At 38.2% G+C, this 72,089-nt stretch overlaps 1 protein-coding gene and 1 long non-coding RNA gene across 3 annotated transcripts in view; one reads left to right on the top strand and one right to left on the bottom strand.

Moving 5' to 3' along the window:
* Positions 1 to 39,808: 39,808 nt before the first annotated feature.
* LOC107781099 (uncharacterized) lies at positions 39,809 to 41,397 on the bottom strand. The gene is made up of 2 exons (XR_001646955.2): positions 40,982 to 41,397; positions 39,809 to 40,147 (listed from the first exon to the last, which is right to left on the bottom strand). It is a non-coding gene; the product is annotated as an uncharacterized LOC107781099 (long non-coding RNA).
* A 26,697-nt stretch (positions 41,398 to 68,094) lies between these two features.
* Positions 68,095 to 72,089, top strand: part of LOC107814585 (uncharacterized) — a 6,887-nt gene continuing 2,892 nt past the window's right edge. Inside the window, exons 1-4 of one of the 2 annotated variants that reach the window (XM_016640025.2) lie at positions 68,095 to 68,533; positions 69,487 to 69,592; positions 70,631 to 70,723; positions 70,816 to 71,011. In XM_016640025.2, the coding sequence (XP_016495511.2) occupies positions 68,194 to 68,533; positions 69,487 to 69,592; positions 70,631 to 70,723; positions 70,816 to 71,011 (735 nt within the window). In that variant the 5' untranslated portion in view covers positions 68,095 to 68,193. The remainder of the gene's footprint in view (positions 68,534 to 69,486; positions 69,593 to 70,630; positions 70,724 to 70,815; positions 71,012 to 72,089) is intronic. The other variant, XM_016640024.2, reaches the window with a different exon arrangement.

Here is a 72,089-nt window from a genome sequence, read left to right as displayed (position 1 = left end):
TGTGTAAATGAGAATACTTAGTATATATACTAGGTGAGAGAACGAAGAAAAGGGGATTCACACAAATCACACACTTCTTCACTAACAGGGGACGAAAATAGGAGAATCCATCTCGAAGATGAAAGAAGGTTCACAACTTTGTTATTCTTCTTCTGTAGCCATCGTTATGGAATAAATAAAGATATACCCCGTGGTCATTAATGGTGAAATCTTTCTTTCTTCTTTGTTTTACATTGTGGATTAACGATGTCGAGAATGAATGTAAGCTCATCATATACATTAGATTCTTTTCTATTATCTTAATGAGTTCATGAGCTTAACCTTACTCAACTCTTCTTACTTATCATTCATTAATCTAGAGTTAATTATCTTTGGCTAGGATTTACCCCTTATTCATTCATTAAGTTGGTTTAACTTAAAAGGGCTTAACACTTTTTAGTCAATCGAATAGTCTATCGGAAACAGCCTTTCTATCCTCACAAAATAGAGAAAAAGTATACATATACACTACTTTTCTCAGACCCAACGTATATGACCGCACTATTATTGTTGTTGTTGATAGAATCGATTATGATATTATATGCCCTTTTGATCTTGTGATCTTAAAATTCCTAAACTGAACATGATCATACAAATATTCTAGATAATGTACTTTTGTTAGAGGTGTCGCCACGATTATGAGTTTATGGGTTTCAAGTTTCAGAAAAAGCAAATTTTAAAATTTTGCATAAATTGTGTATATATATTAAATAATTTTTTTACAAATATATAATATGAGCCAAAATTATTTGGTTTACGGAACTCGTAAGTCGGACTATAGGCAGTGGCTCAGAGCCATATGCATCTAAGGGGTATTAACCGATATTCCTTCGTCGAAAAATTTACACTGTATAAATACGTAAAAAAAAATTATGTATATATATTATGTGTTGAACCTCCTTAATTTTGTATATTTACTTTTTTATATTCTGACGCTCTTTAATCCTAGTTCCGCCGCTGACTATAGGTCCATCCCTATCTGAAATTTATTATATATGTGCACATTCGATGAACCAGCACAACACTAACATTGAAATTCCCAAGTGACAGTTCGATGATTGGTCTTTCAATTCTTTCTGTATTTTTTTTTTTACACTTTTTTTTTTGTTTAAAGGATAGATATATATAAATATCAAACATTGCGTACAGAGAATGGTTGCATATCTTGCAGCTCGTTACATGATATTGCACCAACTGTTGGTGCTAAAAGATTATAAAAGCTAATACTAGTACTACTATCCGTCAAGTTACTATTACAATACCTATTTACAATATTAAGGTTTTCAGAGTGAGGCTTATAGTGTTTCAAAACAAGTTCTTGCTCCGCACTCTCATCTTGTTCCAGAACTGTACTCGTATCATGTTCAAAAACTGTGCAGGCAAAGTCTGGGCTAACATTCAAAACATGCACTGTTGAGTAGTTTACAAAATTGCAGCTCGCCTTTGCTAATTTATCTGCAACCCTATTCTATTCTCTGTACACATGCAGCACTATAGGTTTACCTAACCTATCCAGAAAGTACCTGCAATCAGTAGCCAAATTATTATGTGAGACATTGTTTGAGTAAAGAGTTGTTATAAGATCTTGAGAGTCCACTTCCATCTCCAGTGGAACAAAGTTATTTGAATAAGTTAACTGCAGTCCCTGCAACAGTGCACGTAATTCAGAAGAAATTATTGAATCTCTTGGGACTGCCCCTGAAAATTCCAATATCCATTCAGTCTTAGAATTTCGTATAAGGCCTCCTATCCCAGCTTTATTTATTGCATGTGCTCCATCAGTGTTAAGTTTAAAGTAAAACTGTTTTGGAGGTTTCCATTTTAAATTTTATTGCCTCTTTTTAATATAAGAATGCTTCTTGGTTACAAGATAAGTGTATTCCGCTGCTTGTTGTGTAGTTAATTTCGTCGAAGCAGTTTTTTACACTTTTTAGGTAAGTGTTTCGTAGGAACAAATGGAAGTTGAGTTTTAGTTTCATTGCATTTAATAAGTCAAAATATTTGAAGTTTCTAATCAAATGACAACCAGTATTTTTTCGTGAGTCATAAATGTTATAAGTTGTCATCAACGTATATAGAAATTCAGCCACAATTTGTTTTAGTATGAAATATGAGTTAGATTAAATGTACTTTTATAGCTATATGGCCCATATTTCTGTTTTATCCTATTTGATCCTATTTTATAAATAAAAAATCCAAAAAAAATGTATCAATGGAGAAAGTGACCCATTTATTGCAACTAAAAACGAACATGTGCTGAAAGAGAACAATAAAATTTTATCCATGTTGTTCATTTAATTAAAGTGGTTGTGAATTTTCATTTGACACCTATTTATTTATAATTAACTAACTAAGTTTTAATTAACTCAACCTATAGAAATCTTATAATTTCCCCTTATTTTCTCTCATCAAAATTTGACGATACATATAGCTTAACATTTTAATTAAACTCTAGGGAGTAGAGTCATGGAACGGGTCAGTAAATGGTTTTAATAGATACTTTTAATTTTTTAAATGAATGAGTTGAAAATAAATATATATGGCATATTAGCAAAAATAATAATTAATATTCCTTGAAAGTATAGAGTGATTTTTGAGTTATAATGGATAAAATATAGTGATTAGTGTTGGAATTTGGATTCATTTCAACAAAATAATGGCATTAATAAAATTTCCTATGATTCACATGTTGTTGCTGATACCTTTTTAAGTGATGGTCTATATCGCTTGAATGTATTGAATGAAACTTTTTCTGCAATGCATGTTGAAAATATTGTCCACAAAAAATCTGTTATGAGTAAAACATCTTACGTATTATGGTATAGGCGTCTTTGTCATATTTCTAAAGTCATATTTCTAAAGAAAGAATTGAACGCCTGGTAAAGGAAAGAAATTGCCTTATTAAGGTTCATCCATCGTAATCCTTACAATGCATGTTGAAAATATTGTCCACAAAAGATTTGTTATGAGTAAAACATCTTACGTATTATGGTATAGGTGTCTTTGTCATATTTTTAAAGAAAGAATTGAACGACTGATAAAGGAAAGAAATTGCCTTATTAAGGTCCCATCCGTCGTAACCCTTACATTGCCTTATATTTTACCTGTTCTTGATCCTAGATTATGAAACTTGTATGGATTGTATTTAGGGTAAAATGACCAAGGTTAAGAGAAAGGATTCCACTAAGAGCTCTGAACTCTTAGAAATTATTCATACTGATATTAGTGGGCCTTATGTACCTACTTTGACCAATCATAAGTATTTTATTACTTTTATTGATAACTTTTCAAGATATTGTTATATATATATATCTTTTAAAAGAAAAATCTGAAGCACTTGATAAATTTAAAATTTACAACACTGAAGTTGAAAAATAGCTTGGGAAGTCCATTAAGATAGTGTGGTATGACTGTGGTGGTGAGTGCTATGGAAAATATGATGAGTCTGATCAATGTATGAGGCATTTTGCTTTATTTCTGCAAAGAAAGTGATGAGATATCTACAATGCACCAAAGACTACATGTTTGTGTACAAAAAAGTTGATAACCTGGACCTGTCAGTATATTTAGATTCTGATTTTGCAGGTGGTCAAGACACTATGAAATTAACTTTTGGATATATTTTTGTGTTGGCTGGAGGTGTTATTTCTTAGAAAAGTGAGAAACAAAGCATCACTGCTACATCTACAATGGAAGCTAAGTTTATTGCTTGTTTTGAGACTGCTTCACATGCTGTCTAGATGAAGAATTTTCTTACTAAATTGCAAATTGTGAATTTTATATCTAATCTGGTGACTATTTTCTGTGACAACAGTGCAGCTATGTTCTTCTCTAAGAATAACAAAAGAACAAAAGGCTCTAAGCATGTTAGCCTTAAGTTTCTTAAGGTTAGAGACATGGTAAAAGAAGGTGATATATGTATTGAACATATTAGCACAGAATCTATGTTGGCTGATCCTTTGACTAAAGGTCTTAGGCATGTAGTATTTAATGAACATACTAAAAATATGTGTATTTTATCGTCTTTTGATGTACTTTAGTCAGTGGGAGTTACTTTGTAATTGCTGAATGAGATATTGCTTTTAATAAATTCTATTTTATGCAAGCTTGTGTTATTTTATATTTGTTATGCTTATTGACTAATATGATAATTTATTTATTTCCAATTGGATATTGCATAAACTCATGATATCTTTGAGTTTTGCTGCTTGTTGCCTTGATTATCCCGGGTAGGGCACAAAGGAAAGATCCTAAAGTGATATGATTTTAATGTCATTTAATTTGGAGGCTCCTGATATGATATGGTTATTATATCACTTGGAAGATTATTTCTTTCTAAGAGGTGTGAATCTATTCATCTTGATTAGAAAGATAATATGCTTAGCACACATGTTTGATCCATGTTGATGGAAATTCTAGCATATGTGGTCGTAGATAGAATTCATACCTTAAAATAGTGTGATGCCTGCTACGATTCATTGTTAGTCTTCTCTATTGAGACTGAATGGATTGTTATATGGGTCATTCTATCCTTGGCTATGTGAGTAACGTGGCTACTGTAGAGTCTAAAATCTTTTTCAAATGATTTTCTTAAAACTCAAAAGTTTTAAAATTATTTTCTTGTCCTCAATTAACGTTGGCATCCAAGTGGGACAATGTTGGAATTTGGACTTACGTTAATTGGTTATAGCCTGAAAGGATAGTGACGTGGTCCAAGTGGTGAATAAATAAAAGGTCTAATATTAAATATTGTGTGTGTGGATAAGTGAGGCCCAATAACTATTGGTCTGTGATGGGTAAGCGTTGTTTATAAATAGAGGTCAACCCCCCGTTTTCCTAGCTATTAGAAAACCCTAACGCATTGTGCCTCTTGAATACGTGATAAAGATAGCGTAGCTAGCAGATTGTGGAAGTTGGTCTCAGGCTTAATTAATCGCAGGTTGTTGCTGCTGAATCGATGGAGCTAAATGGGACGTTTTCTTAAACTTTGATTCTAGATTGATTGTATAATTGTGTCTTAATTTCTGTTATGATTGCGCTTTAATTATCTTACAGTTAGTTACAAAACAAAGTAAAGTGACTTTTATAGATAAAATCCATTAGTTCAGTAACTTTTTGAGAAATCAACTCCTTTTTCATATACTAGATGTTATAGACAAATCTATAAACTATTGTATATCCGTGTATGCACCTTCACTTAATTTCATATTTAATCCAATATTTTCTAGTTCCAATTGCAACAGTTTTATAACACAAAAGATTCAACGTGTTACAATAAGTCAAGGAGAAGACATGCCAAAATTAAATCACAGTTTGAGAATCGAAGCATATATAGTAATAACATTACACTTATATATATATGTGATAGTTAAATTCTAAAAACATATCAAATCATTGCAATAAGTACAGTTAGACTTTTCTATAATAACATCCATATATAACAATTATTCACTATAAAAGTTAAGTTTTTTCGGAATTGATTTTAACATTATGTTATAATATATGTTCTCTATAATAGCATTGCACTATAGCAGCCAAAAAATATCGAAACAAGTGAGATTGTTATAGAGTGATTTGACTATATATGATACGTTACATGATTAACACGATACAAAAGAAAATTACTAATGAATACAAAATGAGAAAAAGCTATATATATATCCAGTCCTTTTATCCTATCATACACGTCTACGTTATACCTAGGGCAAAAGTCGGCATCAATAGTTAAGATATATATCAACTTTCCAACTGTCCAAAATGCATTGAAGTTTCATAATTAATGAGTTCAAACTACTAAATTAAATCTAGAGTATGACTCGAATTGATATTAAATTAATTAAGTTTTGTACGATGCTGTCTACTTTTTATAACAGGAGGATATCATTCAAACACATCAAGGCAAATGTAGACATTTCTAGGGATCAATAATTTGCATTATCTTGTTGAATTTTCCACATTCCATACTTTTACCTAACGGCAAAGAGACTACAAGAAAATCAAATATATCCTTGTATGATAAAAAAAGATTTAAATATTTCTTTCGTTATACTTTGGTTCCAAATATATTTTTGTCGTAATATTATTGGTTTAAACTACCCTTCTTCTGTTCAGTTTGTCCAAGGTGGACATCCAATCTTACGTGACACTGATATTTGATGAGGTTAATGCCACATAGCATACCACCTCAGTGCCCCTAATCCATATATAAAAGACTAAAATTTGAAATACAATATTTTTATGGTAGCGGTAATGGTGGCAATAGTGGTGGAGGGGAAGGAAATTTTAGTGGTAGAAAAAAAAATAGAAGGGAGGGGTAAAATAGATTAGGGGCGCAAAGGTGGCAAATCATGTGGCATCCACCTCATCAAATATTAGTGTCACATAGGATTGTATGTCTACTTTTGACAAACTTAATGGAAAAGGGATATATTTGAACCAATAGTATAACGCCAGGGATATATATGGACTCAAAGTATAACGAGGAGTACATTTAAACCTTTTCTGATAGTACATAAATATATTTGGCCCTTTTTCATTTACATAATCATCTAAGAATACAATTATCATCCAAGAATGTGATTATATGAATGAAATCCTCTACCATTAACCAGGGGCGAAGACACACTTAACTTAGGGTGGTCAATTGACCACCCTTTGTCGGAAAATTACACTGTGTATATAAGTAAAATATTCAGTTTTAGAGGTTCATAACATATATTGAACACCCTTCGTTGTTGTTTTTTTTTTTTTTACTTATTTCCAATTTGAACATCCTTCCGAAAATTTCTGATTTCGCCACTGCCATTATCAGAGATTTCAAATTGGATTCGAGCACTAAAAATAAAAAAATTCTTCGTAAAAAGTGCTTTTCTCTTTAATAGGTTCTATGTGACGCGAATTCGGATTAGGAACTAGTGTATACTAGATACCAGAACAGGGGGATATTATTATGAAACAATGAACAAGTTCCAACTGTCCAAAATGTATTAAAAGCCCAAGCTGTCGAATCCAACTAACTCAAACCCATTCTTTAAATTTTCATTAAACATAACTATTATACTTCCAAGGGCCCAGTCTCCTTTGTGGTCAGTCTAGTCAGTGATCACACCAAACTCAAAGCTCTATATTTGGATCCAGGTTGTATTCACTTCTCAAATAAACACGTTGCATTGGGATCAAGAAGAAGCGGATCCGGGATTTTAACATGACGGGTGCACTATTATTTTGCGCAATCATATCAGTGCCCCTAAAAACATTTAGTGTTCAGGGTGCCAACTCCCAAGTTATATATATAATCATTCCTAAGGTATATACAGATATATATACACACAAGATTTCTATCGAAGTTTACGGGATCCGATGACCCCTCAACACTACACATAGATCCGCCTCTAGGGGCAAGCGCATAAATAGTCATTCTCAAGAATGTCATTTAGAGATTAGCCATTACTTATTTTGTCATGAATTTTAAAATAAAAATCCTAACTTCAGGATAATTCGAGACATTTTTATCCCGAAAAAATTAAACAAAAAAATTAAAATTTAGAACGCACTAACTAATTCCTAAATAACAGTCCTTTAAAGCGGCCACATGGTGTCATTTCTAAGTTACATTGTAAGCTGCTATAAAATTTTAGCTACTTCCCCTAGCAAGAAAGGTACGAAAAATAAAGAGATGAAATAATTACTCTATTATCATTTGGCACATCTACCCAACTCTAATAGCAATAGTTATCACTATCAATCCTACACATTTGTGATCACCTATTACCTAAATCATTTATTGGCATTATCGCATACCAAGTAGAGGTATCCACATTTTGTTTTCCTTCCCAAAACCACATATGTAATTAAGGGTAGAATCTTATTTATCTCATCACAATCTCGAATGATCGAACATTTAGACTTACTTGACGGTAGAGGTGTCAAATGAACGGGTTAAGTTGATTTTGAACAGGTCAAAATGAACTGAGTCAATAAATGAATGGGCGGTTCAATAACCCACCGAAAAATAACATGAGTTGAGATGGGCTGGGTCAAGTTGGGCTAAAATTTGGGTCATAGCCCAACCCACCCAACTCTTACCAAACTTTAATTAATAAATATTATTTTGTTATGAATTGTTTAATCAGAGAATGATCAAATATATTCTTGTACTATTGAAAAATATTTAAAGATACCCTCCGTTATACTATTTGGTCATATTAACCCCTACCGTTATACTACCATTCAAATATACCCCTCAATTGGACGGACTTCCATGTGACATATCAGGATTAAAGAGACCCATCCCCCTTTTTGCCAAACACACACACAAAGAGGCAAGTTTATGGTTAAAGCTGCTTGATATCGGATCGAAAACATATGAAGATTAATGCTTATTCAAAGTATTTCATGAAAAAGGGTTGTTGGTTTGACTGCTACAGAAAATCATTATAATGGAATGAAGGGGTTTAATTGGATAGGGGTATTTTTTAAGTGGTCGGATACAGATCTAATTAGGGGCAGGTTAGTATTGAATCGGGTATTTTACTTTCGGGTGGGTCTATTTAATTCTGAGGTGTCACGTGACAGTCCGTCCAATTGAGGGGTATATTTAAATAATAGTATAACGGTAGGGGCTGAGATGACCAAATAGTATAACCGAGGGTATCTTTAAACATTTTTCGATAGTACAGGGAATATTTGACCCTTCTCCATTGTTTAATTATCAAATAAGATTTTTTTCTTTTGTTATGGTCATATATAGCATATCAAACAAAAAATATATATTAATTTTTGAGATATTTTAGCAAAGTTACTCATGGATTAATTTGGGCTAAAAATTATCCCAACTTTTAATGAGTTAAAATGGGTCGAGTTCAACAAATAAGTGAGTCAATGACTAGCCTAATCTTAAACGGATTGGGCGGATCAAATAGATTTGGGCTCAAATTCCCACCCCTACTTGAAGGACAATATTGGTTAGCCTACAAAATATTGGGCGAACATAAAGTATCAAAATGCTTAAATTTGAGCAGTGACAACAATACTTTGTATTCGAATAAGTTGTTTTGGGTTGAATGATGAGCGGTGAAAATAGCATGGGCTAGCCAATTTTCAGATTGGTCATACAAAAATAGTCAGTTTTGCAAAGTCATTGAAAAATAATCACTATTTTGCTGCAATACAAAAAGTTTCAGCATAATATACTGGAGATCGGTGCACCTGTGTATACACTTCCAGCATATTATGCTGGAACTCAACATGCGGAAAGTTCTAGTATAATATGCTGGAAGTTCATACATAGATGCACCAATCTCCGGTATATTATGCTGGAACTTTCCGTGTTGCAGCAAAATAGTTGCTATTTTTCAATGATTTTGCAAACGTTGGCTATTTCTCACTTACTAGTCCGAAAATTGGCTAGCCCGTATTATTTATTCGAATAGATGTTACACATTATTTAAGTTTTCATTAAGCATTACTATTACATAGGGGTGTACAAAGAAAACCAACAAACCGCACCGACCCAATAATCCGAGTCAAACCGAGAAAAAAAATCCGACTATGATTTGGTTTGGTGTTGGAAAAAAAACTCGACCATAATTGGTTTGGTTTGGTTTTAACTAAAGAAAGTCAAACAGAAACCAAACCAACTCGACATTACATACATAGAAATTTTAGATATATTTAATGTATAAATATACTTATTGTGATGTAATTTATAAATATTTCTTAAATTTTTTCATAATTTTATCTTTTATGGTATTATTATTTCAAGGTTGTACTTAGAACTTTTGAATGTTCCAGTAAGTTTTATAGTCATTAATATTAGTAACTTAAATAATGCTAACAAAAGCCCAAACCAAAATCAAATCAATATTAATGCTAACAAAAGACATTCAATTCAATACTAGGAACGATAATGTATTGAATATCTATTTTTTATTTTGCAATGATTCAGATAAAAATTACATAACCTATTTTTATTTTTTCTTTAGCGTTTAATCATGTAATTAATACTCCCTTATTAGTCTACTTATTTTAGCATGACTTAGTACTTTTAGATTATGTTTATTTTTATTATTGTTTTTTAATTAGCAATATTTATATTACATAATTTTATTGTCTTTATTGTTGAATATTTTAGGATAACGCCATGACACATCTCATATTTTGTATTATTTTCTTGAAAAATACCTTATATAGTTATATATTACTAGGTTAGAGAAATATTTTGAGGACAAATTATATGTTTTGTGCGACGAAGATTTTATCGGAAAAACCCCTCGAAAAAATTCGAATAACCCGAAAATCGAGATTGAAAAACCCGAGTTTTATTGGTTTGGTTTGGTCTTTAGATTTAATAACCCGACACAATTGGTTTGGTTTAGTAATTGTAAAATCCGAACCAACCTGACCTATGTACACCCCTACTATTAGACTTTCAAGGGCCTAGTCCCCGTTGTGGCTAGTCTAGTGTCACGACCCCAAATACCCCTGGTCGCGATGACGCCTATCACAGTACTAGGCAAGCCAATCCAACATTTAACCACAATGAATTCTTTTATAAAACCATTTTCTAAAACCGATTTAGTCTCAATTTCTCATATGAAATATATAAATCAACGAAAAATGCGGAAATTAGTACAAAATATACCAACACAGCCCAACAATCCGGTGTCACAAGTCAAGACCGTCTAAATACAACCCAAACTGACTGAGTAATACATCATAGGTTTGAAATAACAGAAAACTAAGATAGGAAGGAGGAAAGCAGAGTTGGAAACGCTGTGCAGCTACCTTGCAGTCTCCGATAAAGCTCTGAGAGTGCTGGAAACTCTCACTCTGATGTCCGGGCACCTGGATCTGCACACAAGGTGCAGGGAGTAACGTGAGTACGCCAACTCAGTAAGTAACTAAAGTAAATAAGGTCTAAGTGCAGTGACGAGCAGTTAAAAAATCATATAATAGTGTTCAACAGAATATCAAGTCAAACTCAACAGTTTAATAGCCAGTTACTTCGTAAAAACTTCAGTTTCAATTGAAATACTTTGAAATCATTTACTCAACATCTTTCAATAGAGTCTCAGTATAAAAGAAGAGTGAAAACATCAAAATATCATAAACGGGGCCCTCAGGCAAGGTATCACAGTATAACCTCTCTGGCAAGCCTCTCAGTCACTCGTGACTTAGCTCTCGTCAACAGTACTCACACTCAACACTCCAACTCAATAATATCTCATAATAGTAATAATCATAATAACCGCTGCGGCGTGCAGCCCGATCCATAGTTTATAGTCGACTACGCTCACTGGGGGTGTACAGACTCTTGAGGGGCTCCTACAACCCAAGCGTCAGATCGCTGCGGTGCGCAGCCCGATCCAATATATATATATATCGCTGCGGCGTGCAGCCGATCCATAATATATATATAATATTGTTGTGGCGTGCAGCCTGATCCATAATATATATATATATATATATATATATATATATATATATATATATATATATATATTAGGTCCTCAACCTCTCTCAGTCATTAACCTTACAGTCACTCGGGATATATATATATATATATATATATATATATATATATATTAGGTCCTCAACCTCTCTCAGTCATTAACCTTACAGTCACTCGGGCATATCAGTGAAAATCAGGGAACTTAGCCTAAATAGTTTTCATATATTAAGAAGTAGAGTGATAAAAGCGGATTTAAACAATAAACAGGTAAAACATGACCGAGGATATGCTTTCAAAACGGATAGAGTGAGGAAAGTAATAAAAATTACACATATGGTCTAAACAGGTCAGCACAAGGCCCCAAACATGGCGTACAACCCAAAATATAGTATCAATCTAAAAAATACGGAATTATTATAAGATTTCAAATCAAATACGCAGCTTAATAGTTGCTACGGGACGGACCAAGTCATAATCCCTACCGGTGCACGTCCACACGCTCGTCACCTAGCATTTGCTTCACCTCATTTATCAAAACAATACGAAATACCGGGGTTTCATACCCTCAGGTTCAGATTTACAATGGTTACTTATCTCAAACTGGAAAAAATACTACTCCGCGACACCCTTGCCTCTCGACTCGGCCTCAACTCACGTCGAATCTTCCCAAAATCAGAATCATAACATTAGAATATGCTACGGGAACGAAGCCCTTGCGAAAATAATCAAATTATACCAAAAATCCCGAAATTGGTCCAACCCGACCACCGGGCCTAAGTTGCGAAATTCAATAAAGTCACATCAATGGAATCCTTATCCTTCCACGAGTTCATACATACCAAGAATACTAAAATTCGACCATAAATGACCCCTCAAATCCCTAGATTAAGGTCCCCAATTTTCAAGCCCTAACTCCCCAATTTTAGGCTTCAAATCCCCCAAAATTCATGTTTAATTAGGTAGAAATCACAATATGATCGAGTATTAAGTCCATAAATCTTACCTCCAAGATGTTCTCATGAATTCCCTCTTCAATCTCCCTCAAAAAGCTCCAAAACCGACTCAAAAATGGTGAACTATGACCAAAAATCCAGAAATGGCCTTTTAAACATTATGCCTAGCGATTTAAATTCCTTCTTCGCAAACGCGGTCAAAGCCTCGCGTTCGCGAAGCACAAAATTTCCTTTGACCAAAATCCTCTTACGCGAACGCGGAACACCCCTCGCGAACGCGATGCCTGAGCCGACCAAACCTTCGCGAACGTGGCTATTCCTACGCGAACGCGAAGCACAAAGCTCATGTGATCCTAGTTACCCCAAATACTATACGCGAACGCGGAATACTCATCGCGTTCGCGATGAACACATCACCTAACTCTTTGCGAACGCGGGACACCCATTCTGAACGCGAAGGCCAAACTTCCTGCCTCACAACCTACCCCTTTACGAACGTGAGAGCCCTCTTGCGAACGCGAAGGCCAAATGTCTACAACACCAACAACAGATTTTCTGCAATTTTTGCAACATGAATTTGATCCGTTCAACCACCCGAAACTCACTCGAGGCTCTCGGGACCTCAACCAAACATGCCAACATATCCCATAACCTCATTCAAACTTGTTCCAACCTTCAGAACGCTCAAAACAACATCAAAACACTAAATTGACTAATTCTAAAAACTTTCAAATTCTGCTTTCGATCAAAAAGTGTATCAAACCTCGTCCGAATGACTTAAACTTTTGCACACACGTCACAAATAAAACAAGAGACCTACTCCAACTTCCGAAATTTCATTCCGACTCCTATATCAAAATCTCACCTATCAATCGGAAAACGCCAAAATTCCAATTTCGCCAATTCAAGCCTAAATCTACTTCGGACCTCCAAAACATATTTCGATCACGCTCCTAAGTCCCAAATCACCTTCCGAAGCGATCCGAACTATCGGAATTCAAATATGAGCCCTCTTTCACATAAGTCAACATCCAGTTGACTTTTCCAACCTAAGCTTACTCAAAAGAGACTAAGTGTCTCATTCCTTTTCAAAACCACTCCGAACACGAACCAACCAACTCGATATCACATAATACAGCTGAACAAGACAATAAGAAGCAAAAATGAGAGAAACGGAGCGATAACTCATGAAACGACCGGCCGGATCGTTACCTCTAGCAAGTAACCACAACAAACTCAAAGTTGTATCTTTGGATCCAGGTTGTATTCACTTCTCAAATAAACACGTTGCATTGTAACATGCTATAATATTTTAGTTACTTCCCCTAGCAGGAAAGGTACGAAAAAGAAAGAGTTGGCTCATCAATTGGTAAACATAATTATCACTACCCAACTCAATAGCAATTGTTATCAATATCAATCGTACACATCTGTTAATCAGTTCATGCAGGTTTTGGGGAAGAGCCATATCCCAAAAGATGTGATATAGTCAACCTACCCTAATGCAATCATTAGTTGTTGCTTCCATGGCTCGAATCATGACCTAAAGATCACATGGAGACAACTTTATCATTACTCCAAAACATCCCTTCAAATCATATAAGCTTGAAAGTGATAACATTGCATTCTAATAAGCTGTTTTTAGGTTGATAATGAATGCCACAGCACATTATCGCTGCAAATTCGAATGTTTTGAATCATCCTTTTTGCCATAACTTGAAAAATTATAAAAATCGAGTATCTGATTGTGCTGGCGTAGTATTCTATACGACGCCGCTTCCATGAAAAATATTTTTCAGAAAAAAATAATTTCCCCACTTGTGAGCAGAAGTTTATTTTACTATTTTATTTGCTGTTATAAAAAGAATTGTATTTAAAGTGAATATCTATATTTAGAAAGATTTTAGGGCTTGTTACTTGGTGGCTAAATCACTATTCCCTTATATATAAATAGAGGAATCCTATTCCATTGTAATTCATCCCAAAATCAATAAGAATTCTCTCTCTCTATTTTTCTCTACAATACTCTTTTTCTTCTTTTAATGTTTCATAACACGTTCTCAGCACGAGACTCTAACCAATTGAGTAGAAGCTTTGGGATTGAGCATAATGATTGTCAATTGTTCCATGAACTTTCTTCATGATTAAATTTTGTATTTAAGGTAAGTATTTTACTTTATTTTTCTTTTTTTAAATTCTTGAAATTCTATAATTTGATTTTAAAAACAAGCAAAGACAAAAAAAAATTGATTATAACTTTAATGGAGCTTGTAAGAAATTATAACCACCTGAAGTGGTAAAATTTATATGCCTTGCCATGATCAAATTTATGTATGATTGTGAGCAAAGAAGTGAAAAACCGTCCCATTGAATTTGCTTCATTCTCATTCCCTTAAGAGAATGTGGTAGCAATAATAATAAGACTAAAAAAGACAAAATTATTATCGTGAACGTATCAATAGATGTGGACATGACAATAGATGAAATTATAATCGTCATCATTATTATGATAATGAGAAAAATAAGGATTCTCAAAATAATCTTTCGCTCTTTGAAAGTAATATTTATCATCGATTTGACATGAAATTTCGTAAAGCACACATAGATGTTTATGATCCATTCATGATGTGAATGTGACAAGATCTGATTTACAAATACATATTCATTCCTCGAAGAATATGAACGTGCTAGTGGTAGTGGATATACAACACTCACCTCTAGAAGGAGGTTTGAGATGATATAAGAAAATAATGTCATTATTATGGCATGAAAGGTCATTGGTCACGTACCTATTGTACGCCAAAATATTTTGGGATATGATTAATAAAGGATAACAGTAATGCAAGAAACATATCTTGCATATAATTTTGACAATGACCATAATGATATCTATTGATACAACACTCACCTCTTGAAATTCTATAATTTGATTTTAAAAACAAGCAAAGACAAAAAAAATTGATTATAACTTTAATGGAGCTTGTAAGAAATTATAACCACCTGAAGTGGTAAAATTTATATGCCTTGCCATGATCAAATTTATGTATGATTGTGAGCAAAGAAGTGAAAAACCGTCCCATTGAATTTGCTTCATTCTCATTCCCTTAAGAGAATGTGGTAGCAATAATAATAAGACTAAAAAAGACAAAATTATTATCGTGAACGTATCAATAGATGTGGACATGACAATAGATGAAATTATAATCGTCATCATTATTATGATAATGAGAAAAATAAGGATTCTCAAAATAATCTTTCGCTCTTTGAAAGTAATATTTATCATCGATTTGACATGAAATTTCGTAAAGCACACATAGATGTTTATGATCCATTCATGATGTGAATGTGACAAGATCTGATTTACAAATACATATTCATTCCTCGAAGAATTCATTCCTCGAAGAATATGAACGTGCTAGTGGTAGTGGATATACAACACTCACCTCTAGAAGGAGGTTTGAGATGATATAAGAAAATAATGTCATTATTATGGCATGAAAGGTCATTGGTCACGTACCTATTGTACGCTAAAATATTTTGGGATATGATTAATAAAGGATAACAGTAATGCAAGAAACATATCTTGCATATAATTTTGACAATGACCATAATTTATAATTTTCTCTTTGAAAGAGATATTCACCATATGGTTGTTGATGAATATGTGGTAGTACCAAATTAATTGAGAGCTCTAGAATAGCCAATTATTACTATTTTGGAGGAATACAATTGATTATCATGTCAATTTATTGTGTTTTAGTAAGTCTCAAAGAAACTTATTGAGTCTTTAAAGTATTCGCGAAAGCGGTTTGTTATATTGAGACTATGAATAAAGGAAAGATTTAATATCTTCTATTACTATAACTTGTAGCGGGGTAATATATATGTAAAAAGTTACCCGCTTTATTCTCTAGTTTGTACTACATAAATAAAAGAATACCACAATAAAGTGAATGTTTATTGATATAAAAATTCATATCATAATAAACTTGGAGTTTATTTATAATTGCACACATCATGGTGTAAATCTGAACTTTATCAATATTGATAATTTATTTAGTTGACATAATTGGTTTAGCCATGTTAATTTAAGTATGATGTGCAAAAATAAAAGAGAATTCACATGGGTAAATATTAAAGAACTAGAAAGTTCTTTACGAATTCTCTTACATTGTTTGTTCTTATTAATTTATAGACCAACTAAAATTGAGATTGAATCCCATGAATACTGAAAATATCAAAAGTGAATATTGTCCCATTCACCTGCCATGTATACCACATAAGATGCATCTATGAGATGGTTACATGTGCGATTATTATTAACCCGCGACCTGGCCGGTGTTTGCGAGGTAACTTGCTCAGTAATTTAATTTCGAGCATAATTTCCATATTTTCTATTCAAGACAGTTTATCTTGATAAGTTGGTTTACATCATAGTTGGTTCAGCAAGATGATTTATTGAGTGCCTCCACTTAATAGCTAAACTATTTCTTATGAGAACAAAGTTATATATATCAGTTTGATATACGTTATATGCAAAAGTATATTATTTTCTCCTCTCACAAGTGGTTCAGGGTAAGGAACGAAATAATTCCATCTTATTATTGATGTGCGGAGTATATTTTGATTAACACCATAACGCACAAAGATGGGTTCTCAAAGTTGAGGAAACAAGTTGGTTTTTTCTAACATGAGGGGGAGACATGATAAACAATTGAGAAATAATTACTTGAAAGATTTATCATTTGTACATCTAGATCCTCAAATAAGATAATATGAACTTGAAGTTCATAAAAAGATAATTCATCTGCAATATATTGCAAAGCATGCCAAATGCATTTGCTGACCCAAAGAAAGTAACTATATTCTCACTTAAAATGCTCCTATAAGAATAGGTTCTAGAAGGACAAAGTCTATGGTACGCTTAAAGCGTATAGACAAATCGGTTTCTAATAAAATTCTTGATAAAGAAGAGGAGAAAATGATCAAAATGATCACAATAAGGAGGCAAGTGATCTAGAAGATCACATGACATAACGCTTCATAAAATCTCAGGAAACGTCCAAGTACCTGAAATGAATGAAGAGATCTCTATATTATGTCTTTATGAAAAAATATTGAAACTTATATAAAATGTTGTCGACGACATATATGATAGCGCTAAGTATAGATAGGGATCTTAAGTCTGTCGAATACAGACACAAAAATATTGTCCAAATGAAAGAGACACAATTCGAGTAGAATTAGTTTCATATGAAAGACATCTAGTTTTCGACATGAAATATAAACACTCTAAAGACAATGCTGTGTTTGCAATCACTTTCATGTATCTTATATGTCTGAAATGATATAAAAACTTGATATGTATCTAAAGTATATCTAAATGGATTATTTGACTATACTTATATGGTAATCCCTGGAGGATTTAAATTGCTTAAAATATATACAATTTTTGGTCCTGAAGTACCATATCCTAAATGCAATTTGTGCACATATGTATTTTGCTATAACTATAAGCATGATAATGTGATAGCTACCTCTATGGAGATATTGAAAAGACTATTCCCCGACATTATATGAAGACATTACATATCTATCAAGAATGATGATTTCAAGGTTCAACATATTTATTCAAGTTAATATGGTTGATTTGTTTATCAAATCTCTACCAATGATCTTTTGAAGATGGTGCACAAGATTGGAATGCGAAGGCTCAAGGATGTGAATTTATGCTCTCATCAGGGGAAGTTAATACGTGTTGCACTCTTTTTTCCTTACAAGGTTTTGTCCCGCTGTGTTTTCCTTGCAAGGTTTTTAACGAGGCAACCAGAAGACGTATTATTAAACATGTGTACTCTTTTTCCTTCTCTAGAATTTTTTTCCCACTGGATTTTATTTTAGTTAAGGGTTTAACGAGGTACATTATCTATTGAATAGACATTCAAGGGAGAGTGTTATAAATAGAATTGCATTTAAGGTGAATGCCTATATTTCGAGAGATTTTAGGGCTTGTTACTTGGTGGCTAAGTCACTTTTTCCCTATATATAAATAGAGGGGTTATATTCCATTGTAACTCATCCCAAAATCAATAAGAATTCTTTATCCCTACTAGGGGTGTACAAAGGAAACCGATAAACCGCACCAACCCGATAATCCGAGTCAAACCGAGAAAAAAAACCCGACTATGAGTTGGTTTGATTTGGTTTTAACTAAAGAAAGTCAAACCGAAACCAAACAAACCAGATATTACATATATAGAAATTTTAGATATATTTAATATATAAATATACTTATTGTGATGTAATTTATAAATATTTCTTAAAAGATTTCATAATTTTATTTTTTGAGGTATTATTTCAAGGTTGGATTTAGAAATTTTGAATGTTCCAATAAGCTTTATAGCCATTAACATTAGTAAATTAAATAGTTCTAACAAAATCCCAAACCAAAATCAAATCAATACTAATGCTAACAAAAGATATTTAATTCAATACTACGAATGGGAATGTATTGAATATCTATTTTTGTTTTGCAATAATTCAGATAAAATTGCATAACCTATTTTTATTTTTTCTTTAGCGTTTAGTCATGTATTTAATACTCCCTTATTAGTCTACTTATTTTAGCATGACTTAGTACTCTTAGATTATGTTTATTTTTATTTTGACTTTTTAATTAGCAATATTTATATTACGTAATTTTATTGTCTTTATTGTTGAATATTTTAGGATAATGCCATGACATATCTCATATTTTGTATTATTTTCTTGGAAAATACTTTATATAGTTGTATCTTACTAGGACTAAAGAAATATTTTGAGCATAATTTATATGTTTTGTTCTACGAAGATTTTACCGGAAAAAAAACCTCCGAAAAAAACCCGAATAACCTGAAAATCCGAGAAAACCGAGAGCGAAAAACCCGAGTTTTATTGGTTTAGTTTGGTCTTTAGATTTAATAATCCGACATAATTGATTTGGTTTGGTAATTGTAAAATCTGAACCAACCTAGCCTATGTACACCCCTAATAGCAAGTTATCGTGCAATACTCTTTTTCTTCTTTTATTGTTTCATAACACTTCAACAAATATTTAGACATTATTATTAGACTCTAGTACCCTAAACATCGTATGAAAATACTCTCTGATTTGCTCATATTTTATAAAATTATTTTTCGAAAAACCTTGGTGTGCTATCACAAATACCAGACGCCCCAGCGCATTTCCTATCATTACTAATATATATGAAGAAGGAGGGATTCCCTCTATGAACACTATGAATATGAATTTGAATTAGTCAGCCATTATCATGGGTGGCTCAATGATAAGGCTAGTAAAGTCTTTATTTTGAGCCTCTAAAATTTTGAGGCCTCGAAATGGTGGAATACATAATAATATTTTCGCTTAGACAATATTAAAGTTTGTTAAAAAAAGTACAAATCTGTGTAAAAAAGAAAGAAACAAAAAATGTCTACCTTTTAATATTAGAAATATTTTAGAACTTTGAATTTTCTTTTTTGGTCCAAATTTTGTTTGTATTAATGACCTGTAAAAATATGTACAGTCTATATTGAAACTCAATGAAACATCAAGCTTGGACATGCTGCCCCAAGACATGGTGAGCCACATATCTACCTGAATCTAAAAGTCAAAAAGAGCCAGTACACCCTACTAGCTGCTTTGTCTATTTTCCAAGGTCTATGGGTAGTAATTCAACTCTTCCAATCTCTTATGCATTCTAGGCTTCATAGATTCCCTACAACAAACTTCCTGAATAAGGACACGCACAAGTTGATCAGCTTGCCTCTGTATTCCTTGAAATATACGCATGTTCCTCTCTTACCATATGAAGTATGCGCAACCTGCAACAACTATCTTGTAGATTGTACCATTTGCATTCCTTCATTTTGCATGTGCGACTGCCCAGTCTTGTTCATTGCTTCAAGTCATTGGCTATCTGTAAATACCCTGCCATTTAAGTATTTTGCCCCGTACCTCTGTAGAGAATTTTTATCCAAAGAACATGTGATCAATACATTCTTCCTCCTCAATACACAGTGGACATAACAGCTCATTTGTCACACACTACTTGGGAATCTATCCCTTGTGCTTAATCTGCCATGTAATGTCAGAAACAGGATAAAGGGCCATTTTGGAGCTCCTATATTATTACATGTATGGAGAATGTTTTCGGTTGCATCACATCATTTATGTTCAGCCTTGCATCTTCAAATATCCTCTTTGCCTTCCATATTTTCCTTATAATCCAGAAAGCTTGTGTTGGTTCAGCATCCCATACTTGTTTTCCCTTTTATATAATATGTGTGTACCCATTTTACCTATAATTTATCCTTCTTGAGTCATAAAAACCACATCAATTTGCATATTGCTGCTACATTCCATATAGCAATGTCCATGATATTCCATCCTCCTGCCAGCTTTGGGCTGCATAGTCTTTCCCAAGCTAGTAATGCTCTTTTTGATATCTCTGCCCCTCCACTCCATAGGAAACTTCTACATGTAGCTTCAATTATTTTTAGCACCCTTATTTGGTAGTATAAAAATCTGATGAGTTAGAGTCTCCCAGCATAGGAGAGGAACTTTGAAGTCCAGGAAGTGATTCTCCTTAACATCTTATCTATCAGAGGTTGGTATTGAGTTGTAGACACCCTTTTTGTACTCAGTGGTATTCCCAAATATTTGATTGGGAGGTCCCCTTTCGCGAAGCCAAGATAGGCAAGGACTTCCTGTTGTAGTGCCTGGCCATCCCTCCAAAATAAATGGAGCTTTTGTCTCTATTTGCTTTGAGTCATGAAGCTCTGGAGAAACTACTGAAGTAGTCATAAAACAACTATATTGAGGTAATGTCTCCTCTACAGAAGAGGAGTAAATCATCTGCAAACCCTAGTTACGCTATCCTCAGCCTTTCACATTATGGATGATAATTAAAGTTCGGATTGTGTTGGAGGGTCTTCATCAGCCTGCTCAAGTAGTCCATTGCAAGAACAAACAAAAAGGGGGATAGAGGCCCCCCCTATATTAGGCCTTTTTTAGTAGGGAAAGGCTTAGTAGGACTCTCATTTATCAGTATAGAGTAGGATACAGTACTTATGCAAACCATAATCTAGTTGACAAATTTGGTGGGGATGTTCATGCTGATCATTATTTGTTCCAAGAAGCTCCACTCCAGGGAATCACTGAATATCCAACTTAATCATACACTTAGGAGATTTTCCTTTTCTCTCATACCCTTTTATCAGCTCATGACTGAGAATGATGTTGTCTATTATTAGTCTATCTGGTATAAAAGCCGACAGGTTTCCATCAACTAGATAATCCATAACACCTTGCAGCCTGTTGTTGAGTAACTTTGATATGATTTTGTATACCACAGTATAACAAGATATTGGTCTATATTCTCTGATAGATGTAGGATGCTTCACTTTTGGTATAAGAGTGACAGAGGTACAATTGATAGGTTGGTACAGCTCAATTGTTTCAAAAAACTTCATTACTGCTTCAGTGACTTCCTATCCTACCACCGACCAGGACTTTTTGAAAAAGTACGAATTAAATCCATCACAACCTAGTGCTTTCAAATCATCTATGCCACAAAGAACTTGGTAAACTTCTTCTGAAGTAATTGGTTTAATTAACATCAACTGTTGGTCTCTGTGTAGTATAGGCCCATCTTTCATCACAGTTGGGTTTATGGCAGGTAACTGTGATGCTGATGATCCGAGTAAGCTTTTATAGAAACATGTAATTTCTTTTTCTATCTGGTCCTCTGTATGCAACAAATCTCCAAATTGGTTCACCAATCTAGTGATCTTATTTTGTGCACACCTATTCTTGAAGCTAGCATGAAAGAAGGCTGTATTGGAGTCCCCTAATTTTAACCATCGATTTCTGGATTGTTGTTTGTATATGCTTGATAACTAGGAATTCTAGTTTATTTTATGCTCCTTTTTGCTTGAGTTTTGGATTAAAAGTATGTACAAGTATTCCTAAAAGCTAACTTATTATGCTTGCTTGCAGCGTTTGGTCAAAAAGAGATAAGAAAGTCAAAACCAGCTTAAAAAGGAGTGAAACCTGCACAAGTTAAAGCTGAGTCAATTGAGCGCTGACAACAAACAATCAACCGCGGACGCGGAGGGTCCACCGCTGAGGCAGTCTTGATCTCGCGGTCCGCGGTGGCAAGGTTCAGAGAGCTGCATTTTTGGTATTACAAGTTACCGCTGCCCGCTGTGCTTTTGTGCGGCAACGGTCCTTTTATCGCGGTCAGCGGAGGAGAGAATCAGAGAACTTATTCTGGAGATCAAAGTGAAGACCGCGGTACGCGCTCATATTTTGCGGCCGCGGTTGGATAAGTGTTGCAGCGGTCGTCTTTCTGCTCCAAGCGGTCCTAAGCTCAGAACCAGCTAAAAATTGAAAACCGCGGTCTGCGCTTGATTTTCCACGGCCGCGGTAGACCAAGCGCTGCAGCAGTCCATTTTCCGCTGTCAGCGGTCCCTCTATAGGGGTATTTTTGTCCGAAAATTTTTGTTGTGTATAAATACTTCTTTTTCAGTTTTTTAGGTCATCTTTTGTGTAGCTGCACACGTGACTCGCCTTCTTTTTCCTTTTTGAGTAATTTTAGAGTTTGTTTAACAATTAATCTTAGACTTTTATCTTGTAATTAATTTTTATGGCTCTATTTCATCCCAATCTAGATTTCTTCTTTGATAATGAGTAGCTAAATTCATTAGCTAGGGTTGTGGCTCAACCCTAGTATGGGTATTTAATGGATCTCTTATTTTAGGGCTTAAATATTTATGAGTGATTGATATTTGGTCTGATTTATGCTTTAAATGTTAAATTAGTGGTTGCAAATACTGATTTGTGCCTTTTTGACTTAGGCTCTTCTTGAGAAAGAGAGACTAAGTCTAGAAATTTTAGGCCAACAAGGAATCAGGGTGCATTCAAGAGATTGATAGCCCCAATTAAAGGGTTAAACCTAGAGATAGTAATACCTGACTTTAGCCAACTTTGCTTGCATGGTTTGAACACCCAATTGGGCTTGAGAAAGGCAATTAGGGTAAAGTCACTCAAACTATCGATAGGTATAGAGTGAGTAGCTACGTGCATTGGCTATACCATGATCCCAACTATAACAATATTGCCCTAAGTTTTAGATCCCGTTAGATACTCACTTAGGATTAAGTCACTTCCCTAGTGCCTTTTTACCAATTTAGATAACCCTACAAAAATATCTACTTAGCTTAATTTCGTGCATCATTAGTATTAAATTAGAAATAGAAAACAAACAAAAGAACGATTGGAAGTGCAAATAATAACATCGCACATTGCTAGATTAGATAGGAACCCAACTCCAAACATATCTTGGTCCCTTGTGGATTCGATCCCGGCCTTTTCAGGTAAAAGCTGCATCGACCGCTCTTGCCACTCTATAGTGGTGTAGGATTGGAGCCAATCACTTTTTGGCGTCGTTGCCAGAGAGCTAAACGGTTTTGGCTATCTATCTAACTAGTTTTGTGTCTTGTTTTTCTTTCATTCTGTGTTACTAACTTGTTTTTCTTCAATTCAGGTACAAAATGGCAAACAATAATTCTCTTGGAAACGTTATCCCGGGGGAGGAAGTAGCTAATAATGGTGAAGACGAGGTGCCTCTAGTACCTTAAGGACAAAGAAGAGGCCACCAGGACAATGAAAATATTCCAGAACCTCCCCCGCCTCCTCCAAGAGTGGCTCCTAGAGTGCTTCCAAATTAAGGATACGCAAGTGCAATTATCCCACCCTGGATCTGGGCGGGCAATTTCCAAATTACAAATGTGATGTTGACTTTATTGGAGCAGCGAGGATATTTCACAAGTGCTTCCCATCAAAATGCATATAAACATCTTAAAGGCTTTGTGGATACCTGTTGGGGAAGCAAGCGAACAAATGTGTCAGAGGATGCATTGCGGTTGAGATTTTTCCCTTTCTTACTTAGAGAAAAAGCTTTGGACTGGCTTGAAAGTCTTACCAACCATTCCATCACTACGTGGGATGAGTTGGCGGACAAGTTTATAGCTAAGTTTTTCTCGCTAGGGCATATGAAGACTTTGAGAGATGAGATTTTGGCCTTCAAACAGGAACCTAATGAACCACTTCATGAGATCTAGGAGAGATATCGGATAATGGTGAAAGAATGTCCGAACAATGACATGACCGAAGCAATGATCTATCAGACATTCTACCGTGGCATTAACACGACCAATCAGTGTGTAGTGAACCAGGTAGTAGGGGAAATTTTATGAACACACTTTATGCTGAGGCGTGTGAGATATTGGATGAGATGGCAGATACTTCCTCAGCTTGGCAAAGTAGATCTAATGTGCCACAGGGTGATCCGACTGTCATTCACTTGCACAAAGAGCTCCACGACCATGGCCAGGCAATAGCAGAGTTAACTATAATGAACCAGTTGGCAAAAGCTCAATTGCAACAAGTTCAAGCGCCGGGACAAGTAATGCTACGGAAGGTGTCAACATGTTGGTCAACAAGAGGCGACAAAGAGGTCAACAAGGTCAAGGCAATCCGGATCAATATGAGCAGAGTAGTGGTGGTTTCAACCAAGATGATGGGTATGATGAGCAAAGCGAAGAAGTGCAGTACGTGAATAATTATCAAGGACAAAGGAGCAATGCTCCTAACCAACAACAACAGTGGAGATCCCAAGGAAATTGGGGGAATCAAAACCAACAAGAAAATAGCAATTGGGGAACAACAATCAGAATTGGGGCAACCAGAACAACCAGGGCAACTGGATTGACAAAAACAACAATTGGGGAGGAAATAACAATCAAGGGGGTTGGAATAATGGCAATCAAGGGAATCGAGGCAAGGCTTTCAAAGACCTCCAATGTTTCAACAACCAAACAACCCACCTCCATTTCCTTCTCAAGGTCCTAGATCGTCAAACAATGAGATGGGAAGGATCAAGATGATGTTTGAATAAATGATGAAAAAGAACGTCGGCTCTGACGCCTAGTTGGCATTCCATAATACTTCAATCCAAAATTTGGAGGATCAACTTCGCTAGATTTCGCAATCTTTGAATACTTGCCCTAAAGGGGCTCTACCTAGTGATACGATAGTAAACCCGAAGGGTGGGAACAACACCGGGCATGCAATGGCGGTGATTACTAGAAGTGGTAGAGGTGGTGATGTGAATACCTCCAAGCAAAAGAAAATTGTGAGTGATGAGGTTGAAGTGCAAGATGATGATGTTTCTATAGTTGATGAGCAAGTGAGTGAAGAGAATGTGAATGCGGAAGTGAGGATTGGTGTTCATGATAATGGTATGGAGACTCAAGATGATGTGAACCCTTCTAGGGAACACGTAATAGACATACCGGATATGGTAGTGCCCAAGAATAAGGCTCCCTTGCCAAGGCCTCCTCCATCTTACCCTCAAAGGCTTGAAAATCAAACGAATGAGAACCAATTTAAGAAATTTATTGACATGATGAAGAGCTTGTCAATCAATGTTCCTTTGGTGGAAGCTATTGAGAAAATACCGAGTTACGCCAAGTTCATGAAAAACTTGGTGACTAAAATGAGATCCATGGATTGTGAGACCATCAAAATGACTCATAAAGTAAGTGCAATTGTGCACTCGATGGCTCCAAATCTTGAAGATCCCGGCATTTTCACCATTCCATGTACCATTGGGATTGCGAATTTTGCAAAAGCATTTGTGATTTGGGAGAAAGTATCAATTTGATGTCTTACTCCATGTTCAGAACTTTGGGTATCGGCCAATCGAGAGCTACTTCAATGAGATTGCAAATGGTGGATAGAACAATGAAGAGGCCACTTGGTATTATTGATGATGTTTTTGTTCGGGTGGACAAATTTATCTTGCCGGCGGATTTTGTGATTCTCGACTGCGAGGTCGACTATGAGGTGCCTATAATTTTGCGAGGACCTTTCTTTACAACTGGGAAGGCATTGGTTGATGTAGAAGCAGGGGAGATCACTTTTCGGGTGGGTGATGAAAAAGTAGTCTTTCATGTGTGCAAATCAATGAGGCAGCCAAATAGTACTGAAGTATGCTCTTTTGTGGATCTTGTCACGGAAGTGATAGTTGATGATACTAGTGCCATGGTCAACGTGGAGGATCCTTTAGAAGTGGTATTGTTGAACCTTGATGTGAATGAGGATGAAGGTCGGGTGGAGTGTTGTCACGCCCCAACCTCGGGAGGCGCAACCGGCGCTCAATCGAGTGAACCCAACTGAGCAAGCCTTTTTGACACCTTCTACCCAACTCACTACGATCAAGAAACCATGCTTTCATTTAAGTTAGACAGTAAGAAAGATCATTCATACAACATCGCTAGTTCATTTTCTATTATAGCCCTTAAACCATAGTTATATTCCCAAAACATTATGCAGTTACAGTTTAGAGGAGACAAGAGTCTAAAATTACAACATAGTCCAGTGACCCATCCAATACCCAGACAAAACCCACACAAACGTTTATGGAGCCTCTAAGAATACAAAAGACAGTTATGAGAATGCCGGCAACAAGGCCCCGGCTATACCTCAAAAGTGGAAATTTTATAATAAAAGGTGTACAACATAACCCCTGAAGGAAAGGGGCTCACCAAGACTTCTGAGAGGAGAATACTCCGCTACCTGTGATCGTCACTGTCCGCTATAGAACCACCTACATCCATTCAAAAATGTAGCACCCCCGACAAAAGGGACGTTAGTACCATGGAATAGTACTAGTATGTATAACTAAACACCATCTTATTAGAAAGAACTATCGTACAAGAACAAGAAAATCACAAGGGACAATCAAAAGCTTTAACCGAACACCACATCATCAAATAAAAGAATCATATAACTTTCACATAATTTCCATAGCTTTAGTTTGGGGCATTTAATATTGGTTCTAGCTCATTTGAATATATTATCAAGCACTAAGTGTGCATTGTGATTTTAGGACCCTTTTGTGAGAGATTTTATCATCTTACACCCCAATTTTTATCTTTTTAACTCACAGTCTCCCCATACCCTATTGTCATTTGTGCATGCAAGATAATCAGTCCCTATACCCATGAACCCACTTGTTAATCACTTATTTTAATAGAAATTTCAAAATCATAGATTAGGGCACATGTTCTTACCTCTTAGGATGGAGGTCTAGCAAATTTTACTTGAAAGTCTTTAAAGATTTGGGCAAGGATTGTAGTGACTTGGTGAGTGTTACTTTCTCCCTCTAGAACTCACTCTCTCACTCTATTTGCAGTAAAATAGCATAAAAGGGGTCTAACGGGGTATTTTTAATGGGATGGGGTCGGGTTTTAAAAGTTAGAAAATAGGAGTCCCGACACAATCTGCGATCGCATCATGGACATGCGGCCCGCAAAAGGGACCACAAAAATGGCCCCCAAAACCTGAACAAACTGCTCGGGTATGCGACAAGAATGCGGTCCATATACCTGTTCTGGGGTCGCATAATGCACGCAGAACTGCCCCTCGCAAAATTTCAAGGAGATTATGCGATGACTATGCGGCCCGCATATTGATTATGTGATCGCTTAATTGGCTGCATAGTTGACCTCAAAATTAACCATCAAACTACCTCACTCTGCAGTGACTATGCGGTCCGCATAGCTATTATGCGACTGCATAATGGACCGTAGAAATGCGCTTTTCTGAAAAACATTATTTCTTAACTTTCTAATGCATAGATCAATCCAAAGGGTTCGAACCGTTACGAATTTCTAACACATATTCCTAACTTGGCACTACGAGATCTCGGGTTTTTGAGCAAAAATTTTCACGGGGCCTTACATCCTCCCTTACTTAAGATCATTCATCCTCGAATGAGAATCAAGGTTCACTCATTAGCAATCCTTATGTAACATCAACTTTTTCACATCATAAAATGTATTAACTCCCTAAATTTCCAAAAATTTTGCCAGAGTTTCTTTTGTATCTAGGCCTATCCACCTATCAGAGAGCCCCAGAAACATATCCTAACAGCATATACACAATCCATAGACATGACATAACTTCTAACGACACCAACCATGGCCACATAGGCAACATATAACAAAAATAGAATAGTTTTACATAGACCCAATCAAAGGATACAGAGTATATAGGGACCAAATTCATAAAAGCTATTACATGGCTATACAAACAAATGTGGGTACTTCTTTTTCATTTCTTCCTCGGCTTCCCAAGTGGCTTCTTCAACCTACTGGTTTCGCCATAACACTTTTATGGAGGCAATTTCTTTGTTTCTCAACTTCCGGACCTGCCTGTCAAGAATGACAACTAAAATTTCTTCATACGACAATTCTTCATTAACCTCAATGGTCTCAACTGGCACAATAGTGGATGGATCTCCCACTACCTTCTTCAACATAGACACATGGAAGACTAGGTGTACCAATGACATCTCGGGTGGCAACTCGAGCTTGTATGCCACCTGACCAATCCTCTGAATGATTATGTACGGTCCGACATACCTAGGACTCAATTTTCCTTTCTTTCCAAACTGCATGATACCCTTCATGGGGGAAACCTTCAAAAATACCCAATCATCTTCTTTGAACTCTAAATAATCTGTGATAAATGTCCGAATAAGACTTTTGGCGACTCTAAGCTGTTTTCAATCTTTCCTTAATATTTTTGACTTTCTCTATTGCCTGATGCACAAGGTCCGACCCTATCAATTCCGCTTCTCCAACCTTGAAACACCCAATGGGAGACCTACATCTTCTACCATACAATGCCTCAAATGATGCCATCTGAATACTCGCATGAAAGCTGTTGTTATAAGCAAACTCTATGAGTGGCAAATGATCATCCCAGCTACCTTTGAAATCAAGAACACAAGCACGCAACATGTCCTCAAGCATCTGAATAGTCCGCTCTGCTTGCCCGTCGGTTTGAGGATGAAAAGTTGTAGTAAGATTTACCTGCGTACCCAAACCTTGCTGAAATTTCTTCCAAAAGTTGGTCGTGAACTGAACCCCTCGATCTGAAATGATTGAGACGGGAGTTTCATGCAACCTGACTATTTCTTTGATATACAACTGAGCATAATGTCCCGCTGTCTCGGTAGATTTAATTGGCAAGAAGTGCGCTGATTTTGTGATTCGATCCATGATTACCCAAATTGAGTCGAACTTGCGCGGAGTGTGCGGTAATCCCACCACAAAATCCATGTTGATCATTTCCCATTTCCACATCAGAATTTCTATGTTTTGACTCAATCCACCGGGTCTTTGATGTTCGACTTTCACTTGTTGACAGTACGGACATCTAGCCACAAAGTCTGCCACATCCCTTTTCATATTGTTCCACCAATAAACTTCCTTAAGATCATGATATATTTTTGTAGAACCTGGGTGCACAGAATACCTGGAAGTGTGAGCTTCTGCCATGATCCTTTCCCAAAGACCATTAATATCCGGAACGTATAGGCGACCTTGGTATCATCTTCCGTGCCAAAGGAAAAAGTTATGGTCTTGTGTTTATGAATCCCCTCTTTCAGTTGTGCTAATAATGGATCGTTGAATTGCTTCTCTTTCACTTCCGCCACAAGTGACGATTCAACCCCATTCTGCACGATCACTCCCTTTTCGCTAGAGTCCGCAAGACGAACTCCTAAACTAGCCAACTAGAGAACCTCCCTGGCCAACGACCTCTGATACGCCTTCAAATGAGTCAAACTTCCCATAGATTTTCGACTAAGAGCATCCACCACAACATTGGCCTTTCCCGAGTGATAGAGAATATCAATGTCATAGTCCTTGAGTAACTCTAGCCATCTTCTCTGTCTCAGATTCAACTCCTTTTATTTGAAAATATATTGAAGGCTCTTGTGGTCCGTAAATATATCCACATGGACCCCATACAAATAATGTCGCCAAATCTTTAGTGCAAACACCACTGCCGCAAGCTCTAAGTCATGGGTTGGATAGTTCTTTTCATGGTTCTTGAGTTGCCTAGAAGCGTAGGCTATAACCTTGTCGTGTCGCATTATCACACACCCAAGATCGATAATTGAAGCATCTCAATACACCACAAACCCCTCTGTACCCTCTGGCAGGGTTAATGCCGGTGTTGTAGTCAATCTTGCTTTCAACTCCTGGAAACTCCTTCCACAAGCATCGGACCACTGGAACTTAACTGTTTTCTGCGTCAATTTAGTCAATGGAAAGGCAAGAGTAGAAAACCCCTCCACAAATCTTCTGTAGTACCCAGCTAAACCCAAGAAACTACGAATCTCTATTGGAGTGGTAGGTCTAGGACAATTCTTTAGTGCTGCAATCTTTTGAGGATCAACCATAATTCCTTCCCTGGAGACGACATGACCCAAGAACGCGACAGATTCAAGCCAAAATTCACATTTTAAAAATTTTGCATACAATTGGTGTTGTTGAAGAGTCTGCAGAACTGCCCTGAGGTGATCAGCATGGTCTTCCCGACTTCAAGAATACACAAGAATGTCGTCAATGAACACTATCACAAAGGAGTCTAGAAAAGGCTTAAAGACTCGATTCATAAGGTCCATGAAAGCTGCCGGGCATTTGTTAGCCCAAAAGACATCACCAGAAATTCAAAGTGCTCATACCGAGTCCTGAAAGCTTTTTTTGGAATATCCTACTCCCTTATCTTCAATTGATGATACCCGGATCACAAGTCAATTTTTGAGAAACACGTAGCACCTTGCAATTGATCAAACAAGTCGTCTATCCTTGGTGAAGGGTATTTATTTTTGATTGTGACTTTGTTAAGTTGCCGGTAGTCAATACATATCTGTAGCGACCCATCTTTCTTCCTTACAAACAAAACCGGTGTGTCCCATGGTGACACACTTGGCCAGATTAAACCCTTCTCTAGCAAATCCTTCAATTGTTCCTTTAGCTTTTTCAATTTGTCTGACGCCATTCTATAAGGTGGAATTGATATAGGCTGTGTGTCTGGCATCACGTCGATCCCAAAATCAATTTCCCTGTCTGGTGGGATCCCAGGGAGCTCAACTAGAAAGACATTCGGAAATTCATTCATAACTGGTACGGACTCAAGGCTAGGTGCCTCGGCATCGGTGTCCGTAACCCAAACTAAATGATAGATACACCCCTTCTTGATCATCTTTGCAGCCCTAAGGTAAGAAATAAACTGACCTTTAGGCACTACATTATCTCCCTTCCATTCAACAATGGGCTCATTAGGAAACTCAAGCCTCATAGTTCTAGTCCGACAATCAAGTTTGGCAAAACATGAATAAAGCCAATTCATTCCCATTATTACATCAAAATCGACCATCCCCAATTCAATAAGATCGGCCACGGTATCCCTACCACGCACCGTAACAACATAACCTCTATAAACTCGAGCAGCCGTAATAGACTCACCAACCAGAGTAGACACCGAAAATGGCTCATGAAGCTGATCCGGTTCTATCCCAAATTCCATAGCAACAAAAGGGGTAACATAGGACAAGGTGGAACTGGGGTCAATAAGTGCATACACATCATAAGATTGGACAGTCAGAATACCTGTAACAACATCTGGAGAAGCCTCTACGGTCTGGCGACCACTCATAACATAGAACCGGCTGGGTCCTCCCAAACTCTGCGCACCACCCCTAGCTGCACCATGCCCTGTGGGTGCTGGGGTACCTCGAGCTGGAAAGGGAGCTGAAGATGTAACAACTGCTGGGCTGGATGTGCTGTGCCCCTACCCGCTCCCTAGCGGGATACACGATAATGCCGCTGAATATGACCCCCATCCCACATCCATAGCATACGGGTAACTCCAAGAAGCAAATCCTTGAGTGCATCTTCCTGCACCTGGGGCACAGGGACCTCTGCTGCTGGGATCTCTCTCCTGACCGACCCCTGCTGGTGGGATCCCTTATTGCCCTGACCGGGCCTGTAACGACTTCACTGCTGCTGTTGGCTGGGTCCAGATGGCGGTGCACTAGCTGAAGACTGTGTAATAGACTGGGACGGCCCTGATGATCCTCCCCTAAAAGCTGATCTTCCCCTACCTAGTGATTCTCCCATGTTGCCTGTAGATCGAGCCTTGATGTTACCCTCTCTCTCCATTCTGTTCTTCAGTTTACGGTTCTCTATGGCCTGAGAAAATGCCATCATCGTCCCACAATTCATGTCAGAATTCAAGGTAGCTGTAAAGCCTCATTAATAGTCAAAGGATTGAGGCCCTAAACAAACAGGTGTACCCTGGCCTCCATTGTGGGCAACATGTGAATATCATATTTGGACAGGCAGGCGAACTCCATGTGGTACTCCCACACACTTTTGCTACCTTGCTTCAGATTCTCAAATTCTGCCGCACGGGATGCCCTTGTCTCAGCAGGCAGGAAATGATCTATAAAGGCATTGGCAAACTCGCTCCACCTCGCCGGAGGGCTCCCCTCCTCACGGGAATCTTCCCACAACTCAAACCATGAATAGGTCACCCCTTTCAGACGGTAGGCAACCAACTCTACTCCTTCTGTTTCAGTTGCACACATAACCCTAAGGGTCTTGGGCATCTCATCAATAAAATCCTAGGGGTCCTCTTCTGGATTTGCACTCGTAAACACTGAAGGGTCTAGCTGAAGAATCTGTTCACCTTGAAACTGGTGGAATCCCCTTGCTGGCCAGACAAACAGGGTGTAACATTTGACCTCTAGGCCTGAGAGGCCACTAGCTGAGTCAACATCTAAATAGCTCCCCTAAGATCCCTATCAGAATTATCAGAACCGGAAGCTGGGGCTGGAGGCGGAACAGGAGTATCAATGGGAAATATAGTGGTACCATCTGTAGGTGTAGGGACTAGGGTAGTCTGCTCCGAAATAGAAGAATCAGGCAGGGTGATAGCAGGGCGACTACCCTCACCAGCAATATCAAGTAGGGAATCATCAGCCACTCCTGAGGTGGCATTGGCTTCTTGGCCAATTCTATCTTTCTTCTTTGGTGCCATGTACTGAAAGTTGAAAGAATGCACTAGTTAGAGGGGAAATAGTTTCATAACAAGTTTTGCCGCACGATCCAGAATATCAAAGAAGGGTGTTATTCCTAAATGCCCAAGTAGCCTCCAACTTATAGATGTGGTTGACTACACACTGATAAGAAGGACTCTACTAGACACGGCTCCAAGATATCCTAGGACACTTTAAAACCTTAGGCTCTGATACCAAGTTTTTCACGCCCCAAAACGCTCAATCGAGTGAACTCAACTGAGCAAGCCTTTTTGATACCTTCTACCCAACTCACTACGATCAAGAAACCATGCTTCCATTTAAGTTAGACAGTAAGAAATATCATTCATACAACATCGCTAGTTCATTTTCTATTATAGCCCTTAAAACATAGTTATATTCCCAAAATATTATGCAGTTACAGTTTAGAGGAGACAAGAGTCTAGAATTACAACATAGTCCAGTGACCCATCCAATACCCGAACATAACCCACACAAATGTCTACGGATCTTCTAAGAATACAAAAGACAGTTATGATAACGCTAGCAACAAGGCCCCAGCTATACCTCAAAAGTGAAAATTTTATAACAAAAGGTGTATAGCATAACCCCTAAAGGAAAGGGGCTTATCAAGACTTCTGAGAGGAGAATACTTTGCTACCTGCGATCAGCACTGTCCTCTATAGAACCACCTACATTCATTCAAAAATATAGCACCCCTGGCAAAAGGGACGTTAGTACCATGGAATAGTACTAGTATGTATAACTAAAGACCATCTTATTAGAAAGAACTATCGTACAAGAACAAGAAAATCACAAGGGACAATCAAAAGCTTTAACCGAACACCACATCATCAAATAAAAGAATCATATAACTTTCACATAATTTCCATAGCTTTAGTTTGGGGCATTTAATACTGCTCATCATCATTCACAATACCACCGCTTTCTTGAGCGGAGTCCGATCACGACCCGATCGGCTAGGTTGCCTTATTTGAGACATGTACCTCAACCACAATCTCATTCTCACTTTCCGAAATTCAATATTAGCACAATACCACCATGTGTGTGGCATGACATCCGATCACGGCCCGATTGGCTAGGCCGCCTTACCAAGACATTGTTCCTTTCTCATTAATCATGTCATTTCAATCTTTATTTCACATATATCAATTTATAGGCATTAGGGCCACAATTATCACATCATTTCCACTTTCAATGTTAACCTTGCAATTTAGGATCATAGGCACATACAAAAGCAATTCAAGTTATAAGCATAAGTAAGATTTCACATAGTTGGCATGACAATCTCAGTTTTAATCTTGACGTGAAGTCTAGGCATTTCAACACATACTTCATATTCTTCGCACATCTTTATATATCTAGAATAGTACATTTCACACATTGAGGCACACTTTTCATGTATATATATATATATATATATAATTTCAAAACCAATTCATGTGAAATAACAATCAATACATCAATCAAATTCTAGTCTTACCACATTTGCATAGACACCAACAGAGCTCAATTTCTAAGAAGAGGGGGTTTTAGCCATACATACCTCGATAGAGCTTTCCTTAAATTTTTACACAACTCCGGAACTCTTATCAACTTTGATCTATTTTATGAGAATTACAAGATGAACCAAGTATTAGAGACATGATTAAGGTTCTAGCTCATTTGAGTATATTATCAAGCACTAAGTGTGCATTGTGATTTTAGGACCCTTTTGTGAGAGATTTTTATCATCTTACACCCCGATTTCTATCTTTTTAACTCACAATCTCCCCATACCCTATTTTCATTTATGCATGCAATATACCCATGAACCTTTCTCTTGTAGCAACCGTCCGATCTGCTAATATCTGGCCCCCAAAACTTGTTCGGCTGTATGATTTTGCTCTTGAAGCTGCTGCAAGTCTTTCTCTAGCTACGACATCAGGGAATAGCAGTGTTCTCTTTCTGCTTTGAAATCTCTTGTCTGCTTGGTCATTTCGTTCTCAAGGGCATTGACCCTTTTCTTCAGACCCATGATTCCTTTATCGTACTTTTCCTTCAGATGTCGAACGTAATTTGCCCGTCCCTCTGCATTCTTAGCTAACTTTGCTCGAGCCTATACTAGTTAGGCTTCAGCCTTTTCCAAGTCAAATCCGTAGTCACCTACCTTTTGCCTAAGGTTGTGTATAAGTTTCTTATCCTTTTCACTCCTGGCGAGCTTCTCAGTGGCTATTTTCATCTCTTGGATTTGGGCTTGGAAGACATCATTTTCTTTGGCTAGCCTTTTCTTTTCACCCTCATCCGCAGCGGCTTGTAAACCATTCTCAAATTGAAGATCTCTGACTTGTTTTTCCATCCTGCATATAGTGGCCCTATACTCATTTTCTTTGGCCAACCAATCCCTTTGTACCTGTGACGCTTCGACAAATTCTTGAAGATGGGGTCTTTTGGCTGGTCTTCCAAACTCAACACTTCTTTTATACCAAGCGAGGTAACCGAATAAGACTTCACCCTTGGATAGATCATGCACTCGGGTGTTTGCTGTCAAGTACTGGCATTCACTCCAGATCTGGCAAACCGCCGCTTCATGAAATTGGCCATCAGAGTGGATCTCGACTGCATGAGTGCTAAGGTCTTCATCCTTTGGAACTATTTGGCATCTTCCCAACTGTCTCAAATTCTGGTACGGGGCATAAGGCTGGATACTTTTGAGACCCATCAAGAGGAAGTGAGGACCGGTGGCAGACATGTATATAATTTCATCAACAGGAAGCCAACCCAACGTCCACTTTATTTTATCAGCAGTTATGGAACGGAGGTACGATATCCAATCAGCGACCCCTTTCGGCATCTTAAACCTGTCGGCCCTTGTATGAAACTCCTCTATGCAACTTTTTCCTGTCGACCCATAGTTCATGTATCGAGGGCGATGACATAAATGCTCAATCATCCATATTTGTAGCAACAGATTGCACCCTTCGAAATAATCTGCTTCGTCTTTGCAAGCTGTGAGAGCTCGGAATATTTCAGATACTATCATAGGTGCGAGGGTGCTTTTAGCATTAGTAATCAAAGTGTTGACGACTCCGGCTACCCACAGATCAATATTCTCGTCCTTCTTGGGAAACACTAGAAGACCCTAAAATGCTACCATGAAGGCGAAACATCTATGCTCTTCCCATTTTGGTCGATTCCCTTTACTGCAGATAATGCTTTCCAGATTTTCAAACCCTCCTACATGTCTGTACCGCTGGTATATGAAGCGTAGAGTGGAAAACCCCGCCGCCAAATCTGCATACTGGACCCCCTGCTTATTTCAACAAATCTAGAAACTTGTGAGGGGTAACGACCCTTGGAGCGACCAGGTATTTGTGTCTTTGACCATCGGTACTCCCATCATATCCCGCTATCTCCTCCAAAGTGGGTGTAAGTTCAAAGTCCAAAAAATACAAAACATTGTGAGTAGGATCCCAAAATGTTACTAGTGCTTTAATTATATATCCCCTGGGCCTGATCTTTAGTAAACCGGTGGGGCCCCCCAAGTAACGATTGACCGTATCTCGTCCTTGCCCACCTAAATCTTCCCACCACATGTGTAGTTCCAACGGAATCTTGATCATGACCTTTATTGGCAAATTTTGACTCGTGCTCATTCTGCACATCTAGATTAAGGTGATTAGTTTAAAGACAAAGTGAATCTTATTTGAAAAACTGACAAAAGAGGTTTTTTTTTTTGCAAAAATCAAGAAATCAGGGCTACTTTTGCGAATACAGCCCTTCAGCACTTTGAAATAGAAGTTTTTAGGGTTGTGTTCGCTAAATGGCCAAAATTGACAAAACACAGTGGGCGACTATTCTTGCAAAAACAGCCTTCCGGCGTCCCGTTGGGACATTCGGCTATTTAGACAAGAACTACATCACCCACTTTATTTACGACAAAATGACGATGCTTCATATATTTTTTCCAAAATTTTCAAAATGCGGGGCTGGACCCGATGAGGGTTGCCTACGTATCCCACATCCAGTGAGAACCAAACCCGCGTAGTTCGACCAGTTTTGACGCGACTGAAAAATAGAAACACTTTGAAATAATTTTTCTACTCTTTTTCTCTCTCTTTTTAAAAAATTTTCAGCAGAGTTTCGGGATGTTTTGGGTACCGGATTTTGGGCAACGGATGAAATTCTCTCTCATACCCCTCACTTGGTTTTTCTTTTTGCTTTTCCTCACTTAATCTAGAAGCCAGTCAACATGCAGTCCGAAACAAATTAAATGCACAGGTAGCACATAAAAATGCATCATGTTGGTCTTTTATTTTTGGGTGCGCATGTCCTAGACGGACCCAACCCCTGTGTTGAGTCCCCAAAGTCAAATGCACATGATGCAAATAAGCGTTCCTACTAGGGATCCGGCATGAGGTTGAATTATTCTAGGTTCAAAACCTGGGTATGTTGTTCTAGACTTGTGTACCCGAGTGGACAACTCGAGCCGATGGGGGGCTACGTACCGGGAACCAAAAGGCCATCCGGCTTTGTAACTTGTCCGAGCCTCTTTCTAATTTAAGGGAAGACACTAACAGAAAAGAAGTCACGCCAGCATGCACTTCCTCGAAGATGAGAAAAGAAGGGTTTCGTAGCAGTTTATATACAGTTCAAATAGTATCAAAGCGGTAAAAAGCAGCATTTAGCATATTAGGCCCAAACATGTAATAAAACCAGATAATAAATAAAAGCCAAATATAACAATTGTTCTAAGCTTGAATTTTTGAACCCTGAACGAGAAGTTCTGGGTTCTTCTCCCCAACAGAGTCGTCAGAGCTGTCACACCTCCTTTTTCCTACCCCCGAGAGGGGTATAAAGGGAGTTTTTCCAATTTAAGTGACAATCGAAATAGGATTATTTATTTATTTTTTTCAGAGTCGCCACTTAGGATAATTTATTGGTGTCCCAAGTCACCGGTTTAAAATCCCGAATTGAGGAAGGTTTGACTCTGTTTTTTCAGTCCGCAAAACACAGAAATTCGGATAAGGAATTTTGTTAACCTGGAAGAAAGTGTTAGGCATTTCCAGGTTCCGTGGTTTTACCACGGTCGCTCAACTATTATTATTGGCCTATTTATCTGATTTTAAAAATATTCTTGAAACCTATGTGCATTTTTATCCTTTTTAAACCCGCTTTTAATAATCCCATTGTCATACAACTAATTATTCGATTACATATTGCGAATCATGTCACGAGAACCATACATACGATCTACAATATATTTACTTTATTGACAAGATTAAATTATAGCCGGGTCACATAAATGTACCCCCATTTTTTTAGAAATTAAGCATCGCAACTACGTTACGGGAACCGTACCCGTAGCTATAATAATTTATTTAACTAACGCGCCTAAAGTAAACTACGAGGGTTCAAGGCATTTTTCTATACTAGTCAAGATATTGATGTGAGGGCCATAGACTAGGTGATTGTATGGCACACCTCAATTTTATTAAAGGAAAGCCTTCAACTAAGTGAACTACAGATATTTAAGACTAATTTGAAATTAGGTATCATAACCACGCCATGGGAACCATAGTTGTGATGATTTAAATACGTGCCTAAAGCAAACTACGAGATTCATGCATTCTCAAGGTTAATTCAAAGTTTGATGACAAGCTAGATTACAACTAAAGTATTTAAAATCGGCGCAAGCTTTTAAACTTCTGAACCGTTGGGCCCAAATAGGAAACTTGTCGCATCATTTAAAATCACAATTGCTGAACGCTGTTGGGCTTGACATCAAACCCAAAATGAAAGCAACAAAGACTGGGCGCTTTCAAGCCTGGCTTGGACCAGGCTACTCCATTCGAATTGGGTTGGGCCCAGCTAGCTCCCTGCTGGCCCACAACAAAGGAAATCTTTATTGTCCTATAGCTTATTTAGTTTTATAAAGCCTTGTTCTGTTCTTTAGGTCCAATGGCAACAAAATGACACTTTTAACTAGATAATAAATGAACAGCAAATTTATAGCAACAGACCTAAGAGGCAACGAGTCAATGAAAAGGTTTCACTCAGATTGAAGCATGGCAATATTACAAGTGAATCGTTTGACGAACTTTATAACATCTTCCTTTCCTAAAGCAATACTCATGCATTAATCACATAGTGAGAAAATAGACTTGAACTATTACATGAACCCATGAATTCCTATTCAAACAAATTCAAACTTGATTGGCATCCATTTAAACATTTTGGTATCATACTACTTAAGTCCTAGCAATTTGACACCATCATAGCTAAAGTAAAAGAAGCAAAACATGATACTCATGACTGACAGGACATTAATTTAAAAAGGAGCTTTACATCAAATCCCTGAGAAAATGAAACCCATATACTCATGTAATTCCCCAAAAAACATCAACGTGCAGTTCATATTTGGCCATCACCCTTTAACAATCATGTAATCAAGCTAAACTTCAAAAATCCTTACAACATTCAATCCTACATAAAATGGGATAATTACCACATACATTCAAACCTAGATTCTATCTAGCTAAAAGGAAATATAGAAACACAAAGTAAGGAAAACAAGAACAAAATCAAAATATTGAAGTCAATCCACATAGTCAATATGACATTTTAGAATGAAGAGGCAAATGATCCAAGGCTTCTTGTTCAGGATTCGATAGCCAAGAGATGTTCAACATACATATCTGGATACAGCAAACAAAATAAGGAAATAAATCTCTGAACTCAACAAGAGACAACAGGAAGCAATAGAACCAGCAACAAAGATGCAGCAGTAATAATCAACACTAGCTTCAGATCAGGTCATATCTTGACTCAAAAAACCAGAAATTGAAAGGAGAATTCCTCCAAAACTTTTTGAAAAAAAGAAGCAAAAAGTAGAAAGGTTGAAAACAAGCAGAATATTTTCAGAAGAAATTTCCAGTTGTTTCCCTATTTTTTATCTTCTCCTTCTCTGCCCTAAACAATCATTAAAAGAGCCTCTTATAGGAGGGTTTTAGGGCAGCAGACTTGTTTTTATTTCTTTACTATTACCCCTTCCCCAATTTTCTCTTTTTCCATTCAAACCCAACATTTAAACCTATTTAATAAAGCAACCTATTCTTCCACTTTTCTAGAACCTTCCTAAGTGGTTATGAAAGATTCTTTCAATTCAAAATCCCTTAAATACTCTTTAACCTCTTGTTATTAGTTTTTTTCCAGAAAATACCACAATTGGGCTATGCAGCCAGCATGCTTAAACCCTCTCCCTTTTTTGTTTTTGGGCTTCTGCACTACAAGGCCCAAATTGAAATCCCACCCAGTAATAGGACATGAATTCAACGAGGACTTAAGCAAACACACTCTGAATCAAACGACCAAAAAAAAGTTTTGAAAAAGAGACACTCAAAAGACAACAAATCATTAACACATGCAATTAAACCAATTATTAATCTATCGTTAAGCTATTATGAACTAAAAATAGTTTTAGGCATAACTTAATATCAGGCGAGGTCATGGAAAAAGAAAGAGAAGTGTACCAGCCAGTTTGTCAAGAAAAAACGTTGACCCGAAGAAAGTTAGAAGCAAGTCGATTACTTGCTCGCCCAAAATCCGGCCATTCTGAACCCAATTAGGACCATATTTAATCACCTCCTCACAATAAGGGTAGTAGATTCATGAATTTTCCAACGTCGAAGGGAGGTCGGATGAGGAAGGAATCAGAAAGGAAAAAGAAAACAAAAATGTTGGATGTTCTTCAAACTCGGATTTGAAATTCGGAGAGGTTGGATGATTTTTGGAGGAAGATAATAGTAGATTTGGAATGGGGGACAAAAGAGGTTGCGTGGTCAAGTTTTCGATGGACTTTGGGACCAACCGCCACCGCTGGCGATTTCCGGTGGGTGGCCTGCGGCGGTGAAGTGTAAGGCTTGAAGGAGATGATGGCAGGCATCTTAGGTTATTCTGAGGGTGTTTGGACATTTTTAAGTAAATGGGATGAAGCCTTCATGGCCATTGGATGAGGGAAAATTGAAGGGCCGGGATTACTTTTAACTACTTGAACTCAAAACGACATAGTATTGCTCTCATACTACGTCATTTCAAGGTCTTAGAGGCTGAAGGATGTTGAACCGTGTGAGTGGGCTGGACCGGGTAGACTACACATTTGGGCTTGGGTTTTGGGGGAAATCCGGGTGTAACTGGCCCAAACTCAACACATTAAATTAAGTCCTCTTTTATTTCCTTCTTTTTTTTCCCTTTTCTCTTGCTTTTCTTTTCTTTTCTTTTTTCTTAATTAATAAAGATCCCAAATTAAACCCTAAATTAATCTAAGTTGTAAAATTAAATTAATTATCAAATTATAAAATACATAACAACTAATTGATCCTAAATTAAAGAGAAAATTAATAATCCAAAATTAAAAGCTAAGAATGCAAAAATGAACTATTTTTGTGAATTCATTTTTTAATAAAGCAACTAACTAATTAATTAATCCTAAAAATATGGAAATAGAATCTAAACGCAACGCACGATATTTTTGTATTTTTAATGATTTTAATAAAAGTAAGCATGTACAAAGAATGCAAATAATTAACACAAATTCCTACAAAAATCTATAAAATTGCAAATAATTGGGAAAACTTTATTTCTTTAATTTGTAGGAGTATTTCATATAGCGCAAAAAATTACGTGCGCACAACCCCTATACCCATGAACCCAGTTGTTAATCATTTATTTTAATAAAAATTTCGAAATCATATATTAGGGCACAAGTTCTTACCTCTTAGGATGGAGGTCTAGCAAATTTTACGTGAAAATCTTCAAAGATTTGGGCAAGGATTGTAGTGACTTGGTAAGTGTTACTTTCTCCCTCTAGAACTCCCTCTCTCACTCTATTTGCAGTAAAATAACATAAAGGGGTCTAATGGGGTATTTTTAATGGGATGGGGTCGGGTTTTAAAAGTTAGAAAATAGGAGTCCCGACACAATCTACGATCGCATATGCGATCGCATAATGGACATGCGGCCCGCAAAAGGGACCGCAAAAATGGCCCCCAAAACCTGAACAAACTGCCCGGGTATGTGACAAGAATGCGGTCCTCATACATGTTCTGTGGTCGCATAATGCACCACAAAACTGCCTCTCGCAAAATTCTAAGGAGATTATACGATGACTATGTGGCTCGCATATTGATTATGCGATCGCATAATTGGTCGCATAGTTGACCTCAAAATTAACCATCAAACTACCTTACTCTGCGGCAATTATGCGGTCTGCATAGCTATTATGCGACCGCATAATGGACCGCAGAAACGTGCTTTTTTGAAAAACATAATTCCTTAACTTCTTAATGCACAGATCAATCCAAAGGGTCCGAACCGTTACGATGTTTTAACACACATTCCTAACTTGGCACTACGAGATTTTGGATTTTTCAGCAAAAAATTTCACGCGGCCTTACAAGTTTGTCAATGCTTTTCATGGAATGGGCTCTTACTCTTATGAGCCTCAAAAGCTCTTTTTGGATCTTGAGAATAGAAAAACTCCACCAACAAAGCCCTCAATTGAAGAACCTCCCATTTTGGAGTTGACGCCTTTTCCCTCACATCTCAGGTACGAATTCTTAGGCCCTAGTTCAACTTCACCAGTTATTCTTTCGTCTTGTCTTACTAATGTGCAGGTTGAAGCCACATTGGTGGTGCTTCAAAAGCGGAAAAAGACAATTGGATGGACTCTAGCTGATATTCGGGACTACTCCCCGCCTTTTGCATGCACAAGATTATACTTGAAGATGATGCCAAACCCTCCGTGGAACATCAAATGAGGTTGAACGAGGCTATGCAAAGGTTGTCAAAAAGGAGGTGATCAAATGGTTAGATACAGGGGTTGTGTACCCCATCTCGGATAGTTCTTGGACTTCACCGGTGCAATATGTGCTGAAGAAGGGTGGTATGATTGTGGTTACCAATGAGAAAAATGAGTTGATTCCCACCAGGACTGTCACCGGATGGAGGGTGTGCATGGACTACCGCAAGCTGAATAAAATGACCCGCAAGGATCACTTTCCATTTCCCTTTCTTGACTAGATGCTAGATAGACTTTCTAGGCGTACCTTCTACTGTTTCTTAGATGAGTACTCCGGTTACAATAGATTTTGATTGCTCCGGAAGATCAGGAGAAAACCACCTTCACGTGTCCGTATGGGGGAGGACTTCTTGGAAGTGTTCATGGATGATTTCAGTGTCGTGGGTGGCTACTTTGATGAGTGTTTGAAGAATCTTGACAAGGTGTTGGCCCGGTGTGAAGAGATAAATCTTGTGCTTAACTGGAAAAAATGTCACTTTATGATCGAAGAGGGCATTATCCTCGGCCATAGGATCTTCAAGCACGGTATAAAGGTGGACAAGGCTAAAATTGAAGTGATCTCAAAGCTACCTCCTCCTACTTCAGTCAAGGGGGTTAGGAATTTTCTTGGGTATGCGGGGTTTTACCGAAGATTTATCAAAGATTTTTTTAAGGTAGTGAATCCTTTGTACCAATTATTGGAAAAGGATGCCAAGTTTGTATTTAATGAGGAATATATGAAAGCTTTTGAACTTATCAAGTACAAATTGACAACCACTCCCATTATTACTGCACCCAATTAGAGCTTACCTTTTGAGCTCATGGGTGACACAAGCGATGTTGCGGTAAGAGCGGTCTTGGGTCAAAGAGTAAACAAGATATTTCACCTGGTGTATTATGCAAGCAAAAGAATGAATGATGCTCAAGTGAATTACATGGTGATAGAAAAAGAGTTGCTAGCAATCGTGTTTGCAATGGAGAAGTTTAGGCCTTATCTCATGGGTGCCAAGGTGATAGTTCATACTAACCGTGCAGCACTCCGCTACTTGATAACAAAGAAGGATTCGAAGGCTCGGTTGATGAGATTGGTTCTATTGCTTCAAGAATTTGACCTTGATATTGTTGATAGAAAAGGGTGTGAAAACCAAGTGACAGACCACTTGTCCCACTTGGAGGAGGAGGGGAGGACCCCTGATGGCCTCGAAATTAATGTCTTTTCCTGATGAGCAACTCCTCTCTGTATCTGTGAATAGCATGCCTTGGTTTGCGGATGTTGCCAACTTTCTTGTGACCAGTATTGTTTCGTGTGAGCTCTCTTCTAACCAAAGGAAGAAGCTTAAGTGGGATAGCTTGGGCTTCTACTAGGATGAGCCTTACTTGTTCAAAATCTGTAATGATGGTGTGATCCGAAGATGTGTTTCGGAAGAGGAGCAAATGAGTATTCTGGATGCTTGTCATTCCTCTCCCTACGGTGGTCATCATGGTGGGCGAGGATAGCTTCAAAGGTGTTTAGTTGTGGTTTTTATTGTCCTACATTATACAAGGATGCGAGTGAACTTGTGAAGTGATGTCATGAGTGTCAGAGAGTAGGTGGAATTTCAAAGAAGGATGAGATGCCTCTCACCACTATTCTTGAGGTTGACATATTTGATGTGTGGGCATTGACTTCATGGGTCCATTTGTAAGTTCTTGTGGTAACACGTACATTCTGGTGGCCGTTGATTATATTTCCAAGTGGGTTGAGTCCATGTTTTACCCAACAACGAGGCCCAGAGTGTTGTGGCTTTTCTCAAGAAGAGTATCTTTTCTCGGTTTGGCACTCCTAGAGCAATCATCAGTGATGAGGGGTCTCATTTCTGCAATAAGGCATTTGACACTTTGCTTGCAACGTATGGTGTCAATTCTACCCCCTAACATCCTCAAGCTAGTGGGCAAGTTGAGGTCTCCAACAGGGAGATCAAGAGCATATTGTCAAAGACGGTTAATGCAAATAGGACTGACTGATCAAAGAAACTGGATGATGTTTTATGGGCGTACATGACTGCTTACAAGACTTCGATTGGTATGTCTCCGTACCAGTTGGTGTTTGGGAAAGTTTTCCATCTCCTAGTTGAGTTAGAGCACAAGGACATGTGGGCCTTGAGAAAGTTGAATCTTGAATGGGATGTTGCAGAAAATCTCCGAGTGGAGCAACTCACTGAGCTTGATGAGTTCCGGTTTCATGCCTATTCCAAATCATCCTTGTATAAGGACAAGATAAAGTACCTACATGACAAGTATACCCGTAGCAATGAATTCAAAGTGGTTGATTTGGTTCTTTTATTCAACTCCCGGTTACGACTGTTTTCGGGAAAGCTTAAGTCAAAATGGAGTGGACCTTTTGAGGTGGTGCTTGTGACTTCGTTTGGTGCTCTTGATTTGAAAAACAAAAATGGTGAGATCTTCAAAGTTAATGTGCATAGAGTGAAGCACTATCTTGGTAAATTTGATGATAGCCACGTGGTGGCAATGATCCATCTCAAGTGATTGATAGTAACCTGCATCGTGTCGCGACGTTAAATCAGGCGCTTCTTGGGAGGCAACCCATGTGTTTTTCTTCTTTTTTGATTTTCTTCTTAGTATAGGATTTGTTTTTGAACTAACTGGTTATGATATGTGTGTAGGAATATTTGATGCAGTGCAGGGTTAATGTCACGACCCAAACTGAAGGGCCATGACTAGCACCCGACCACACTTGCCGAGCACCAACGCACATTTCATCTAACCTTCATTATTATCTTTTAGGGCTGACGAGATCAATATAAATGGTAGACCTAGATCATGGTCAACCATCAATAAAATATGACGGCATGAATATACATAGCAGGGGATGATCAGACAATCAAGAAACTACATATAAGGTATGAGCTACCACGCTACTATGAAAGACTATACAACACAAACTAGCCGACAAGGCATACCAAACTATACATGAGCCGACACCTGTCTATGAGCCTCTAAAAGAACATAAGTGTTGCAACATAGCCGGAACAGGGCCCCGACATACCCATAATATCTATAACAAAAATTGCATACCAAGACCAAGGCAAGTCCGGAGAAGGGATCTCGCCAATCACCGCTGAACTGGACAGTCTACTGTGGTGGGGGAGCTGCACCTGTCTGTCTATCAGGACCTGCAGCACGACATGCAACGTCCACAAATAAAAGGACGTCAGTACGAATAAAGTACTGAGTATGTAAGGCAATGAACCATAAATACGATCAGTAATGTAAGCAAGGATAGAGAATATACAACCTGTAACATCTTAGTACCTCTGAGGGCTACTTACATGAAATGCATGATACATATGTATAAATACATAAACCTTTAAAGCATTCGCCTCTGTGGGCATCATTATCATCATATCGTACCCGGCCATAATAGGCTCGGTAGAATCGTACCCGGCCACGTGGAGCTCGGTAAAACCCAACTGATCAGTGGTTGCACAATAGGTGCCGTACCCGGCCAACTATAGCGTGGCTCGGTAGAGTAAAATAGATACATATATATAATGCATGCTCGACTCATGGAATCACATTCTAAACCTTTCGGAGTAACGTAAGGTCGGTATCCTCTGTACACATTATTAGGACTAACTCTTCACTATGAACCTTATAAGAATCAGGAAGTACCAATAACATTGATAACATAAGAATAAGAGAAGCAACATTAACATCAATCGTTCTATAAGAGGGAAAACAATGTAAGTACTGCTAGCTTCTAAGAGTAGAGTATCTTTGGAAGCTCGTTCATTACATTATGTACAATCGGAGTCGTGCAAAAGAAGGAAAGGGATAGCCTCACATACCTTGTATATACTTCCCCAATCTCAAGCTATGCAATTGTCAAAACTCCTTAGTCTACAATAAGAGAAACGATACTATCGTTATCATTTAAGCGTCATAACTATTATGTATCGACCACAACCTATTTTACGATGAAACGGGCAGCACCTCCCCTATATATATGACCTCACACCATTCAAAATAGTCACCAAACATCCCAAACAACATCAATAATAAACATATTGAGCCTCCCAATATAGTCCACACACAGCCTAATCACTCCATACATACGACGACCACCATAGTCGTGTCAAATAATCTGGAAATGTTACGAATAACTATCAGCCCATAACCCTACATATATATGGTGTTTCCCCACATCCTTCCTCCTCCAAAACTCCACAATATAGTAGTAAAATACGCAGCCCAACAACAACGCAAAACAGTCCACAAAACAATAACATTACTACCAAACCTTTCGATATATATCTCACAAGTTCTAGCTTCAATGGCTTAGCCGCAACTTGGATAATCTTAAATACATATAGAGTAAGAGGTTCCTTACCTTTATACAGAAAGAACAACTCCAATTTGACCTTAAATTTCCATGAAATATCCCTCCAATGCTGCCACACAACAAAAAAAATGAAACTAGCGATCAATTAGTGTTTTTCGGCACTAGAATCACTTTAGAAGGCTTGAAATCACCTAGGATTGATATTAAGAACATGAGGGAGTATTTACAGAACATAAACCCTTTAAAACAACCTCCCACATGGGCTGGAACGACACAAAAATGAGCAACAACAAGAAGAACAAGAGACTTACTAGCGCCACGGAATTCCCGACACTTGATTTGTGTTGTTTGCCCTTTGTTTGGGTCTTGAATCTTGAGAGAACCTTGAGAGGATGTTCCTAGGGTTCTAAGGTCTGAAAATAGTGAAATGAAATGACTTAAAACGGGTTGTAGTCATCCTATATAGGTCCAAATATCTTAAACCGACTTAGTGGGCCCCATAGAGAGGTGCTTGGCGCAGTCTCGCGAAAACGCGAATATCTCTCTACTCCGAGATCGTATCGATAAACGGTTTAATGCGTTGGAAACTAGACTCATAGATATTTAATTTGGTGGGTAGATCACCCCGTAATTCCTTGTAAATTATGAGAAAAGATTAGAAACATTTGACCTAATGTTTAAGTAAAATTATGAACCTAAGTTGCGACAACTTTTGTCGACTTTTGTTTCATAACTCGTTTGACTTCAAGACTTATGATACGGATATTATATGATTAAAATACCTTAATAAATAACCTCTTGAGTGTATTAAGCACCACTAGATTACCTGAAAATACGAGTTACAACATCCTTGATTCGTTTAACTTCTAATACTGGTTAATCACCCTTATACACTCTTGTATCACTTAAGACCAATAGGATTGACTTCTTATCATCTCAAAGATAATTCTTTCTTGGATTTATGTTAACTAATATATGGCATGAACTAACACATGTGGATATGGGTTGTAACACCCTCCCCCCTTAGGAACATTCGTCCTCGAATGTAAGGGTTTATGGGGAGTTTAAATCATCGTGGATTCCAATGGAAATTTCCGATCAATTTTCCCCTATAAAATGGTCACTAGCAAAACTTGCAAGTAATTAAGCCCAACATATGGTTTCACAAGTCTACACAAAGCATTATGCGTATTTACATTATCTACATATCACCATTTTGTATTAAGGAGGAGTATTCTCAAATTATTGCTTACCTCATAGAACCGTTTCTTCTTCCAATGTATCCTGTCTTCCACCAGCATCCTTGTTATCTTCATTCTGGAATAAGTAAGGGTATTTTGACTTCATCTCCTTTTCTGCTTCCCATGACATTTCTTCCATATTTTTGTTCCTCCACAATACTTTGACGGAAGCTACATCTTTTGTTCTCAGCTTGCGGACTTGCCGATCTAATATCGCCACTGGCACTTCTTCATATGATAGGTCCTCTGTAACTTGTACATCTTTGATAGGGACGACTCGAGAAGGGTCTCCAATACATTTTCTCAACATAGATACATGGAATACCGGGTGGACAAATTCCAATTCGGATGGCAATTCTAACTCATAAGCAACCTGTCCAATCCGTCGAAGAATTTTATACGGCCCGATATACCTTGGACTCAACTTACCTTTCTTCCCAAAACGCATAATACCTTTCATTGGTGAGATCCTCAGGAAAACCCAATCACCAACCTCAAACTCTAGATCACGACGTCGGACATCAGAATAAGATTTTTGCCTGCTTTGTGCCGTCCTCAATCGCTCCTGTATCACTTTCACCTTCTCAATAGCTTGGTGAATCAAATCTGGCCCATATAATTCTGTTTCACCGACTTCGAACCATCCAATTGGTGATCTACATCTCCTCCCGTATAGTGCCTCATATGGGGCCATTTTAATACTGGAATGGTAGCTATTGTTATAGGCGAATTCTATGAGTGGAAGATGATCATCCCAATTCCCCTTAAAATCTAGAACACATGCTCGTAGCATATCTTCCAGTGTCTGAATGGTACGTTCAGCCTATCCGTCAGTCTGCAGATGAAATGCAGTGCTGAGATTTACTTGTGTGCCTAAACCCTTCTGGAAAGACCTCCAAAAGTTAGCCATAAATTGAGCTCCTCGGTCTGATATAATAGATATGGGCACACCATGAAGCCTAACAATCTCCTTGATATACAACTTTGCATAATCTTCAGCCGCGTAAGTTGTCTTCACTGGCAGAAAATGGGCACATTTTGTAAGTCGATCAATTATCACCCAGATGGAGTCAAACTTATGATAAGAGCGAGGTAATCCAATAATGAAGTCCATATTAATCACCTCCCACTTCCAGGTCGGAATCTCTATATTTTGAAGCAATCCACCGGGTTTCTGATGTTCTATCTTTACTTGTTGACAATTGGGACACTGGGCTACAAATTCAGCAATAGACTTCTTCATATTATCCCACCAATACTGCTCCTTGACATCATGATACATCTTTGTCGAGCCGGGATGGATGGAATATCAGGATTGATGAATCTCATTCATAATCTTCTCTCGCAAGCCTGCCACATTAGGCACACACAATCGGCTCTGGTATCTCAGTGCCCCGTCTTTTCCGATCCCAAAAGCCATACTTTTACACTGTTGGATGCTTTCTCTTAATCGTACTAAGATAGGATCTTCATATTGTCGTGCTTTTACCTCGGCTACCAAAGATGATTCTGATGTATTCTGTACAGTAACACCTCCGTCATCAGAGTCTAACAATCTGATTCTCATATTGGCTAGCTGATGAAGCTCTTTAATCAACCCCCATCTACCTGCCTCAATATGTACTAAGCTTCCCATTGATTTACGGCTGAGAGCGTCTGCCACAACATTGACTTTACCGGGATGATACAATATCTCGACGTCGTAGTCTTTCAATAATTCAAGCCACCTACGCTGCCTCAAATTCAACTCTTTCTGCTTGAAGATGTATTGTAAACTCTTGTGATCTGTGTAGATGTCAACATGGACGCCGTATAAGTAGTGCCGCCATATCTTCAAAGCATATATTACTGCAGCCAATTCCAAATCATGGGTTGGATAATTCTTTTCATGCTTCTTCAATTGTCTTGATGCATAAGCAATCACATTCCCATGCTGCATCAATACGCACCCCAAACCTATACCTGAGGCATCACAATATACCACATAACCTTCTGTTCCTTCAGGAAGAGTGAGCACTGGTGCAGATGTCAATCGATTCTTCAACTCCTGAAAACTACGTTCACAAGTGTCAGACCACTGGAATTTGGTAGCTTTTTGTGTTAACTTAGTCAATGGTGATGATATAGAGGAAAATCCTTCTACAAACCGCCTATAATATCCTGCTAGCCCTAGGAAGCTGCGGACTTCTGATGGTGTTGTAGGTCTCGGCCAATTCTTTATTGCATCGATCTTCTGAGTGTCGACACTAATACCCTCATCAGATATCACATGGCCAAGGAATGCTACTGAGTTCAGCCAGAATTCACATTTGGAGAGCTTAGCATATAACTTACGATCCTGAAGCGTCTGTAATACTATCCGCAAGTGGCCCGCATGTTCCACCTCCGAACGAGAATACACTAGAATGTCATCAATGAATACAATCACGAACACATCAAGATAGGGCCTGAATATAGTATTCATGAGATCCATAAAAGCTGCTGGGGCATTTGTTAGCCCGAACGACATCACCAAGAACTCAAAGTGCCCATATCTTGTCCGGAAGGCCGTCTTTGGAATATCCTTCTCCCTAACCCTCACCTGATGATACCCTGAACGTAAATCAATCTTAGAGAAATACTTGGCACCCTGGAGTTGGTCAAACAGGTCATCAATTCTTGGAAGTGGATACTTGTTCTTTATAGTAGACTTATTCAACTGTCGATAGTCGATACACATCCGTAACGACCCGTCTTTCTTCCGCACGAATAGGACTGGTGCACCCCAAGGTGAAGTGCTAGGCCTAATAAAGCCCTTATCCAGCAAGTCCTTCAACTGCACCTTCAACTCTCGCAACTCTGCCGGGGCCATTCTGTATGGAGGAATAGAGATCGGTTGAGTGTCAGGCAACACATCAATGCTAAAATCAATCTCCCTTTCAGGAGGAAGGCCCGGGAGTTCATCTGGGAAAACATCTGGGAATTCGTTAACCACAGGGATTGATTGTAAAGTAAGCGGTTTCGCCTCCGCATCCCTAACGCGAACGAGATGATAAATGTAACCTTTTGAGATCATTTTCCTTGCCTTAAGATAGGAAATAAACCTACCTTTCGGTGTAGCAATGTTCCCTTTCCATTCAATGACGGGTTCACCCGGAAATTGGAACCTAACCATCTTCGTACGACAGTCAACATTTGCATAGCATGAGGCCAACCAGTCCATTCCCATTATCACATCAAAATCAACCATTTCTAACTCAAATAAATTTGCCGAGGTTTGACGACTACAAATCATCACAGTGCAACCTCTATATACCCTTCTAGCAATCACAGAATCTCCTATCGGAGTAGATACCGCGAGGGGTTTACTTATCAATTCAGGTTCAATGCCAAACTTATTAGCCACAAAGGGTGTAACATATGATAATGTAGATCCCGGATCAATCAGCGCATATACATCATAAGAAAATACAGATATAATACCTGTAACAACATCTGGAGACGACTCGAGATCCTGTCGACCTACTAGAGCATAGGTTCGATTTTGAGCACCACTCGAACTCGGCACTGCACCTCTACCCCTACCACGACCTGTCGACTGCTGAAAACCCCATGCTGGAGGTCGAACTGATGAGGAAGAACCAGACACAGATCCAGTCGGCTGAGCCATACCATCACCTCCTCTATTAGGACAATCCCGCATCATATGGCCAGGCTGCCCGCACGAATAGCATGCATCAGAACCTCGACGACACAGTCCAAAGTGGGCCTTGCCGCACTGATCACAATATGGTGTTGGGGGTCTCATCTGACTAGTATCCCTGTGATGTTGCGAGCCAGATGCCCGCGAACTCTGACCTGGACCAGAATAGGATCGATCATATCGAGGCCTCTGAAACTGTGGAGGAGCACTAGCTACAGGTGGCGCCGAACTCCTCGAAAACTGTGGCCTGATGCGGCCTCTGAAGTCATCAGAATACCCTGCAAATCTTGCCCTCTTATGCTGGCCTCTATCCTGCTCCCTAACTGCCCTCTGCTGGCGCTTACGATCCTCTAGGGTCTGGGCATAAGCTTGAATACGAGAAATATCCATGCCCTCCACCAAGGAGGCTGTCGTACACTCATTTATTAGATGTGGTCCCAACCCATTCACGAACATATGCACCCTATCACTCATCTCGGCCACCATATGGGGAGCATACCTTGCCAAAGAATCAAACTGCATACTGTACTCTCGCACACTCATATTACCTTGTCTAAGGTTCAAGAACTTATCAGCTCTAGCTCGTCGTATCTCAACTGGCAAGTAGTGACGAAGAAAGGCCTCAGAAAATTCCTTCCACACAGCTGGAGGAGGGTTCGGACCCCTGGATCTCTCCCAACTATCATACCAGAGAACTGCTAAATCCCGTAGCCGATAAGAAGCCAACTCTACTGCCTCTGTATCACTAACATGCATAACCCGAAGTGTACGATGAACCTGGTCAATAAAAGTCTGTGGGTCCTCCTTGGGGTCTGATCCGGTAAACACTGGAGGGTCTAAATTAATAAAATCACGAACTCTTGTACTAACTGGTTTCTCAACAGCACCTGTATTCTGCCTCTGAGCCTGAGCAGCTACCAAGCTAGTCAATAACTGCAAAGCACTCTGCATATCCTGGTCTGGAGTGCCAGACGGAGGAACTGGAGGCGCTGGGTGCCTTCTAATATCCTCTGGAGGAGATGGAGTAGATGAGGTATGAGAGGGCATCTCACTTTGAGCCTCACTTTGTCCTGCTCTGACTTGGGGCACCTGACTGGTACCCTCTCCCGCTGCTGTATCAAGCCGTCTACTAATTGTTTGCTTCCTAGTCGAAGGCATCACTGGAAAAAAAACAAGGTGAATATTAGAGACAAACACTTACGACTCAACTCTACGCACGATCTAGATTCAGGAAGAAGGTAACAACCCTAGATGTCATGTAGCCTCCTGATTATAAATGTGGCGCGCTACATATCCATAATCAAGACTCTACTAGACACGGCTCATAGACAACCCCTAGGACAGACTTGCTCTGATACCAAGTTTGTCACGACCCAAACTGAAGGGCCATGACTAGCACCCGACCACACTTGCCGAGCACCAACGCACATTTCATCTAACCTTCATTATTATCTTTTAGGGCTGACGAGATCAATATAAATGGTAGACCTAGATCATGGTCAACCAGCAATAAAATATGACGGCATGAATATACATAGCAGGGGATGATCAGACAATCAAGAAACTACATATAAGGTATGAGCTACCACGCTACTATGAAAGACTATACAACACAAACTAGCCGACAAGGCATACCAAACTATACATGAGCCGACACCTGTCTATGAGCCTCTAAAAGAACATAAGTGTTGCAACATAGCCGGAACAGGGCCCCGACATACCCATAATGTCTATAATAAAAATTGCATACCAAGACCAAGGCAAGTCCGGAGAAGGGATCTCGCCAATCACTGCTGAACTGGACAGTCTACTGTGGTGGGGGAGCTGCACCTGCCTGTCTATCAGGACCTGCAGCACGACATGCAGCGTCCACAAATAAAAGGACGTCAGTACGAATAAAGTACTGAGTATGTAAGGCAATGAACCATAAATACGATCAGTAATGTAAGCAAGGATAGAGAATATACAACCTGTAACATCTTAGTACCTCTGAGGGCTACTTACATGAAATGCATGATACATATGTATAAATACATAAACCTTTAAAGCATTCGCCTCTGTGGGCATCATTATCATCATATCGTACCCGGCCATAATAGGCTCGGTAGAATCGTACCCGGCCACGTGGAGCTCGGTAAAACCCAACTGATCAGTGGTTGCACAATAGGGTGCCGTACCCGGCCAACTATAGCGTGGCTCGGTAGAGTAAAATAGATACATATATATAATGCATGCTCGACTCATGGAATCACATTCTAAACCTTTCGGAGTAACGTAAGGTCGGTATCCTCTGTACACATTATTAGGACTAACTCTTCACTATGAACATTATAAGAATCAGGAAGTACCAATAACATTGATAACATAAGAATAAGAGAAGCAACATTAACATCAATCGTTCTATAAGAGGGAAAACAATGTAAGTACTGCTAGCTTCTAAGAGTAGAGTATCTTTGGAAGCTCGTTCATTACATTATGTACAATCGGAGTCGTGCAAAAGAAGGAAAGGGATAGCCTCACATACCTTGTATATACTTCCCCAATCTCAAGCTATGCAATTGTCAAAACTCCTTAGTCTACAATAAGAGAAACGATACTATCGTTATCATTTAAGCGTCATAACTATTATGTATCGACCACAACCTATTTTACGATGAAACGGGCAGCACCTCCCCTATATATATGACCTCACACCATTCAAAATAGTCACCAAACAGCCTAAACAACATCAATAATAAACATATTGAGCCTCCCAATATAGTCCACACACAGCCTAATCACTCCATACATACGACGACCACCATAGTCGTGTCAAACAATCTGGAAATGTTACGAATAACTATCAGCCCATAACCCTACATATATATGGTGTTTCCCCACACCCTTCCTCCTCCAAAACTCCACAAGATAGTATTAAAATACGCAGCCCAACAACAACGCAAAACAGTCCACAAAACAATAACATTACTACCAAACCTTTCGATATATATCTCACAAGTTCTAGCTTCAATGGCTTAGCCGCAACTTGGATAATCTTAAATACATATAGAGTAAGAGGTTCCTTACCTTTATACAGAAAGAACAACTCCAATTTGACCTTAAATTTCCATGAAATATCCCTCCAATGCTGCCACACAACAAAAAAAACGAAACTAGCGATCAATTAGTGTTTTTCGGCACTAGAATCACTTTAGAAGGCTTGAAATCACCTAGGATTGATATTAAGAACATGAGGGAGTATTTACAGAACATAAACCCTTTAAAACAACCTCCCACATGGGCTGGAACGACACAAAAATGAGCAACAACAAGAAGAACAAGAGACTTACTAGCGCCACGGAATTCCCGACACTTGATTTGTGTTGTTTGCCCTTTGTTTGGGTCTTGAATCTTGAGAGAACCTTGAGAGGATGTTCCTAGGGTTCTAAGGTCTGAAAATAGTGAAAAGAAATGACTTAAAACGGGTTGGAGTCATCCTATATACATCAGCGCTCAAATTCCTTAATCGTTATTGCCCAGGCTTCGATGATCAACCCCTGGCACATTTAGGTTTTGATCTTCGGCCATCCTGGTCCTCAGGACCCAACACTATATTATTCAACTATATTTCCTTTAAAATGAAAAGATGCAAAAGGTGTTGATACGTCCTAGTCATCCTATATAGGTCCAAATATCTTAAACCGACTTAGTGGGCCCCATAGAGAGGTGCTTGGCGCAGTCTCGCAAAAACGCGAATATCTCTCTACTCCGAGATCGTATCGATAAACGGTTTAATGCGTTGGAAACTAGACTCATAGATCTTTAATTTTGTGGGTAGATCACCCCGTAATTCCTTGTAAATTATGAGAAAAGATTAGAAACATTTGACCTAATGTTTAAGTAAAATTATGAACCTAAGTTGCGACAACTTTTGTCGACTTTTGTTTCATAACTCGTTTGACTTCAAGACTTATGATACGGATATTATATGATTAAAATACCTTAATAAATAACCTCTTGAGTGTATTAAGCACCACTAGATTACCTGAAAATACGAGTTACAACATCCTTGATTCGTTTAACTTCTAATACTGGTTAATCACCCTTATACACTCTTGTATCACTTAAGACCAATAGGATTGACTTCTTATCATCTCAAAGATAATTCCTTCTTGGATTTATGTTAACTAATATATGGCATGAACTAACACATGTGGATATGAGTTGTAACAGTTAAGCTGGAAAAATGTGGCACTCTCTGAAGTTTTTGCCGCGTCCGCGGTTCATTCTTCGCGGTCCATGGTGATCAACCGCAATCGTGGAGAATTTTCTACTCTCAGCGACGGTCTCAGAATAGCAGCTCTTCAACTCTACACTAGCGCGGACCGTGGTGATTTACCGCGGCCGCGCTAGGTAAGTTTAGTGGGCCCTTGGGTATTTTCAATAAATAGGCGGTCATAAGGCCTTTTACCCTTTTCTCTCATTTCACTCTCAAACTAAAATTTATTGTTAAATCCACGCACTAAGATGCACTAACACAAGACTTAGAGTCCATTTCCCTTGCACATTTCACATCTGGTAATTTTATTTCCCTCATTATTCTTCAATTTTGTACTTGTTTTATTTTAACTGTTAGTAGTTTTTACTTCTTCTTCCCCTTCTCTTTTAATTTTGACCTAGGTCTGTTTAAATGTTAATTAGGTTAGGCCTAAAATAGTTAAGAGTTGTTATGAATACCTAGTGGGCTTTAAAAATGTAGAGAAGATTGCTACATGCATGAATATCTGAAACCCTAGGTTTGCTGGGCCCGATTTTGCCTTCCGCGGTTACGATCGATTTTCCGCTGACAGTGGTGTAATCACTACGAACGCACTCAACTTACCGCGCTTAGTAGTGTAGTATAATCATAGGGTGGGTAGTTTGTTCCCCGCACCTCCGTGGCGGCGATGCATTTTCTGCGTTCCGCGGTGAAGCCTCCGCGGCCGCGCTCCTTTTTCCGCTGTCCGTGGTCTGAAATTTTTTCCATGCACTGTAAATTGTTCTGCTATTTTTCTTCACTGCTTCTTCTAGCAACTAACAATGTGCCACTGATTATGTTTGCAGACAATGGTTAAATCTAGAGGCGATGGTGAGAAACAAAAGGGTAGAGCAGAGTCCTCTCGGGGTAAAGGACGAGGACAAATAAAGTTGACCCCAGCAATTCGGAAATCAATTGGGGAAATGAGGAAGACCATCAGAGCTGCAAACAGAGCTTCTTCCCACTCCGAGGGGAGTGAGTATGTGCCCTCCCAGGAGGCCTTAGAGACTGACTCAGTGCCTGCACATGTTCCAGACTTCCCGGGAAGATTCAGTTTGAGAGATGAACCTACACCTCCAGCTTCTCCCACTTCTCCGGCTTCTTTTGAGTCATCTGATGGCTTAGTAGAGAGTGGCGAGTCCTCAGCTTCAGCCTCACCTATAGCTTCATCATCGGCACATGACCAATAGATATAAATGTCGAGGTACCGAATGACGAGAGTGGGGGTGCCACCCAGACCGGAGGTGTAGAGAGAACAAGAAACCCAGAGGTTTGGCAATTGAGATTTGTCACAACCCTAATGTCAAACAGCACTTCAATGAACGAGTGGGATGGGAGTACTTCAGTAGCAAGGTGCCAGAGGCTAATGAGCACCTAGTCAAGGAATTCTACACCAATGCCTCCCACATCAAGAAGGATACAAAAGTGACTAAGGTGCGAAACCTGAAAGTCAAGTTTGATGGGAAAACAATTAATGATTACCTGGGCTTTAATGATGAAAATGAGACATTGTACTTAGAGAAGGTGGCGATGGATGAGGCAGCTCGCCCATGGTTGGTATCACTTCTGGCTCTCCCGGATACTACTCCAGCATGGTTGACAGCAGGGGTTCCTATCTTGAGGAACACCCTGAACTTTAAGGCAAAGGGTTGGGAGACGTTTGTGTGCAGCAGGCTAGACCCCACTACTCACGACAATACCTTGCTGGTCTCCTGGGCGATCATAGTGGCAACTATCATGGCGGGGTTCCCGATCAATGTCAGGAATATCATGTCTAAGGTGATCACCAGAGTGGTCAACGAGGGTGATAGATCTTACCCCTTCCCGAACTTCCTCACCATGTACTTGGAGGATCAGGAGGCAGAGAAAAGAAATTTCGATGTCAAGGTAAATCGCAAGATGCCTTTTTTATGGTACAGCCTTAAGGGTCCAGGCAACCCCAAATCCAAGGGATCCAAGGGAAAAGCTTCTAATTCTACTGGCCAGTAGTGGTAGTCACTACTTCACAACCTTCCACTGCTATACCGGATCTTGCCTCAGTACCATCTACTTCTATATTGTCCTCAATTCCATCCTCCTCAGCATACCCATTGACTGCTCATAGGTTGAGCCAAACACTCTCCAATATCAACAACTAGATGTAGGCAGCAACTTTTAAGCTGTCTGTGCTATCCAGTTCAGTGGCAGCCCAGTCAGTTCCCACATAGCCACATGTCCCAGCTTCAGTGGAAGAGTCCCTCAAAGAGCTTCTGGACAACTAGAAGAAGCTCCTGAAGAACCAAAAGATTATCATGAATGCTCTTGTAGATCAAGAAAAAACACTAAAGGAGTGGAGCAAGTAGACAAAGAAACTGAAAAAGACTCGGGCCTCGAAGGAATCTGTGAAGAAATTGGAGGGGGAGGTGGAGAAGATGAAGGCAATAGACCACTTACCATTGGAGCTAATATTACATGACCCGCCTCCATCAGCTCAGACAAAGCAGGTTCAGGAGGATTGAGAGAGAGCACAAGAGGAGGAAAGTGATGCTACGGGTTGATGATGTAGAGATTGAGCTGGAGGAGATTGAGGGAGTTGCCTCTGGCCAGCCACATGCCCCCGAGACAGGTGATCCAGACACCCAGTCACAGGACCCCATGCATCCACAGGACCCCATGCAGACAAAGGACCCATATGGAGTTTCCTTTACTCTCTACCCTTCTTTTTGAGCTTATTTTTGGTTAGTTAGCATGGATGACAATGCTAGCTTTCATTTGGGGGGTGGCCCTACTTTGATGATTTGGTAGTTGGTCTGTAATGATGATACTATTTTCTTTCTTTATGCTTATTTTTCACTTTTGGTATGTATATGACTTCACCATTTTTTTCCCTTTTTGTTATTTTTTTATGTTGGTCTGTATATAAAGTTACTCTCTCATGTATATATTCATTCCCTCTTATATATATTCATCTAAACCCCCTATTGTACATATTTAGTTTACTTTTCGCATTTTACTTCATAGTTTTTTTTGCAATTTCCCTTAATAGTACAGCTTCTTATTTCATTTAATAGCTTTTTTTTCGGTTCGTAGCTTCTTATTTTACAAGTTTCAATGATCAATAAGCCTTTGATTTTCTTAATGCCACGGTTCTTTCCAAAGGTGGAGTTTGTGTGAACCAGGTGGCTCTTCCCGATGATGGATGACATGACAACCTTCTTAAGGGTTTGAGTCTGTTTTTGTTTTTGTTTTTGTGTAAATAGTAGTTAGTGAGCAGTGGTGCCTCAGGCAAGCTTCACTTGGGCCTAACACATTTACCTTTGACCTTATGGTTAAAAACAAATTGGTGTGTATATGATGGTGATAGTTGTGACCTTGAGACTCTTGTGTTGACTAAACAATCATCGAGTGGTTTGTTGGAACCATTTGTGTTGATCAAATCTTAGCTAAGGTTGTTGTGGGCCCCTGAATCTATTTCTTTAGCAATCCTATAGCTTGTGTAGTGAGGTATTGATTTGCAAGTCCAAGTCCCGTGCCAATGAGTCTAAAACTTGCCCTGAATATTTGTCTAGGTAAAATCCTAAGTGTAGCTCGACTTGAGAAGTGATTATAGGATCTCCTTAATCCTAATTGAGACTTGAAAAAATCCATAGCCCACCAGTGTTGATATCCATAGTCAATCCCGTTGAGCCATAGCCCTTATTCTTTCAAAAACCATGATACAAGCATTTATCTGTTCTAAAATGATCCTCTCTTGGCACCCCATCTTTCCTTAGCACAAGGCAAAAGCATACGTTTGGGAGGAGATACAAGGAATGCAAAAGTGATAAAAGGTACAAAATGAAGAAAAGGAAAGGCAAAAAGAAAAAGAAAGAAAAGCCAACAATGCAGAAGAAAGGAAGGGAGTCAATAAAAGCAAAAGATGAAAGGCGTGAAAATATTAGAAAGGAGAAAAATGATTGAAATAAACAAGAAAGAGTGACAGTGTGTCTCTCTAGCCCCTAAGGAAGAAGTAAACGACTCGAAGAGTCAAGAAAATGTGTGCTAAAATGAAGCAAATGAAGTGCTTGAGGAAAGATGAAACCTTCTTAAACCAATATATCCTACCCTGAACCAAAAGCCTTCATTACATGTCCACAAAAGTCCTATATGATCTTGAATTGAGTGAGCTTACATTAGTGGTGACTCACATAAGGGACAAACTTATGGTACTTAGAGACGGACTTGTGACCTTCCTTTGAGAGAGATGAATTTATTTTACACAATCCTCGTTCTAAGTGCCACAATCTAAAAGTGAGGTTTGCTTATGGAGAGTCGAGGAGTATGAGTTTGGGTTCCACAACGACCAACATAACAAAAAGAGTTTCCTTGATGAGTTTGGTCAACTCTTGATGCTTTTGTGTCGTACTATAGCCATGGTGCTAATAAGGTTGTGTATTATTAATAATGCATTTGAGTTGAGGGTAATTGTTAGTCCCAATTGATTCTTGATGAGGTTACTGTAGAACAGCTAAATTTTCCTTTCTTTTATCTTAAGGAGGTGGGAATTACTTTGTTTTCTTGAGGATAAGCAAAAACTTAAGTTTGGGGAAGTTGATAACTAGGGATTCTAGTTTATTTTATGCTCCTTTTTTGCTTGAGTTTTGGAATAAAAATGAGTACAAGTATTCCCAAAAGCTAACTTATTGTGCTTGCTTGTAGTGTTTGGTCAAAAAGAGACAAGAAAATCAAAAACAGCTCAAAAGGGAGTGAAACCTGCACAAGTCAAAGCTGAGTCAACTGAGCACTGACAGCGGAAAATCAATTGCGGATGCGGAGGGTCCACCACTGAGGTGGTATTGATATTACGGTCCGCGGTGGCAAGGTTCAGAGAGCTGCATTTTTGGGATTGCAAGTTACCGTTGCCCGTGGTGCTTTTGTGCAGCAGCGGAGTCTCTACCGCGGCAGCGGTCCTTTTATCGCGGTCAACGAAGGAGAGAATCAGAGAACTCATTCTGGAGCTCAAAGTGAAGACCGCGGTCCGCGCTCATATTTTGCGGTCGCGGTTGGATAAGCGCTGCAGCGGTCGTCTTTATGCTTCAAGCGGTCCTAAGCTCAAAACCAGCTAAAAATTGAAGACCGCGGTCCGCGCTTGATTTTACACGACCGCGATAGATCAAGCACTGCAGCGGTCCATTTTCTGCTGTCAGCGGTCCCTCCGTAGGGGCATTTTTGTCCGAAAAATTTAGCAGTGTATAAATACTTTTTTTTAGAAATTTAGGTCATCTTTTGTGTAGCTGAGCACGTGAACCGCCTCCTTTTGCCTTTTTGAGTAATTTTAGAGCTTGTTTAACAATTAATCTTAGACTTTTATCTTGTAATTAATTTTTGTGGCTTCTATTTCATCTCAATCTATGATTGTTTCTTTGATAATGAGTAGCTAAACCTATTAGCTAGGGTTGTGGCTCAATCCTAGTGTGGGTATTTAATGAGTCTCTTATTTTAGGGCTTAAATATTTATGGATGATTGATATTTGGTCTGATTTATACTTTAAATGTTAAATTGGTGGTTGCAAACACTGATTTGTGCCTTTTTGACTTACGCTTTTCTTGAGAAATAGAGACTAAGTCTAGGAATTTCATGCCAACAAGGAATTGGGGTGCATTCAAGAGATTGATAGCCCCAATTAAAGGGTTAAACCTAGAGATAGTAATATCCGACTTGAGCCAACTTTGCTTGCATGGTTTGAACACCCAATTGGGCTTGAGAAAGGAAATTAGGGCAAAGTCACTCAAACTACCGAGAGGTATAGAGTGAGTAGTTATGTGCATTGGCTATACCATGATCCCAACTATAACAATATTGCCCTAAGTTTTAGATCCTATTAAATACTCACCTAGGAGTAAGTCACTTTTCTAGTGCCTTTTTACCAATTTAAATAACCCTACAAAAATATCTACTTAGCTTAATTTTGTGCATCATTAGTATTAAATTATAAATAGCAAAGAAATAAAAGAACGATTGGAAGTGCAAACAATAACATCATACATTGCTAGATTAGATAGGAACCCAACTCCAAACATATCTTAGCTCCCTGTGGATTCGATCCCCACCTTTCGGGTAAAAGCTGCATCGACCGCTCTTACCACTCTATGGTGGTGTAGGGTTGGAGTCGATCAATGCTTTCTTCCAGGTTCCCCCATTTTTCTACCTGCTTCTTCAGTTCTTTTTCTCTATCAAATAGATTAGGAGCATGGTCAATGTTTCTCATGTTAGCCTGTATTTCTTTAAGTTGTTCCCTGGTATCTTTGAGCTTAGCTTGCATCCCCCTGAAGGTAGTATTACTTATTTATTTCAGTTCCTGCTTTGTTTTCTGTAGTTTTGCCCAAACCTTTTCCATCCCATCACTACTTACTGGAGTGTACCAGCATTTTTCCATCATATTTTGAAAGTCAGGATCCTCTGCCGTGTAATTATAGATTCTAAAAGGCTTTGGTCTTCTTGTTGGTTTCCTCATAATCTGGATAGATAGAGGGGTATGATATGAGAAGTAGGGATCATTATCAGTACCTCCTGAGCAGGCATTCCTAGCACCCACTTAGCATTTATCACTACCCTGTCAATCCTACTATAAACATTATTGTTCGTCCATGTGAATTCCCTACCAACATATTTCAGCTTAGTCATGCCAGTATTCTGAAGGAAGTTTCTAAAACCCCCCATTTCCATATCCTGGATTGGATTGCCATATGCTCTATCTTCACTATGCATGACTGCATTATAGTCACCATAGCTATCCATGCTCCTATAATCCATTATGTATATTTGATAGTTCATTCCATAGTGTTTTTCTTGTTTCAACAGTGTATAGCCCATATACTGTTGTAAAAAGAAGCTTATTATTTAAAGCAATGAGTTTGATCCTCCCATGAATGTATTGTACATGTATGTCTATTACTGTAAACTTAATGGCATTTGGATCACAAAGAAACCAAATTATATTCTTGTTCCCTGTTGTATAGTTAGTGTACCATTTCTACCTAGGTGCCACTTTTTTTATTACGCTTTCTGCATTTTCTTCTTTGACTCTTTGCTCAATAATAGCTATGCAACTAACCTTATTTTCTTTAATAAACAAATTCAACTCCCTTTGCTTGTAAAACTTATTCAGTCCCCTAACATTCCATGTTATTAGATTCATACTTGTGGGGGAGAGTGACGATTGTTATCAGAAATACTTCCATTGCTATTTTGACCTTCTCCTGTTTGTCCATTTTGGTTATCTCCTTCACGTATACTGAATCAATTAGTTATATGCATCCCCATGTGTCCTCCATTTGGTTGAGATGGCTTTGTTGCAGATTTACCTCTTAACTCTTTCCAGCCTTCCTCTTGTGTTTTATCATCTGTTGGGGTCTCCAACCTGGTAATTAAGCTAGTAACTGTCTTGCTTACTTGTTGGGTCTATGCAGGATTCATATCTTTTGCCTCTCTCTTTATTCTTATTTTTGACCTCTGACCCTTTGTATTGCCATTTCTGTTGTTGTGGAGGTCTACTTGTGTAGACATGCTTGATAGCCTTTATTTTTTGTTTTTCTGGTCTTTTTTCCTGGAATTCATGTCCCACATGCGAGCAAACTCCACAAAATTCAGGCTTCCAATCATACAATACAATTTGTTCAAATTGTATCCCATTTGAATCCTCTACTTGAATCACTTCAGGGAGAGATACTATTACATCCATTTCCACCAATAAGTGAGCATATGATATCCTATCAATGTTAGTAGTACAATTATCTGTATACAATGGGACTCCTAAATCACTTGCAACTTTGCTTAATATCTCACTACTCCAGCAATTGAGGGGAAGGTTTGGCAATTTTATCCACAGTGGCATAGTTTTCAAAATTTCAGCATGCAAGTTGAAATAAGGTGTCCAGATCTAGTAACAATAGGTTTGTTGTTAATAGTGTGTGGGCTAGAGTATAGAATAACATCTCTATCTTTAATGCAATTGAAACACACCAGGAAGAATCCATCATTGTGATAATACACATTTCGCTTGGCGTAAAAATTCCATTGGAAGGCAATGAACCGTTCTAGGGCAGCAATGGTTGGCGACTCACCTACCACATACAGGGTGATAACATTCCTCCATTTTTCAGTTCCTAGTTCTACATCAGCTTTCGTTAATTGTACCACCTTCTTACCATCTTTTATGATTGAAGCCACATACTTCAATGGCATGCCTCTGCCCGTAAATTTGTTCCCTCCCACAATATTAACCCATCATTTAGGTCCATTTTGGGTACCCAATTGATTTTCAGTAGTGTTCTGTCCATCAATTGGTTTCCCCAAATCCTTTGCCCTTGTTTCGACATTACTTTTTCCAGATGCTTGGTCAGATTGAGAACTCACCTTGGTTCCAACAATTCCCGCTGGGGGGGGGGGGGTCAGCTATTGACTACGAGGATTGTCCAACATCCCTAGTTGGAAGCTTTGGCCAGTTCTTTGTTCCTCCATTGTTGTCCATCAACTTTGTTTTTACCTCAATAGCTCCCAATTTCCTTGCAATGGCCTCAGTCGCTATTGCTTGGTTGACATTAATGGTCTTCCTTGGCCTTCCTCTGGCCATTTTCGATGACCGTGTATGTTAGAAAAGACACCTATCATGCGCCGAGAGAAAAAAGATGAGAGGAGAGAAAGTATCCCTTTCGAAAACTACTCAAATCTTCATATTAGTAAATAAAGCTCTTTCCAACAAGATCCAAAGTAATGTCTTGCAAACATATTGCTAACATCTTATTAACCTGAATTAACCCTTACTAATATAAATAATAATATTTCTAAGTAAAGTTAAAAGTATTATATCTTGTAAGAATACTACACCATAAATAAATAGCAAAAAAAGGAAAGATAATATTAAACTTTTTGCATAAAGATATATTTGTATAGGTCTATAAAATTTAGATTCATATTAAAATTTGGCTTTACACCACTAAATTTTTTGAGTCGTCGTTGCTCCTAAACTATCTTATTCACCTTTCATACTTAAACTATGTGGATATTGTTATTATCCCACCAACTATATTGTTTCCTGTTTAAAACCCTATGGATTGCCAAGTTCCAAGAAAAGTGGTTTCATTCTTTTTTCTTATTATAAATTTTTCCTACTACAGATGGTTAGACAAGGCTGCCACGTTGGAGGTTTCATCGCCTTATCTCGAGTTGATGGAACAAGAAATATAAAGACTTTTTAAGGCAGCAAAAGTGAGGGAAGTGAACCACCTGGTAAAGATGCTCCCATTGTGGTCAATGTTTCTTGTATACAGTCTTGTAGGAGATATAGCAAGCACCTTCTTTTTTTTAACAAGCTAACTACATGGATGGTCATGACAATAGTTGTATTTGTTATTGTCATGACATTCACAAGTTCAATTGTACCCAGGATAATACCTTTGCTCGATAACAGACAAAATGCACGACGCCCTTTGTTGAACAGAATTAGTCTTGAAATGTTATGTTCTGTAATATGTTGTGTTACCACTTGGAGGATTGAAGTTTAAAGGCTTCGTCATATGCAGATAAAAATGGTCGAGGTCAAAATAAAAATTTACGTTGACCCTATTACTGTTTTTGGTTAACACCACAATTTTTCTTGGTTAGCCTTATGAATGGATTTGCTCACAGTGGACTCCAAGATTTCTTTGAATCTCAAGTTTTTGAGTCGTTGAATGAGTATGGTCCAGAATCTTTGGCATTGCTAATTCTTGACTATCATATGCATCCTTATATTCAGACCCCGATTTAAGGAAGAAATAAACACAAGTCGTTTGGACAAGTATTATGAAATGTTAATAGTTCCTACCTTCCTTAACTTTTGCATCTGCTATTTGTTGATCATGAATTGGAACGGGAATCGTCAGCCTCATGATGATACCGAAGAGTTGGACAATATTGCTCAAGAATTAGAAGGTCGTATAGAAGAAGTGATAACATATGTAAAAGCTGGCTTAACACCGTGATAAGTTATACTATAACACAAGCTATATTTTTGCTATTGACTATCTTTGAAATAGTTTACGAATTACAATGTCACTTGGAATTGATTGTGTTGTTTGATTTTTTTCGTTAGGATGCATGAAATCCTTTACACAACTGCACTTTATGGTTCACAATCCATACATGTTTTTTGTTTCTGTTTCTGCAAGGATCTTCAATTACAGAGAGATGACGAAAAAAATTGAGATCTATCCAAGATGAACTAGATAAATAAACTAAGTTAATTTCAAATACATGAATTTTCTTAGTTCATGAATCAATCTTGGTTTTCAGAAATTGCTTCCCAAAACTGTAACAATTAACATATTATCAACTCAAACTATGACTGGTTTCATGAGTTCAAAGCCGTTGCTATCAGGTAGACTTTCCTGGCTCCCTATAAACTACTACACAAAAAAGTAAAAAAGAAAGTTTTCCATATAAGGTGTGTTTGGTATGAAGGAAAATATTTTCTGGAAAATGTTTTCCAATTTTCCCATGTTTGGTTGGCTTAAATGTTTTGGAAAACATTTTCCTTATCAATTCATTTTCCTCCAATTGGAGGAAAATATTTTCCTTATCAAGATAAGGGAAAACATTTTCCAAAACTCCTTGTCAACCTTCCCCACCTTCACCAACCCACCCCACCCCCTCTCCAAAAAAGTTTTTTTTTTCAAATTTCAATTTTCCGTTACCACCCACCCCACTACCCCTCCATCCCCCCTCCCCCTGCAAAAAAAAATTATTTTTTTTATAATTTAAATTTCTGTTTTTTTTGTTTTACCCCCCCCCCCCCCCCCCCCCGAGAAAAATTTTAAATATATTTTTTAGTTTTAATTTTATTATTTATCGGTTTAAAGGCTAGTTCAGAGGCTTTTGTGTTAGGAAGTTTACGGGTTCAGAAATTATAAAGTTTATGGGTTCGAAATTCCGCAGTTTTGAAAGTTTAGCGATTCGAAAGTTTATGAAATTTGTGGGTCCGGAAGGTTGTTGGTTTGAAAGTTTATGTCTTCGTATTTATTATATCTAACTTATTTATGAATACTCTTGAGAAGTCATTTTTCTTAATTTGCGTACCAACCACTGAAAAATAAATAAGATTACTACTTGTTTTTCAAGAAAATATTTTATTGAAAAATATTATCCATGGAAAACATTTTCATTTTCCGTTATAACAAGCACACCCCTAATCTAGTTCTATTTAAAAAAGAAGTTATTACTGAATATCCGATGTGGGAAACGTAACTGGTGGGCCCTCAGATAAATATGCTAAATATGAAAAATATTACTACTAATTACTTTCATCTTTTTCCTTTCTAAGTGTTACAAAATTTGGCGTCCTAAATTCCGACGAACAACGCCGGGAAAATGACCGGAAAATCTTCCGGCGATCTCAACCACCGCCACACTCACCTCGTTCTCAAATACGCCGTCGTTTCGAGACTCATTTTAATCTCCTTAATACTTCTCTGGCGATCACTGCTCAGCCCTTACGACACCTCCGCTTCGATAAATCCTAGCTGCCTCTCCGGTTCGGATTCCGGTTCGGCGTCGGTTTACTTCCCGCGATTAGCATCGGCGATCGAGGATAGCATTGTTTGGGATAGCGTGTACTTCGTTCGAATCGCGCAGTGTGGATATGAATATGAACAGACATATGCTTTTTTGCCTTTGCTTCCGATTTGCATTTCTTTGCTTTCGGGAACAGGTTATCTTCTTTTTTATTTATTTGAATTTTATGACGCTATTTTGTGGATTAATATTTACATATTCTATGCATGTACGCATTTTCACCGTACAGAAAATGGAGTATTAAATTGTTTTGTGTTAAATAGAAGTTGCTAATAACAAAATTAGGAGCTTTTGGACTTAAATTTTTGGGGTTTTTCCAAAAGGCAATTTGCATTTGCTTTCAAATTGAAGCATAAAAAATGTGTACTTATGGTTATTTTGGGAAAGCAAAAACTTTAAATGCTTCATAAGCTAATTGCACCAAATACTTATTGAAGTGCTTAATAGAACTATTAAAAATTACATTTTTTGAAGCACTTAAAAAAGTACTTCCTGAAAAGCAGCTGCACTCCCAAACTGGCTCTAAGAGTGACTATAGGAAATACAGGGTTGGCATTTTGTAGTATAGATAGGGGCGGATGTTGTATAGGAATACCGGCTTCATCTGAACCCAGTACTTTCCACGTGAAGCATAAACTTATGTATGAACCCATTTATAAATATATGATGGGTTCAATGCTAAGAACCTTAAAGGTTGAATCTTTCTTTAAAAAAAAAAACCTTAAAAGGTTGAACCCATAGAGTTAAAATCTTGGATCCGTCTCTGAGTATAGATATAGATAAACGCGAAATAACTGTTCTGTTGCATGTCGACAGTATATATGAGACTGTGGAAGCCAAAGGATTTGTCATTTTATAGAATAGATGTAGATAAACGTGAAATCGCTGATCTGTTACATGTCATACTTCAAAAAATGTATCTTGCTCTATAAGAATGATGCTCATCATGCAGGTACTTTTCATTTTCTCGTTTTTGGGAAAAGTGACTTTTCATTTTCTCGTTTTTGGGAAAATAAGAATGATGCTCTCGTTTTCTTCTTAATTGGTATATTTTAGATTGAAGAAGTTATGCAATGTTTGTGTTTGCAGTATTTGCCCCATTGATACCTTTTATCGGACAAAGAGCTGTTCTCGGGCTGTCTGGCTATGTGCTTAATAACTTCGCTTTTGTTTTGGCTGCTTTTTATCTTTACAGGTAATGTCCTATGCTGGATAGTTTCTTGTTTATCTGTTCAATTAATAGATGCTAAGTAAACACATATACATCTTAATAAGGTTTGCTCTTTTTATAAGCTTTATAATCCTTTATGGTTTTAAGGGATTTAAACATGTCTAAGAAACTTGCAGCTTTGCTCATTTATTTTGAGTAAGTACTACTTCTCTTTGAAAATATTCTCCTTTTTTGACTTTTTCTGATCTGTAGAGGCATTCAATGCCACTACATCTCAACTAATTTAGGAATGGGAACAGATGATTGACGCGATTGAGAGTAATCATGAGGTGTAATACTACAAAACTACACATAAATGATCTATGTTGAGTTGAGTTAGTTTTTGAACTTAAGTTACTTCTAAATTGTAAAGCAAAAGCATTTGGAAATGTAAGTGTTAAATACTTAGTATGTTACTTACCTTTCAAGTAAAAAAAGGTCCTGAATCCTTATTGTCTCTTTTCGGGGGATTACAAGACCCGATTCCCATTTCTTCGGGCGGATTAGTATTTTCTGGTAACAACCATCTGGTCACACATTTAGACTGGTTATCGTAATCAAAAGGTAAATGCGGGATCCATTTTCTACAAAAGGTAAATGTGGGATCCATTTTCTAGAATTTGCATAAAAATAGGGCAATCTCATGCTTCTATTGTGGTTTTATACATTGTCATATCTGTGGTTGAATCAGTTTTGTGGGTTTTCTTCGTAATGGCTGTCTTTAGCTCAACTTTAGTAGCACTTCTGTTGAAAATTCAACACAGTGCTCCCCGGATACTGGTTCTTGACAACAGCTTATCCTGGTGTGAGAAGATTTAGCTTATGATACCAAGAGTCATCTTTTGGAGATTCATTCTTCACTCAGTTCACACATACTACAGAAGTGATACTTACATATTCATTATGATATGTCGTATACATGCTCACATAATTCTTTGGATTCGCATTGTCTTTGGACATTTGTGAAGGAACTTATTTCCTTTATCCTAATCTGCTTATTGTATATATGTTATTGGTTCACAGGCTCTCAGTTATCATCTTGAAGGACTCGGAGGTGGCATTGAGAGCTTCTATATTGTTTTGCCTTAATCCCGCTTCCATATTTTACTCATCAATGTAATTTTTTCTTCCTTACCTTGCCTTGCCTTGCGTTGACCTCATATTACAAGGACTTGCATATGAGTATGTTCTGTGCTTCGTGTTAACAGATATACTGAGAGTATGTATGCCCTGTGTTCCATTGGAGGATTGTATTTCCTCATGAGGGGTTCAAATAACTTTGCAACCATTTGGCTTGCTCTCTCTGGATTTGCAAGGTCGAATGGAGTGCTTAATGCTGGCTATATTTGTTTCCAGACAATGCATAGGTCCTATGAAGCAGCTTTTGTTAGGAAGCATGCTTGTGTAAGTTTTGCTGTGTTTCTGTTCTTCCTTTCACCGATGCATTTTTCTTTGATTGTTCTTAAATTGAATCTCGCTATATTAAGAAGTGCGAGAGGCTTATACTAAACTGAGCTGCATGGCTTTACTGTGAGTTCGCGGAACCATAGTTGGCACACTGCTTTCCAAGGACCTGCAGGGAGTGCTATTAAACCTAGTGTGCCATGGGTGGTAATGAAATATACTCATGGCTGATGGCTTAAGTGGGGTTGGTTTGCTTAATGGTTTATCCTTGAAAGAAAACAAGACGAGCCTATCAGGCTTTCCGGGCCATGTTTCTTAAGTAGTTACTATTATTAGTCTAACCTCAAGACGGTCAAACTCTGACACCTGGAGGCTTTTAATCTGAGATAAAAACATTGTAGAGAGGTAGAGAGTAAGGCATATCAAATTTTCACTTTTTATTGGCTAGAGGACAAAAAAGAAAGAAATTAATATTGAGATCTACACCTTATTATCTACATGCTTTTGCATTACAATAAAATAATTACTGTAGAAAAGGTCCACATTCCAAAAAGTTAATGGCACAGAAAAGTTTTTGCCCACTTTAAATCTCCCTTTATCTCCCTCAAATTGGTCTAAATTCAAAAGCCTTGCATGTCCTATTCCTCTCCTTCTCATAAATTAGTTTTCTTCTTTTGCTCTGAATTGTCTTATCACCAATATGCTTGTTATATCTATTTTTATGTAAACTTTTATGGTGGTTGAGCAAATTTGTTATGGAGTCTCATGCTCCTTATAGAACTACCTCCTTGCCATACTTTGCGGGACTATTTAACTGGAGATGGGTGTTTTAGTTGTTAGTCTGACTTTTATATTATATGGGTCTTCTTTAATGAAAGAAAACAGTTAGTTTGATAGAAACCCGGTTTAAATTTGATTAGTTAAAAAGAACATAAATTCTTCAAATTTGCGAGAGTTGTATAAATTAATTTATCAAATTAGAATCTTTTAACGTTTCCGGACTTCCCAATATAGATAAAGACACATTGGGACTAAGGGAGTATGTTAACTTTCAGTGGCTTGTGTTATAATTTCTTCT

Source organism: Nicotiana tabacum, chromosome 18 (assembly GCF_000715075.1).
Source record: "Nicotiana tabacum cultivar K326 chromosome 18, ASM71507v2, whole genome shotgun sequence".
NCBI lineage: Eukaryota > Viridiplantae > Streptophyta > Magnoliopsida > Solanales > Solanaceae > Nicotiana > Nicotiana tabacum.
The sequence above is the reverse complement of the archived record's forward strand: the minus strand, read 5'-3'. Positions and strand labels throughout refer to the sequence as shown.